Source organism: Camelus ferus, chromosome 9 (assembly GCF_009834535.1).
Source record: "Camelus ferus isolate YT-003-E chromosome 9, BCGSAC_Cfer_1.0, whole genome shotgun sequence".
Taxonomy (NCBI): domain Eukaryota; kingdom Metazoa; phylum Chordata; class Mammalia; order Artiodactyla; family Camelidae; genus Camelus; species Camelus ferus.
The window spans coordinates 8,423,160-8,491,133 of NC_045704.1; the positions used below are offsets into that span (position 1 = coordinate 8,423,160).

The 67,974-nt window shown below is 44.3% G+C and overlaps 5 protein-coding genes and 1 pseudogene across 5 annotated transcripts; 4 read left to right on the forward strand and 2 right to left on the reverse strand.

Annotated features, from left to right (window-relative positions):
• Window positions 1-17,343: 17,343 nt before the first annotated feature.
• Window positions 17,344-18,330, forward strand: LOC106728724 (olfactory receptor 10A7-like). The gene has a single exon (XM_014552737.2). The coding sequence runs from the start codon at window positions 17,344-17,346 to the stop codon at window positions 18,328-18,330; it is 987 nt and encodes a 328-aa protein (XP_014408223.2).
• Window positions 18,331-26,519: 8,189 nt separating this feature from the next.
• On the forward strand, window positions 26,520-27,458 carry LOC102516749 (olfactory receptor 5). The gene has a single exon (XM_006177121.2). The coding sequence runs from the start codon at window positions 26,520-26,522 to the stop codon at window positions 27,456-27,458; it is 939 nt and encodes a 312-aa protein (XP_006177183.2).
• An 8,387-nt stretch (window positions 27,459-35,845) lies between these two features.
• Window positions 35,846-36,785, forward strand: LOC116665986 (annotated as a pseudogene).
• A 5,365-nt stretch (window positions 36,786-42,150) lies between these two features.
• LOC102519921 (olfactory receptor 5) lies at window positions 42,151-49,002 on the forward strand. The gene is made up of 3 exons (XM_032487602.1): window positions 42,151-42,655; window positions 44,543-44,642; window positions 47,991-49,002. The coding sequence occupies exon 3, from the start codon at window positions 47,991-47,993 to the stop codon at window positions 48,963-48,965; it is 975 nt and encodes a 324-aa protein (XP_032343493.1). The 5' UTR covers window positions 42,151-42,655; window positions 44,543-44,642; the 3' UTR covers window positions 48,966-49,002.
• Window positions 49,003-55,511: 6,509 nt separating this feature from the next.
• On the reverse strand, window positions 55,512-56,481 carry LOC102520161 (olfactory receptor 5). The gene has a single exon (XM_006177133.2). The coding sequence runs from the start codon at window positions 56,454-56,456 to the stop codon at window positions 55,512-55,514; it is 945 nt and encodes a 314-aa protein (XP_006177195.2). The 5' UTR covers window positions 56,457-56,481.
• A 9,712-nt stretch (window positions 56,482-66,193) lies between these two features.
• On the reverse strand, window positions 66,194-67,186 carry LOC116665938 (olfactory receptor 10A7-like). Its single transcript, XM_032487363.1, has one exon. The coding sequence runs from the start codon at window positions 67,184-67,186 to the stop codon at window positions 66,194-66,196; it is 993 nt and encodes a 330-aa protein (XP_032343254.1).
• Window positions 67,187-67,974: the final 788 nt, after the last annotated feature.

A 67,974-nucleotide genomic window follows, 5' to 3' on the forward strand; every position in this document is an offset into this window, starting at 1 on the left:
AACTGAGGAACAGTCTACAGACCCCTGGGGAGGAGTGACTGCAGCGGGGACCCTGAAAACAGAACCTGATCTGGTCACGTCAACAGCCGTAAGCCATGTGGCCGGAAGGCACCACTGAAATGACGTGATGAAATGGCCCTTTACCTCTGTGGTCTTCCTGCCAAATCCCATACCCCATTCTATCCTGAGGAAGTATCAAAGTGGAGGGGCAGCCTGCAGTATACCTGAGCCGTTGTCGTGAAAACTGCCAAGGTCAACCCATACAAAGGAAGTCTGAGAAAATGTCAGAGGCAAGAGGAGCTTGGGGAGACATAACGACTAATTGTCATATGGTGACCCAGCGGTCCCACTGCTGAGCACACACCCAGAGGGAACTCTAATTTGAAAAGACACCTGTACCCCAATGTTCATAGCAGCACTGTTTACAATAGCCAAGACATAGAAGCAACCTAAATGCCCATTGACAGAAGACTGGATAAAGAAGATGTGGTATATTTATACAATGGAATACTACTCAGCCATAAAAAAGAATAAAATAATGCCATTTACAGCAACATGATGGAGCTGGAGATCATCATACTAAGTGAAGTAAGCAAGAAAGAGAAAGACACCATATGATATCGCTTATATGCAGAATCTAAAAAAAATGATACAAATGAACTTATTTACAAAACAGAAACAGACTCACAGACATAGAAAACACACTTATGGTGACCAGTGGGGAAAAGGGGGTGGGAAGGGATAAATTGGGAGTCTGAGATTTGCAGATACTAACTACCATATAGAAAACAGATTAGCAACAAGTTTCCTCTGTACAGCACAGAGAACTATACCCAATATCCTGTAGTAACCTATAATGAAAAAGAATATGAAAAGGCATGTATGTGTAAGACCGAAATACTATGCTGTGCGCCAGAAATTGACACAATGTTGTAAACTGACCACACTTCAATGTAAAAAAATTCATTTGGGATCCTGAAACAGAGAAAGGATATTAAGTAAAAACTTAGCAAATCTGAATAAAATATGGACTTCTGTTACTTTTATCTGTCAACTCACCTGAGCCATGGGATGCCCAGATAGCTGGTGTTATTTGAGTGTACCTACCAGTTGTCTCTGGAAGAGGCTGGCATTTGAATTGGTGGACCTAGTAAATCACTGTGGGTGGACATCATCCAGCATGCAGTCAGTGTTCAAGTTCCCCAATTGTCACTTTTCTGTTCACGTAAGTGTTCTAATAAGACCCAGTCATTGCCTGTGGTTCATCCACCTCTTATGTTTCTCTTAACTGTAAGGATTTCCCTCTACACGTTTTTCTCGCATTTTTGTTTGCTGAAGTGGTAGGGCACTTGTATCTTGACAGCATAGTGATTAACTGCCTGAATCCTCAAATAAGATAGCCTAGTCCTCTGCTTAGTAAACTTTTAAAAGGAGTAATTAGGTTGGTTTGTTTGTTTATTTAAATGGAGGTGCTGGGGATCGAACCCAGGACCTCGTGCATGCTGAGCACGCGCTCTACCACTGAGCTACACCCTCCCTCGTGAACTTTTTATTCCAGTGTCACCCATGTACAGAAAAGCACATGAACCACAGTTGTGGAGCCTGATGAATCTTCACAAACGAGCACACACTCGTAACAGCAGCCAGGTCAGGAAACAAGCGTTACCGGTACCCCAGAAAGTCGCCACTAGCCTGCAAAGGCCACCACTACCCTTTTTGAAATCATTGATTAGTTTTGCTTGTTTTAAAACTTTATATAAATGGAATCATACAAAATTTTTTTGGCTTCTTTTGCTCGAATTCATCCATATTGTTGCTTGTAGCAAGTCTGTTCTTTCTCGTTGTTGCATGGTATTCCACTGTGAGCATACCACAGTCTATTTACGTCTTCTATTGCTGAGAGCGGCAGTTTCTTATTCAGTTAATTATAACACCTACCTTTTGACCCAGAAATTCTACTTCTTGGGGGTGATGGTATCAGTGTATCTCTTGAAAGGGATTCGGGTTGTACGAGTGTATGCATTTGTAAAAACTTATCAAAAATTATCTTGAAGACCTGGGCAATTCACTGTAGGTAAATTTTGGCCCAAAAAGAGAAAAAAGAACCATCAGAGAATACTGGACTCCAACTAACGCTGCGCATGTTATGACACTGACAGAGGGTATACTGGTGACTATGACTTACTTAGAAACGCATCAAAATTAAGGTACATTGATGGGTGGATACAGGGATGAACAGATGGACAGACATGTGACCCCAAGTATAGTAAAATCTCAGCTGTAGAATCTAGGTGGCGGGTATATGGGTATGCTCACTATAAATACTTGCAAGGTTTAACTATGTCTGTAGATTTTCACAATGTAATGTCAGAAATGATAATTACTGATAACTATGTGTTATGATAGAGGTGTTAACTTGCTACAATGATCGTCATGTTACAATATATAAAAGTATCAAGTCAACATGCTGTACACCCTCAGTTTACACAATGTCGTGTCAAATATATTTCAGTAAAAATTAAAATAGCTTTAATTTAAAATTTAAAAAAACATAATAAAGATGTTTTTAAGAGTTCTACATGCAGGGAAAATGTTGGAAAGATATTCATGGAAGGCACACTTCAAGCAGATGCAGATAATCAAATGATCATACAAACAAAGTGAAAATGTATTTGTGAGGGACGTTCCAATGGAGAGAGGCTGTCAGACGAGACCCAGACCTAGAGGAGACCAGACTAGCCGGGGGCGGTCAGGGGCAGCTTCCCTGAGAAGGGGATGTGCGGTCTGAGACTCAGGAGTGACCTGGAGTTAACTAAATGGAAAAGACAGAGATACACAGTTTCAGAGAGTGATGAGGAGAAATTAGACAGGCTGCCAGAGGCCAGCAGGAAGGTGGCTTCTCAGCTGCTCCAGCGGCTCAGGGCCACCTGCTGCCCGGCAGCTGCAGGAGCAGAAGCGAGTGCCCGCCCGCCCTCCTGTCTCCAGGGGAAGGCTCTGCTCCGGGTGGTCCCAACCCAGCTCTGTATCTCACTAGCTTTTTTTAAATTTTATTTGGGGGGGGGACAGGTAATTAGGTATGTATGTATGTATTTAATGGAGGGTCTGGGGATTGATCCCAGGACCGCGTGCATGCTAGGCATGCACTCTACCCCTGAGCTGTACCCTCCCCACTCTGGATCACACGGTTCTGCCCAACCTCTGGCTGTAGCCGTGGGCATGTGATCCAGACTCGACCATTCACAGCATCCCATCTCGGCCACACCGATCTGGTGTCAGAGCAGGCAATGACACAAGCATGGCTCACCCCTTCTTTGCTGGGATTGGATGAAGGGTGCCGGGACAATAAAGCTTTGCTAGAGCTGAGGGACAGCCTAGCCATATCCTTCCTACCTAGACTGTAAGCAACTGAGTTTAATCAACACTTGCAGGTAGAGACAGATATGGGAGATAAAGAGATGCAGAGACAGGAGAAGGAGACAGAAAGATGGGGTTACAAAGGGAGAGGGATGGAGACAGAGGGAAAGGAGGAGGAAGACAAGAAGGAAGTGGAGGAGGAAGAGGAGAGAGAGCTGGAGGTGTGGGTCCCTAGTTCTTCCCAGGGTTACGCTCCTTTGTAATTTTTCTTTCCTTCTGTGCTCTCCCTCCTTTTCCCCCAGTTACATGATCTACAAAATTGTATTTTGACTTAAGCTTATTTGAATTGGTTTTGGTCACATTTGCTGCTAAAGAAAACTGTCAGTTTTACAACCAAAATATACACCAAATCTTTCCAGCTTTCCCCACCTTGACTGCTAACCACGCTGTCACTACCTCTTGCCTAGACACCTGCAACTGCGTCCTAATGGGCCTCCCTGCCCCCACGCTTCCTCTGTGCAGTCCACCCTTCACGCGGCCATCAGATGAGCTGGCACACGTGCCATCTCTAAATGTTGTACGTGATCAGACTTCCAGGCAGACTCTGGGGAGAGGACAGTCCTGGCTTCTACAGCCTATCACAGACAAATCAGTGTCTTTAGATGATTCAGTTCATCCTTTCCCTCCACATGTAAGGAAGAGGCCCAGAGCGGGTTAGTAAATAGAGCAATGACTCAGGCCCTTGGTGCAGACATCTGGGACCTTTTTTTCCCCTACCATCCTTTCCTTTCTGATTCATTAGTACTATTACCACTTGAGATGTTTTTGCCTGCAAGTAACAGGAAATTACAAAGAAAATCAGCTCAAATAATACAGGTGCTTATCTTACTCAGTAAGAGATGCAGGTTTAAGTGATTCCAGGGGTGGACTGACAGCACATCACGGCCATGCAGGACCCAGGGGCTCCTTTTCTCAGTCTTCTGTCTTCAAGTGGGCTGTTCTTGGTTTTCCTTGGGGGCCACTGTGGCACCAAACCTCATGACAATGACCAAAAGCAAAAGATTTTTCCCATCACATATTAGGGAGCAAAGCTTTTCTCAGAGCTCCCAGCCAACCTCCTCTTATATCTCATTGGTCAGAATGGGGTCACATGATGGGCCCTGGGTGAACTGGCTGAAGGGAAATGAGATTTTTATGATAGGTCTGCATCCATTAAATTCACCCCCGGGACTGGGTACCTTACTGCCTGAGGAAAACTGGGGTTGGTTAGGAGGATATGAAGGGGGAATGGATGTTGAGCAGGTAACTAGGGACGTCTTCTATAAACCAGAGGCTTTGCTTGGAGCCTGAGGAGAGGAAGGTGAGAGAGTAGAGGGGGAAAGGGCAGAGAGGAGGGCCGAGTGGGAAAGAGGAGCGACACAGAGAGAGAAAAAATAACTAAGGCGGAAAGCGGGGAGAGACAGGAAATGAGGAGGAGTTCAGTGAAAGACAACAGGGAAGGGTGAGAATTTGAGAGGGGAGAAAAGGAGAGTGGACAACAAACGTGATGCAGATTATCAAAGAGGAACGAGAGGAGGAGGCTGCATTAGGTGATGGGGAGAGAGGCCAAAGACAGGATGGAGAGGGAGGTTGGGGAAGGAGAGAAAATCAGGAGTAAGAGACAAAAGAGACAAAAGAGAGGAGCGATTCCTCTGACGGAGCGAGGACCAGGGTTTCCAGTGCAGCAGGAGTTGACCCCTGCAGAGCACGAGATTTGCAGATACTGACTACTATATACAAAATAAACAACAAGGTCCTACTGTACAGCACAGGGAACTGTATTCACTATCTTGTAGTAACCTATAACAAAAAAGAATATGAAAACAAATACATGTATGTATATATATGACAGAAACATTATGCTGGACACCAGAAATTGACACAATATTGTAAACTGACTATACTTCAATAAAAAGTATTTTATTTATTTATTTTTTTAACATTTTTTAAAATTAGGTTATAGTCAGTTTACAATGTTGTGTCAATTTCCTGATGTTCTCCTAGAACAGTCTACCCAAGCAACAGAAATAAAAGCAAGAATAAACAAATGGGACCTAATTAAACCTACAAGCTTCTACACAGCAAAGGAAACCATAAATAAAACAAAATGACAACCTACGGAATGGGAGAAAATTTTTGCAAAACATGAAACTGACAAAGGCTTGACCTCCAGAATATATAAGCAGCTCATACGACTTAATAAGGAAAAAAAACAACCCAATCCAAAAATGGGCAGAAGATCTAAACAAGCAATTCTCCAAGGAAGAAATACAAATGATCAATAGGCACATGAAAAAAATGCTCAATATCACTAATTATCAAAACTCTTTAAAAAGACACCCTACAGAATGGGAGAAAATATTTGCAAACAACATGACCAATGAAGAGTTAATATCCAAAATACAGAAACAGTTCACACAACTCAATATCAAAAAAACAAACACCCCAATTACAAAATGGGCAGAGGACCTGAATAGATATTTTTTCAAAGGAGACATGCAGATGGCCAACAGGCACATGAAAAAAATGTCCAACATCACTAATCATCAGAGAAATGCAAATAAAAACCACAAAGATATCACCTCGTATCTGTCAGAATGGCTGTCATTAAAAAGATCACATATAACAAATATTGGCAAGGATGTGGAGGAAAGGGAACCTGTGAACACTGCAGGTGGGAATGTGCATTGGTGCAGCCACTATGGAAAAGAGTATGGAGGTTCCTCAGAAATCTAAAAATAAAAGTACCATATAATCCAACAATTCCACTCCTGGGTATATACCCAAAGAAAACAGAAACTCTAATTCAAAATGACACCTGCATCCCAATGTCCATAGCAGCACTATTTACAATATCCAAGACATGGAAGCAACCTAAGTGTCCGTCAACAAATAACTGGATAAATAAGATGTGGTATATATATATATATATATATATATATATATATATATATATATATATATATATATATATATATATACACACACACACATACATACACACACACACAATGAAATACTACTCAGCCATAAAAAAGAATGAAATTCTGCCATTTGCAATGAGATGGATGAACCTAGACAGTACTGTGCTGCGTGAAATGTCAGAGAAAGACAAATATCCTATAATATCCTCTGTACTCTATAAATATTTATAAGTGGAATCTAAAAAATAAAAACAAATGAATAAAACAATCGAATGTATATAGCAAAACAGAAACAGATTCACAGATACAGAGGAAAATTTAGTGGTTACCAGTGGGGAGAGGGACGGAGGAGGGGCAAGTGAGGTGTGTGGGATCAAGAGTTATAAACTAATATGAACAAAATATGAGCAACAAGAATACACTGTAGAGCACAGGGAAGCACTGCCATTATCTGTAACAATTTTAAATGGAATACAGTCTATAAAAATATTGAATCACATGTTGTATACCTAAAACTAACATAATATTGTAAATCAACTATACTTTAATTAAAAAATAAAGAGATGTGCTTTAAAAAAAGTTGAGACCTTTAAACTGGCATCACATGTCTCTGAATGTAATGTACCCAAAAAGACCCAACATTACCTATGTAGTATTATTGCCAAAAATATTTAACCTGCATTTAACAAAAGTAACTAAATTCTTCAAAAAATGGACTAAGTTCTTTAAATACTAAGTGTCATGAAAGAAAAACTGTCCTAGATTAAAAGAAACTAAACATGACAGTTGAATGCAATGTGGATCCTTCACTGTATTCTGCACATTTAATTTTTAAAAAGTTACAAAAACCATTATCGAAACGACCAAAGAAATTTGAACACAACTACAAATCAGATGCAGAACTGAATAAATATTCAAAAAGTACTGTGGTTACGGGTGAGAACGCCCTTGTTCTTAGGAGGCGGACCCCGCAGCATTTAGGGGTGAAGGGTCCTCAGCTGGTTTAATCAAAGGGGGCTGCGTGCCGAAAACAGAGAGTTCCCCCAGACACCTCTGACACCTGGAAAGGGACGATTCTTCGTCCTGGGGGGCTGTTCTGTGCACTGTTAGGATATTCAGCAGTGTCCCTGGCCGCCACCTACTAGATGCAGGTCACGTCCTCCCCAACTCACGACAATAAAAACTGCCTCTAACATTGTCAAATGTCCCCCGGGGGGAGAGTCTCGCCCAGTTGAGACTCACTGCCATAAAGAAAGATAAAGGAGATCGAGCAAAATGTTAACAGCTGGCGAACGGGTGAGAAGTGTATAGGTATTTCTTGAATCATTCTTGCAAGGTGTGTGTGTGTGTGTGTGCGTCAGAGTTACTGACTCTGGTCACTGTTCTCAAGGAAAATTTTTCAACACACTATTTGATCATGACGCACTTCAGCCCCGCTCTGCCCTACGGACAACGTTTAAACCCTCCAGGCAGGCCTTCCAGGTCCTTGTCGAGGTACCTTATTTTTCTCCCCCTTCAGCCCTATCTTCCTTTTGCTGTCCCACGCGCCCTCGAAGCCCTGGTCTCCACTCAGAATTTACCATCTCACTGTCTCTCACCTTCAGCCCTTCCTAAAATCTGTTCCTTTACCGGTATCCATCTCTCCTTCCCAAACAGGAACTCTCGCAAACTGAAACTCTTCTCCTCTCTGGCAAATTCTTTACCATCATTTAAAACCCAACCCAATGGTGATCTCTGGAAAACAATATACAAGTCTCCTAACCCGAATTAAGACCTTCTGTATGCTCCCACGCCCCCTGCGCTGTCGGTCTGTTACATACAGTAGACGGCTCGTCTTCCCCTCACGGTGGGCACTGCACACAGAGAGACTTTTCTGCTGTCCACAGATTCTGTTCTGAGAGGCATGCCTTATGCTCCGTCTTCTCCAGCACAGCTTCTGTAGTGCACATTTACGGTTTTTCTCCCCAGAATCCATTCCCTACTGTTCAAGGCATATTCTTTACCTCCACTTCTGGTCTGAGTGCTCGGCATAGAGCTCCCTTTTCAGGCTCTAAGTATAGCGCATGTGACTTCAGCCTCAGCCAATCAGGATCAGAGACACTGGTTCAGGGTGGAGCATGAACTCTGCCTCAGCCAATCAGGATCAGAGACACTGGTTCAGGATGGAGCATGAACTCTGCCTCAGCCAATCAGGATCACAGAGGTTGGCTCAGCGAGCAGCGTGTCCACTAAGGCGGAGCTATCAGGTTGCGTCTCTGGGCTTCTGTCTACCTAACGGAGCCATAGAAAGATCCTTCTCTCTTGCTGTTTTTGAATCTAGAAGGATGTAGCCCTGTGAGATGATGGCGTCGTTGCGCCGCCATGAGGACTCCAAGAGTGGAGACAGCTACAACAGGCAGAGATGAAAGGAGAAAACGAAACAGAAGAGCATTTCTGTGGATGTCTTTTTGGAACCCTGCATTAAGGGTCAGTCTGACTCTACCTCCATACATTACATTTACATGAGCTAATACATTTCTTTTTTTTTTTTTTCCCCTCCTGAAACAGTTTGAATTGAGTTATCTATGTGAACCCTCACCAATTCCAATATTGTTGCAGTCTCTTCTGCTCTTAGCCTGGTCTGGTGCTTAAATTCGGGACTTTACACTCTCTGTGTTAGGTTGCCTTTGATTTTCTGTCTTTGGAATTCAGCCCAGGGGACTCCAGTGTTGCCCCAACCCCTGCATCTTAGGGAGGCTGCATCAGTTTGCTATTCCTGCAGTTACAAATCACCACAAACTTGGTGGAATAAAGCAAAACAAATTTGTTATCTTACAGTACTGGAGGCCAGAAATCTGAAAATCATTTCAAAAGGGTAGAATAGAAGTCTCAGCTTGGCTGCATCTCTTCTGGAGGAGGCTCTAGGGGAGAACCCATCCCGTTGTCTTTCCCAGCGTCTAGAGATCTCCAGCATTCCTTCACTCGCGCGTGTCTCCTTCCTTCATCTTCAAAGGCAGAGACCGCATCACTCAGATCTCTGCTTCCATCATCGTATTTTCTCCAGTTCTGACTCTCCCACCTCCCACTTTCCCATACAAGGACCCTTGTGATCGCACTGCGCCCACCTGGATAATCTAGGGTAATATCTCCATTGCAAGATCCTTCATCACATCTGCAAAGTCCCTTTTGCTGTGTCATGTAACATATCCATAGGATCTGGGACTTGGGATGTGGACATCTTCATTATTATTCTGTCTGCCACCAAGTGCCAGCAGGAAACTGAGGTCCTCAGTTTAACCACCCACAAGGAACTGACTTTGTACCAACCGTTTCGCCTTCCTCAAGGGCAGTTTTGTGTAGTGTTTTCGAGCTTAGGCTTGAGAAACAGAATCAGTGACACCCCCCCACTTCTGGCTTGGGGCACATTTTCACATGCTTATTTGGCATTTGTGTATCTTCTTAGACGAGGCGTCTGTTAGGGTCTTTTGCCCATCTTTAAGTTGGGCTGCTGTTTTTCTTATGGTTGGGTTTTAAGAGTTCTTTGTATATTTTGGAGAGCGGTCCTATATCACATGTCTTTTGCATTATTTTTTTTTCATTCTGTGGCTTGTCTTCTCGTTCTGTGGCTTAAGCCACTTTTAAAAGATCTTTGATATCTTGCAACTGAACGTGTTCTTACGGAGACAGAGAAGTACACTGTGTTAGTAAGATATCCAGTCATGGCACTCTGGCCTCTGAGTGATAGTCAATCCATTTTTCCTTCCTGTGCCTCATGGATGGGAGATGCTCAGAGCTCATTCATTGCAAAGATTCCAGAAGAGAGTCCACTTGTTTTAGGGTCCTGAGAATTGCCTCAATTCTGTGTTTTCTGAGATATAATAATTTGGCTTTTCGATAGATTCTACCAGCAGCCTCATAGACTTCCAAGAGATTCAGTGTTTTGCTTTGTTCAGCTATTAAGTCCATCAACAGATCTTTATTGAGTGCCTACTTTGTGCTAAGCACTGGGGAAACAGGAGTGAATAAAACAAATCATAGTCCTATCCTCATGGAGCTTACACTTTGGTCAGGAAGTCAGACAATAAAACCAGTTGCATGAAGTACATGGCGTGTTTGATGGTGATCGGTGCACTAGAGGGTGTGGCTGGCTGCAGGCATGTATGAATCTAGCAGCTTTAACAATCCCGTATTATAAAAGCTGTGAGGAGGGACAGGGAATGCCTGGGAGTTTTGACTGTCTGCCCACAGATGTGTGAGAGGATTAGAGTCCAAAGAATGAGGGATGACCTGGGAGACTTGTCTTTATATGCTGAGTGGCCGAGGACCCAAGGAGTTAAGTCCTGGTAGTTTCAAGGCAGAAAGCAAGGGCAAGGTTGAGGAGAGAAGGAGGGGTTCTTAAAAGGAGTATGCAGGTCTGGGGGCCCCCTCAAGGCTTCTGCTGATAGGGAGATGGAGGCATGGGCTTCCTGTCCTCCTGATAAAGTCAATTTCTGTTGCTTGCAACCAAAGACTTCTCACACACACACACACACCCCTATGCTGTGCCAGGCTCTGTGCTGGGCACTGAGAACACAGAGGTAAATCAGACACAGACCCTGCCCTCAAGGACCTCCCAGCCTGCAGGGGGAGCTAGCCAACAACACATCCACTGCAATTTACTATGTGCCAACCCCAGGGATGCATGTTTCACATGTGTAATTCATTTAATGCTCCTAATATGCTTCACAAAAATAACGCAGAATGAACCTAAATTAAATTATATCCTTTACTGAGTTAAAATTCTGTAGTTGCTTCCCATGGTAACCCTCTGTCATGGCCTCGAGGGTTTTATATCATCTGACCTTTTCCTCAACTCTTGCAAATGCCCTCCGGCCTGAGGACCTTAGTGCTTGCTCCTACCTCTTCCTGGAAAAATAACAAAATAATAACGGTAGCAATATTCTCTGCACCCTTATCAGCATTTGTTATTTCTTGCCCTTTTGATAATGAACTTCAGAGCAGGTGTGAGATGATGCCTCACTGAGGGTTTGACGTGCATTAGGGAAGGCCGGGTGGGTTTTTTTTTTTTTTTAAGACAGGTTTTAATTTTAACTTAGCTCTACCAGCTTGCCCTGCCCCCCCCCCCAGGGTGGCTGTATTGGTTTGCACTCCCCCCAGAAAAGTAGAAGAGGACCCGTCATTCACACCCTTGCCAACATCAAGCATCCTTGCTGTGGAACTGGGCTTTTCTGCCATGGAGAGGTGACTCTCCGCCTGGGTCATGGAGGAAGGGGGTAAGCAGAACAGCAGGGCATCTCCCCACTGCCTGCAGCTGGTCACAGAGGGTGGATAATGAGCCTTGAGTCTGAGATCTTCAGGGAGAATGACAGCCTCAAGGTCCCTGGCCAGAAGCTGGTATCTTGTTGAGCCTACCTTCAGCCAAGCCTCTGAGCTGTGGACGCCCTGGGAGCTGGGGCGCCACCTCTGTCCTCTTTGGCACCACAGCATCCTTTGGTTATTCAGGGAAAACAGGGTGGTTCTTCCGAGAGTATAACTGGGAGGAGGGCTGTGAGTGTGCCCGCTTTGCTTGGTGAGTTAGTGAAGCTCACTGGGCTTCCATTCTCTGCCTCATTCATCATCAGAAGATAACCTTACAGAACTGAATGACGGCAGGAGCATGAAGGTGGGAAAGGGTTGTTGGGTCATGTGGGCAGACTGATCCTCTCCGAGCTTCACTTTTTCTGGTCCCCAAATGAAGAGCATTGGCTGACCCTAAGAAACTTTATGTTCTGTAACTGTAAAGTAATTCCCATTCTTCCTTCTTTCCTTCCCTCTGTTTCTCCTGCCCTTTTACCTTATTTCATGCCTCCCTTCCTCTTTCTCACTCTCTTAATTCTTTTTCACCATAAATCCATTTAAAAAGATAAGCCAAACATTTGCCTACAAAGATGTCCACCGTAGCATTCTTTAGAATTCTAAAAAATTGAGTACAACTTGATCATGCGGTACTGATGACAGCAAGACAGCACTGATTCAACGCTTGCTGTGTGCCAGGACCTGTGTTACGAGTTCTAATGGACTGGCTGCATTCATCCTCACCACAGGCCCATGAGGCAAGTGCTTTCCCTAACCTCATTCGGCTTTCTTTTGTGATTTATTTAACTTGGAATTGGTTAAGTATTATTTGCCAACACCATAGGACAAGATATTTTGCACTGATTAAAATCGCAGTTACGAGTATCTTTATAAATGTGGAGAAATATTCCATAGAGGAAACACACTAAAATGCAAAATGTGAAGAAAAATCAATTGCAATTTTGTTTTCAAAACGAAATTAGTATCTGTATATCTGATGCATCAAACATTCACAGGGACAATCTGTGGGTAATGGAATTACAGGTAAATTTTTATAAACATGATTTTTCCGCTGATTCCAAAGTGTTAGATGAAATTATAGTAGGAGTCCATTCATTTAAAACATTTTGTGTATCTAAGAAAAGCCCGAAGGATGGAAGTCAAGCTATAAGCGCTGGTTATCACTTGGAATTGGTTTCCAGGGGAACGTGTACATACTTATGCTATTTAAATACAGACAGACAGGTAGCTGGTGAAGTATAATTGATTCACAGTATTATATTAGTTTCAGGGGTACAACATAGTGATTCAATACTCTTATAGATAACACTCCATTTAAAGTTATAAAACATTGGCCACATTCCCTGTGCTGTACAATGTGACCTCGTAGCTTATTTATTTTATACATAGTACTTTGTGCCTCCTAATCCCCTGCCCCTAACCTGCCCCTCTCCCATCCTTCTCCCCACTGGTAACCACCAGTTTGTTCTCTATATCTGTAGGTCTGTTTTGTTATATTCATTTGTTTATAATTATTTTACTAAGTTGTGGTAGCATGCACATAACATAAAATTTACCATCTGAACTCACCATTTCCCCTGCTCGCAGCCCCCAGAAGCCACCGTTTTACCTCTGTCTCTATGAATCTGACTACTCTAGACACCTCATAGAAGGCGATCGAATATTTTTATAGCAAGTTTGTTTGTGAAGGTCTTTCATTCCTTCTTCAATGTTTAAAATTTTTTAAACTTTTAGAAACCAAATACATGTCTATGGACAAAAGTTTAAATGGTCAAGACTGTATGATGGCAAATGTCTCTTGACTGACTCTCAGTGAAATTCTCCAGAGGTGACCACTGTTAGCATCTTGTGTGTTTTTTCCAGAAACATTCATTGTGTGTGTGTGTGTGTGTGTGTGTGTGTGTATATATATATGCACGTACACATGTATATGTATATTCATTGCATATATTACAAATATATACACACTTTATATGTATATAAATATAATGCTATATAATGTTAAAAATGTCCTCTGTCGTTTATAGACATTACAGCACATTCTCCGGAGTGTTCTGCACCTTGCTCCTCATGTGCTAACACCACTCTTGCCCATGGCAACTGCACGGTAGCTTTCTACTGTAAGAATATACCATAATGCATTTCCTCAGGCCCTTATCAATAGACATCAGGTTCCTTCCAATCTTATATTCTTAGAGCTAATGCTCTGCTTTCATTAACCTCACTCACAGACCCTTGAGCGCACGTGAGAATCTGTCAGGACGATACATTCCTAGAAGTCGCACTGCAGAGCCAAAGGGTTTCCTGAGTGCTCGTGTGGGCAGACGGTGCCACTGTGCCCTCCAGAGAATTTGTTCCACTTGGCACTCCTGCCAACCATGTATGTAAAAAGTATTTACAATTTATGGGAAAACTAACATCTCACTTATCCACAACCCACACGTGTCCTCTCAGCCACAACCCAGTGGTATGTTCCTCCATGCTGAGATGTCCACTGGGTGCTGGGTATTGTCTGCAGTCTCTGACATGCAACCTCATTGGATTCTTATGACTCTGAAGATAGGGTATTTAAAAAAAAAATTTCCCCAGTTTCTTTACCAGGCAATGGAAGTTTAGGGGGTCAAAAGTCCTTGCCCATAATCAGGAAAGGGCGGGTCTGGATTTGAACCCAGCGCTGTGTGAGCTTTGCTCAGGATCCCCGAGATTCAGAGGAAGTAGAGGACATAATTCTCACAGGGTAAGTGCACATGGATGACTACATCCATGAGGACTGCGGGCGGGCAGGAGGAGCGGATGTGCTGTGGGTTTGGGGTAAGTCAGACAGGCGTAGGGGAGGGAACTAATGTATTACTTTATAACCTACTCATTATCTACTGTGTGTAGAGGCCACACGGGATAGAGTTTACCCTGGGGCTGGACACTATGGATTCAGATCCCTGCTTCGCCATTTACTTGGGCAAAGTCACTCAACTTCTCTGACCCTCCATTCCGGCACACGGGAGACGAGGCTGACAGTAACGGCTCTCCATGCAGTCGTAGTGAGTGCCCATCACTACAGTATTACCAACAGGCTCTTACAGCCTCCCCGTTACAGAGGAGGAAATGGAAACTTGGAGACATCAAGTCAACAGTGTCTCTCTGAGTACGCTCATCCAATGCACAGCAGAAAATTCTGTATGCTGACAGTGCCCAAATGTTTACCCCCATCTGAGGCTCTCATCTGAACCCCAGTCCTGTAAGTCCAGCTGTCTCCACTACAACCCAGTGGGGGAGTCTCACAGAACTCTCACACCTACATCCCAAGCTGAACCCTCACTCTCCTTACCCCCACCCAAACTTGACCATGTCCAAATCTTTCCATCACCTCAGTAAATGGCTTATCCCGTTGTGCTAGCTGGATATTTAGGAGTTACCCTTAGTTCCTCCCCACCCTTCACCCCTCACATCCCTCCTACCCAATACATCAGGAATGCTACTGACTCAACCTCCAGATTTTATCCTGAGAGCGTCCACATCTCTACCACCACAGCCCCAGCCACTCTTATCCCTTACTAGGGCTACTGCAATAGCGTCTTGATCGCTCTCTCTGGTTCTAACCTTTCCCCTGACAATCTCTGTAGAGAAGCCTAGTTACTTGGCACAGTGCTGAGACCAGAATAGCTGCTCAAGAAGTATCAGTTGAGTAAATAAGATGAGGGAGAAATCTTCAGAAGAGTGAAGGCAGACATGGTTGCCTGCAGAGGTGATGGGGGCCCTTGCTGGTTCAGGTACCAGAAGAGGAATCCAAACTGTGTCCACCAGGAGACGGACACAGAGTCTCCAGTCTGCGATGCAGGAACTATGTGCTATGCTTCTCAGGAGAACTGCAGTCACCCAGTTTTCCACAATGCATCACTCGTGTGGCTCTGGCGGGGAATGGGTTGGGGCTGGCAAGAGTGGAAGCAGAGGGCCACCAATAAGCCTATGACATCCTTTATGTGAAGGATGATCATGGCCTAGACCAGGGTGCTTGTCATGCGGATGGTGCAATGTAAGACCACTGATCAGTGCATAGTGGTTTTTTAAATCACATCCCCAACTTTGAGATGTGAACTGTGAACTTGGCAGATGGAAAGACTAGATGTGAATGTCTGGTCTACTGTTTACCAGCTGTGTGACTTTGGGAAAGTTATTTGATTTAAGAGTGCCAGTTTCCTCCTTAACTTTGAATAAGAAACATATTCTCTGGGCTCAATTTTCCTCAGCCACAATCCTGAGACATGATTCTTTGTTTGTTATAGTTTTTGGTTTGTTTGTTATTTTGTTTGGTTGGGTTGTTGTTTTTTTTTTAAGTATGTAACCCTCTTACAGATAAGAAGGCAAAGATTGAAGGAGAATAGCCTTCTGGCTGGAAATGCAGGGTTAATTAGTGACAGACATAGAGCTTCCACACACACTCTGACTCCAGCTCCCACTGTTGCACTGTGCAGCCAGATGCCATGCGGTTTGAGACTGGCATGACTTTAGGGCTGAGTGGGAAAGACTGGGAATGTCAGCGTGAGGCAGGAAAGGGCAGTGAGTGAGGACTTAGGGAAATTATGAGAAGAATGCATTTAAGCAGAGGGGCGTGGTGAGAAACGAGAGCAGATCCTCTCCTTACGTATTCAACAAATATTTTTGAGCTACTTCTTCTATGTGTGCCAGACACTGTACTAGGTTATGGGGAAGATGTGCAAGACGGATGTTCGGTCATTCAATAAATATTTATTCAGCACCTACTGTGAGCCTTGTGTTAGGTGCTGGTCCTAAAATCGTGGGCAAGACAGAGGTGGGTGCGTGCTCTAACTGTTGATGGAGCACCTAACACGAGCCACACGTGAGGCCAGGTGCTGGGAAGCCGCTATACAAAAACCTTGCTCCCCTCCTGAAGAAGGCATCCCTCCCTTGCCCAGAGCGTTGAGGACAGGAAACAGGTTTGATTTTCCAGTTCATCTCCGAATTCCAGCTCACTGCCTGCCACAGTGCCTGGTGCACTGACTACTCTCTGGCTGAAAAAAATAAACTGAACATGAGCGCCGTACCTCAAGGGGGCTTGAATACCATGACAGCCTACCTAAGCTTCCTCTTGTATGAAATACGAGTGTAGAAGGAACAGGATGAGGCTTTTGGATTCATTTCACAAACACTGATGCCCACTGACGTGGTCACCCACCCTTACTGAGCATTTCCTGCCAGCCCCACTTCTAAGAATTTCTGTGTATTATTTCACTCGTTCTTCACAAAAAACTGATGAGAGAGAAGTTACAGCACCGTATAAGGAAGGGTACAGTCTGGAATCAAGATAAACTTAGTTTTTGTTCCGTGAAGTCTGTCTCCTCCTATAGATGGTGAACACCAAGGGGAAAAGACACTTTCCCATCTGACGCATTGAGGGCGGCGCTCAGTGGAGAAGAGTCAGAGAGGTGGGCGGGGCCGGGGGTCTCGGTAAGGCCTTTGGGTCTCATTCCGCGTCCACTGCGCAGGCAAGGGGGGCCCCCGCGCGGGGCACGGTCCGAGCTGCCTTTTGTGACGCTCGCTCGCCGCCCCGTGTCGCGCGCCCTGTGGGGGACAGAGGCCGGGCAGGCGCACGTCTCCACTGCATGCTTCTCCTGACCGCTTCCCCTCCCCCAGGCTCCGCCGCCCCCGGGCTCGGCCCCTCCGCACCCCCGGGCCCATGCCGGCGGCCTGGGCTCCCCCGGGCGCCCCCGCGGCCCCGCCCGCGGCCAACCGGAGCTCGGCCGGCGACTTCGCGCTGCTGGGCTTCGCGCACCTGCCCGCGCTGCGCCCGCTGCTCGCCGCGCTCTCGCTGCCCGCGTTCCTGCTCGCGCTGCTGGGCAACGCGCTCATCGCGCTGCTGACCGCGCGGGACCCGGCCCTGCGCGCGCCCATGTACTTCTTCCTGCGCCAGCTGGCCCTGCTGGAGCTCTGCTTCTCGCTGGACGTTGTGCCCCGGCTGCTGGTGACCCTGCTGCGGCCCGGGCTGGGCGTGTCCCCCGCCGGCTGCGCCCTGCAGCTGCTCCTGGTGCTGTCGTGCGTCACGTCCGAGTGCTTCCTCCTGACCGCCATGGCCTGGGACCGCTACGTGGCCATCTGCAGGCCCCTGCGCTACGGCGCCATCACGAGCCCCCGCCTCTGCCACCTGCTGGCCGCCGCGTGCTGGCTGGCCGGAGTCCCCGTGTCGCTGGTCTTCACCGCCTGGCTCTTCCGCTTCCCTTTCTGCGGGCCACGTGGCATCCGCCACTTCTTCTGTGACATCGCTCCTCTGCTGAGCCTGGTGTGTGCGGACACCAGGCTCTTCGAAGCCAACGTGTTGGCGGCCACAGTGCTGGTCATCATGGTTCCCTTCTGTCTGATAGCCACGTCCTACGTCGGGATCTTGGCCACTGTGCTACGGATGCCGTCCGCCAGGGGGCGCCACAAGGCCCTGTCCACGTGTGCCTCCCACCTCGTTGTGGTGGTTCTGTTTTACGGCACAACAGGGGTCATCCACCTGCGACCCAAGGCCAGCTACTCGCCGGAGAGCAAGCAGGTGGTGTCCCTGTCCTACACCCTGGTGACCCCCATGCTCAACCCCCTCATCTACAGCCTTCGGAACAAGGAGGTGAAGGCAGCCCTGGGGCGGGTATGCTGCCCTCACTGGGGCTCTGCACCCCATGAATGACCTCTTCAGGACCCCTTTCCAGAGTCAAGAATTGTTGATTTTTTTTTTCTGCAGAGGATCTATATACAAATGTGTGATGCACTCTGATTTTTTCCAGAGAACCATAATTTTCCTTTTCTAGTTATGATGGTGCTGATTCCACCTTTCTATCCAAGAAAAGTAACTTGCCCAAGTGCTCAGTCTCTGATGACAATTTTTTGGTAGTGGTGGACAAATGGAACTAATTTGGGTCAACTAGAGTGTATCAATCAGCAATTGGCAGGAAAATGTTGTGTAACAAATCATCCTAAGATGTAGTGTCTTAACACGTGTCATTTATTCTCAGGAATCTTCAGTCAGCTGAGGGTTAGCTAATCCAGGCTGGGCTCATCTGAATGGTTCTTCTGATCTTTGCTAGGCTTGCTTGTGCAAACCAGTGCTGACTGATGCGGGCTTGGCTTAGCTAGAGGACACTCTGATTCATGTATCTCCCATCCTTTTCCTTGGACCAGAGGGCAAGCTCAAGCATGAGTTTTCTCCTTATAGTAGCCGAGTGAATTGGCCCCAACTGTGCAATGGATTTTCAGAGCTTTGGTCATGTCACAGCCAAGAAGATGCCATTGGCCAAAGGAAGTCACATGGCCAAATCCTAAGCCATGGGGCAAGGAAAGACACTCTTTATTTTTGGTAGGAATAGTGAAGTTACAGATTCAGTGAAAAGAAATCCAAACCAATGAAGGAGAGGGGGAAAATGTGTTTCTAATGACTTTGTTGAGTTTTTGGATCCAGACATGACTGAAGTCTGTTCTACCCTTAGAAATTCCTCTTATGTGAACCAATAAATTCACTTTTCACTTAAGCCACTTTGGGTTGGAGTGCTGTCTCTTTTAGTGACCTAATTAATGGATTTCATATTTAATAACTAACCTGGTACATGAGTTACTTTATTTCTCCTCACAAGCTCATTAAGAATTTTTAAAATATAAGTAGATGTTTCAGAGGAGTTCTTTCTCTTCTTACAGATTACCACTGAAGGGATCTAGTTCTTCTAATAGGAACAGTTTCTCACTCATCTCTATGCCCCATGATCCAGATCAAGCACAGGGCCTGATATTTGGGAAAAAAAATCAGTCAATGCCTGATGGCCTGAACTAAAAGATGGCTCTAAGCCTGACTTTCCTCTGCTCCTCCTCCCTTTAAGCCTCTGCAGAGCATCAGTAAAAAACGTTTTCCACTCCAGCTCTTCTCCAAATCCACAGAGACCACAGAAGGTCTCTGAGGTCCAGAGCTCGGGTTTAAGCCTGCTTCCCTGTCTCCTCACTGTGAAGGTAGTCAACTCAGCAACTCAGATCATCCAGAACCACAAAGAGAAACAAGGGTGGGAGGGGTGGGTGCCTCATTCAAGACCAGGAGCAGGTCCTTCCAAGATGGACTGAAAGTCAGTTCTTCCATCCCTGGGCAACTCCTCCTCTGGACAGAAGCCTAATCCACCAAGGCACCAGACACTCCTCCTGGCGCAGCACCAGCAAAAAAAAGCATCTGTACCTGTTGTCCTTCAGCCAGCAAATGAGACCAAATGCTATTCTTCGGGGGTGACGAAAAGAAACAACAGAAAGAAACCTTCTTGTATAGAACACTCGAGGCATAGCAGGTACTGACTCTAAGTACTTTAGATTATATTAACTGATTTAACCCTCATTTAGAAGTTACCTCCATATGGCACATTAATTCACAAGGCAGAGATAGGTCAAATGGCTTGCTGAAGACAATATAATTAGTTTGCAGAGATAATCCTGTTACCATGTCTATCTTACTTCAGAGTCCTTGATTTTTTTTACCACTTTGTCCCACCATCTGAAAGAGGCCTCGCATATAGTAGCTACTATTATATAAAATTTATTAATTATAAGAGCAAAACAACTAGTCTTAAATTACAAAGTAGGCAAAGGAGGCTTAAATGGGTTAAGTAACTTTCCCATTTCCAGGAGTTACGCTGCTTGAAAGTTCTCACTTTGAGGCTAAAACCCAGGTTCATTCATGTCCATATGTCCGCCACGACTGATGCACTGCTTCTTTGCACAAAGTCCTTACTTAATATTTGTGAAGTGAAGTGGAATTAAATACTATCAAAAAACTTCTACCAGTCAAGAGTCAGTTTTCTAACAAGAGAAATTCTGAGTTTCATTCAGAACAATAGGATTTAAACCCAGTTCTGTGTAACTCTGAGGCGAGGCTTTAATCACCACACACTACTGCCCCTTTTCCTGCAGCACAGAAATTACTTGGTTCAGGGGGCTGATGATAACGTACAATTTGAATATCATAACACTGAGGCGTGAAGAAGTTAACTAGGATATGCAAGGCAACAGAGACAGAGAACATCACGGCTGGAATTCCTCTGGAGAGTGCCAATGAGCTCTTTTTCAACACCAGATCTCCTTCAAAACTAGCATAGATGTTAAAATCATTCATGTTTATAAATATTTTTGAGCTGGAATAGTCTTTGAATACTCTAGTTCCTGGATGTGACCCTTTGTTGTGTGCACTTCTGGTTTTCCTATAGATTATCCAGGGAGGTCTTGGTTGACCTGAAGCCCTAAGTTAGGAAAGGTAACTCAGAAAAGGACTCATGGAGGAGGCTGAGCTTGAGCAGATATGGGTGGGAGAATTATGAAGACCAGAGGCAGAACCAGGAAGGAAGCAGAGCAAGAAATCTCAGTGGAGGGGAAAGACGGAGGGAGAAGGAAAGATGAAGCATTTTCCAGGAAAAAGAAGAGCTCCACCACCCAGTATTAAAGCTGAGCTGGAAAGGGCTCCTTTTAACACTGAAGACAACTCTGCAGGAAGAGGGCCAGAAACTGATTAGCTGAAGACCCGTAAGATTGCAGAGGGCTTTACTACCAGCAGCCGAACCCGCTGTTCAGCACCAAGGACAGCTCCCACCCGTCAGGCTGGTGCTCAGTTGCGAGGAGAGCTTTGTAGGAAAAAAGATTGTTCCATCAACCAGTACTGACATTGGTCCAAACTTGATAGAAGCCTGAACTTTTAAAACCACCAACTACTTGTGGCAACTTTTTATTTTATCCTCCCAATCACACTATGAGAAAAAAATGCCAATAACCCCGTTGCACTGATTTGGACGCTGAGTTTCAGAGAGATGAAGGGAGCCCAACGTCACATCACTGGGATGAAGTACACCTAGTCTTTGCAGTTGTGTCCAAAAAAAGTGATTGGACTTAACATCTGGAAATGTTTACTGTAGCACAAGTTCTGCTTGATGGCTGTGAAAATATTAAGCCTCAGTTCCACAATCTGTACAGTAAGAGCAGTGAGGGACATAACATTTGTATGTTCCAAGGATTAAATTAGCTCACTTTGTGCCTTTGTGCAGAACCTTAAGATAAACCATTTCCCAACATCTACAATACTGGCTTCTCAGAAAACTGTGATTCTCTATAACTAGAGAAAAAAAAAGATAGCAACAATTTTTTTAATGCATGAATTCCTCAGGGTTCCTACTGCTATAACTTGAAACGCTGTCTCTTGAAACACATTTTATATCTAACATTCTTGTGCAGAGTAGGCACATTTCTTATGAAAATGTGTCAGATACTGCCTTTTATCATTAATTTACCCAATTCAATATTTTAAAAAGCAGAGTAGACACTTTACTAGAACTCAAGATAGAAAAAGGCATTAAGAGGTGTGGATAAAAGTGGGATTTGGTTTCAATGAGACCTCAGTTTCCACCCCAGTTCTGTAGGACTCTGTGTATTGGAAAAATTGCTTATTTCTCTGAGCTTAAGTTATCCCCCCAAAATTGTAATAATAGCACCTTCATAGCAGTTTTGTGAGGCTTTAAAGAGGTGAGTATGGAACGCATATAGCACAATATGCAGCATACAGAAAGAGCTTAACACATAGTACTAATTATTACTACTGTCACTGCAACTATTTTTTGGCACTTAGAATGCTGACTGTTATAACACTCAAAAATGGGGGCTGCACGTATAGATTATAATTAGGCTAAGTTTTGTTCCCATTTCCCTTTCTGGCCATATGACTTTGGGCCAGTAACTCTTCCTTTATGAGCTTCAGTAAGTAATTAGTAAAATTAATTAGTAAAATATGGATAGTAGCAGCATTTTCATGGAGTCCTTGAGAGACCTGGCACGGTCCCCATAAAACCTAGAAGGGACCTAAGAAACCCTATCATCATTGCTGCATCGTTAATTGTGGCAAATGACTGTAAAAATCTTAATTTCCCAAGGCTTCGTGTTGGCTGGTTCTTGGCTACCTCTCCATCCTCATCTCCTCATGCTCCTCTTGCTCACTAAGGCCAGCTTCAAAGACCTCCTCATGATCTGTGATACCTGACATTTCTCTCTCATACTGGGGCCTTTGCACCGGCTGTTCCTTCTACCCACAATGCTGTTCCCCTCAACTTTATGCATTTACAGGCCCTTCTCACCCTCCATGTCTCCATTCAAATATCTTCTTCCTGGGGTCACTTCCCTCGTGGTCAAAAACTAATGTGGCCAGACACCCCCCTTCACCATCTAACTCTCTGAAATTATGTTGGAACTTCGATTTTGTTTAATAAACTCTATTTCCACCTACAACTCTGAACCCCAATAGACACATTTCCCTCTAGCATTCAACACAAACTTCTTTTCCATCAGATGCTGTTAGAAGTTCTAAATCACAAGATGTTTTGTGAAGGAATGAGTTAACATATGGATGTCCTTAGTAATGGGGTGATGCACAGTAAATACTCCATGAATGTTGGAGAATGTACCCACAGGCATCATTGTTTGTTAAATGAATCCAAACCTTCATCTCACCCTCCCTGTATCCATGTTTCATAGAGGGTTAAACCCAAATGCACTGTAGTCTTTGCATTCAATCCTTCCCAGTTATAGTCCTCCCACTAATTCATTTCTTTTCATCAAAATGTAGTCATTGCCCCAGGCCCTGCACTGGGATCTGGGATTAACAGACAGATTAGACCTTGCATGATCTTCATGATGTCTTGGGACACCTGAGGAGATTCTTAGTTTGGAACTAGTAGTTATGTTGCTTCCACACAAGAAACTATTCTGTAGCTATTAAAAGGGATGAGGTCTTTTTTTTTTTTTTTTAGATTCCACATATGAGCGATCTCATATGGTATTTTTCTTTCTCTTTCTGGCTTACTTCACTTTAGAATGACATTCTCCAGGAACATCCATGTTGCTGCAAATGGCGTTATGTTGTCGGTTTTTATGGCTGAATAGTATTCCACTGTATAAATATACCGCTTCTTCTTTATCCAGTCATCTGTTGATGGACATTTAGGCTGTTTCCATGTCTTGGCTATTGTAAATAGTGCTGCTATGAACACTGGGGTGCAGGTGTCATTTTGAAGTAGGGTTCCTTCTGGATATATGCCCAGGAGTGTGATTCCTGGGTCATATGGTTAATCTATTGCTATTCTTTTGAGGAATCTCCATACTGTTTTCCACAGTGGCTGCACCAACTTGCATTCCCACCAGCAGTGAAGGAGGGTTCCCTTTTCTTCACAGCCTCTCCATCATTTGTCATTTGTGGACTTTTGAATGATGGCCATTCTGACTGGTGTGAGGTGATACCTCACTGTAGTTTTGATTTGCATTTCTCTGATAATTAGTGATATTGAGCATTTTTTCATGTGCCTATTGATCATTTGTATGTCTTCCTTGGAGAATTGCTTGTTTAGAAAAAAAAATGAAGATAAATATAAAACAGAAACAGACTCATAGACATAGAATACAAACTTGTGGTTGCCAAGGGGGCAGAGGGTAGGAAGGGACAGACTAGGATTTCAAAATTTGTAGATACTGACAGGCATACACAGAACAGATAAACAATATTATACTATATAGCACAGGGAAATAACTACAAGATCTTGTGGTAGCTCACAGCAAAAAAAAAAAAAAGTGACAATGAATATATGTTCATGTGTAACTGAAAAACTGTGCTCTACACTGTAATTTGACACAACATTGTAAAATGACAACTCAATAAAAAATGTAAGTAAGTTAATTAATTAATTAAAAGGGATGAGGTCAGATCCATACTGATATGGAATTCATTTCAAGATACATTACTAAAGAAAGTTTATGGTGCAGGGAGTATACTTAGTAGGCTACCTTCATGTTTATCAAGACCTATATACCTACCAATGAGGGTGATTACAAGAACTGTATCTTGAGGGTCGCACAAGAGACTGGTTTGGTGGTTGCCTCAAAAGCAGGTCTAAGGGACAAGCTGTCAGGGATTAGAGCAACATTTACTCGAGTGAGGCGTAATATATAATGCCTACTACTAGTGAGAGTGGAGAGAGGGAAGAGGGAGAGGGGAAGAACAGGAGGGGGGAGGGGGAGGGGAGGAGGGGGAAGGAGGGAGGGGAGGAGGGAAGGGAGCGAGAGAGAGATTTCTACTCCCTCTTTTCACAGGTAGGGACACTGAACTGAGGGCTGTCAACAAAATGATCTAAGAGTCTTGGGACCAAATATGGTGGCTGAAAATTTAAATATCATCCTCCTGGAGTTGGTCTAGGAGAGCATGGTCAAGTGCTTCAAGGTACAATGTTTTCCCTTTCACTTAGTGTTGTGCAAAACAGTGGCCATTACGGAGAAGGGCCTGGAAGACTTGGTCCATGATGAGCGGCTGAAGGATCTGGGGACACTTCACATTTGCAACTGCTATTCACTTGCCCTGAATGCCTTCCTCATATTTTTCCACGTTGGGGTCTCTCCGCTCATGTGTTACATCTTCGATCACTTTAGCTCCTGTCGTCTTCAACACCCTATCTCAGAGCCCTTCATGCATTTTATCATAACTCTAATCCCTTCCAAATGGCCTTGTCATTTTATTGGTTCTTTTGTTCATTGTCTCTCTTTCTCACAAGAAGTCAACACACTGCGGACAGGGACTTCATCTCTTGTTCACCCATGTGAACAGTGCTTAGCATGTAAAGAGAAGCTGGATGAACGTCATTGAATGAATTCTGTAATCAGTGCCCTAGAGTCAGAAGGGCTCCGTAGTTGGGTCCTTTGCCAGCTCTCTACCCTCTGAGTCTCAGGATGGAAGACTTTGCAGGCTTGATTGTGACAATGTGGAACAACAGCACTGAACACCAAGGAAGCCAAGCCCCGCTGTGTTTCCATCCTGGTCTGTTGCTTCCTGGCTGTGTGGTCTTGGACAATGTATTTACACATTTGATCCCCACAGCTGCCCTCTGCACAGAACCAGAGAATATAACTAGGCTTTGTGGCAGGTTACTGATGCACTGTAGGTACTGATGAATTATAGAAGTGTTAGTTATGAGATTTTTACATGAACAGTTTGCTCTATGAACCTCCATTTCCTGAAATGTATCAGTGGGGAAATAACGCCAGTTTGTCTCTGTGATAACACATACTGATATGATAAATGATGTTACCAAACTTCAGCTCAAAGGGACGTCAATTTTTGTGGGATTCCTCCCTTTTTGCCCTTCTTGAATATTATCACTGGTGACCTATAGCCTAATACAATTCTTAAATTCAGATTGGGGAGGACAGAGGAGTGTGGTGGGGAGGCTCAGTGGCAGAGCACATGCATGGCAGGCAGGAGGTCCTGGGTTCAGTTCTCAGTGCTTCCATTAAAAAATAAGTAAATGCATAAATAAATGTAATTGCCTCCCCACTCCACCCCCCAAAAAAAGAGAGAAGAGGAGTGTTTTTGAGCAAAAGAGCCAACAGTTTAGCTCTTCTTCAGATTTATAGACTACTCCTAAGTTCCTGCATAAAGTATAAAAAGAAAGGGAAAAGTCATCCACTAAAAGCACTTTTCAGAACCGAAACAAAAATTCTAGTTTCTTATTTAGTACAGAAATTTCTACCCAATGCATTATTTACTATAACAAACTCATGGGAGGCCAATATTATTCTCCCAATTTCTGTTCAGCGTGTTTGCACAGGACATAGGTTTACCAAGAAGAGCAACCAGAGTAAAGACAATGATTTCATATTCAGAGTTTGGCTCACAAACCTACAGCATCTCTCACCATAACTGTCAATTTCCAAGAGAAGTTGGGTTTGCCAAGTGCCTGGATTTTCCATGCACTGTGAACGTATTCCCAAGTTTCTGCACTGTGTCTCCCTGTAGGAACAGAGAGCCAACAAACTTTATTTCTCTCTCCACAGATGGAGAGGTCCCTGGCCGTGGGCAACATGACCAGGGTCCAGGAGTTTGTCTTGCTGGGCTTGTCCACAAGGCCAGAAGTAAGGGACGTCCTGTTTGCCGTCTTCCTGACCCTCTACCTGCTGACCCTCCTGGAGAACTCGCTCATCGTCCTCCTCGTCTGCAGGCACAGTGAGCTCCACAAGCCCATGTACTTCTTCCTGGGCAACCTGAGCTGCCTGGAGATGTGCTACGTGTCGGTGACCACGCCCAGCCTGCTCGCGGGGCTGCGGACTGGACCCTGCCGTGTGCCCCTCACAGCCTGCATGACCCAGCTCTTCTTCTTCATCTCCCTCATCTGCACGGAGTGCACCCTCCTGGCGTCCATGGCCTATGACCGCTACGTGGCCATCTGCCGCCCACTCCACTACCCGCTGCTCATGAGGCCCCAGGTCTGCCTGGGCTTGGCCGTGACTTCATGGCTTGGTGGGCTGCTGGTCTCAGTGGCCAAGACAACATGCATCGCCAGCCTGTCCTACTGTGGCCCCAACGTCCTCAACCAATTTTTCTGTGATGTCTCCCCTCTGCTCAACCTGTCCTGCGCCCACGTGGCCCTGACGGAGCTGGTGGACTTCATCTCTGCCATCATCATCTTCTGCGGGACCCTGCTGGTGGCCTTGGCGTCCTACTCAGCCATTGGGGTGAGCGTGCTCCACATGCCCTCAGCTGCCGCCCGGCGCAAGGCCTTCTCCACCTGCGCCTCCCACCTGGTTGTGGTGGGCATCTTCTACTCGGCAGCCCTCTTCATCTACTGCCGCCCCAGCCGCATCAAATCTATGGACCTCAACAAGGTGCTGTCCGTCATCTACACAGTGGCCACGCCCGTGTGCAATCCTGTCATCTACTGCCTGCGGAACAGGGAGGTCCACGCGGCGCTGTGGAAAACCCTCCACTGGTCCTGATGCTAATCTCCTAACTTAAAATTTCTCATGGCTTGAACTACCACAAGTAATACTGAAAAGCAAGTTAAATACTAAGAGAGTATGCTTCTCACATGATACACAATGAGTTCATAACAATTAATAATAAAATCTTAGCTACCCTAGAGAAGCATGGACAATGTCTATGAGAAAGCAAGTCATCAAAGATGAAAGATGAGTGAGTGGTGATTCACATGACAAGATGCTTGACTTTCTTAGTAAACCAGGAAGTATAAATTTAACCATCCTTTCATCTGTACTACCAGAAGATTGACAAATATTTCCCAAATGCGTCTATATACCCCCAGAAGTAGAGATAGAAATATATAAGGATATTCACTGCATCTTTGTTTGTAAAAAATCAGAAACAACCTACATGTCCATCCAGTATGTGAATTAAATGTAGCACACTCATTCTGAGACAAACATTGGAGTATTAAAAAGAAGATCTGTAGTTTTGACATTGAAAGTTGGCTAGTATAGATGTCAAATAAAAAATCAGGTAAAACACGCTATGAAATACTTTTGTTTTCTTTAATTTTTAATTTTGCAAGTGTGCACGGAACCAGAAGACCCTCTCCTGTGGTCTTCAGATACGTTAGTGCTTCTTAGAGCAAGTTACTAACCAGTGTTTCCTCCCTGAAACCTAGGATTGATTAAATGAAGGCAGGAGCAGCTGATCATCCATCTTTATACTCCAGGCTCCAAGCACAAGGCTAGGCATTTGGGAAGAGATCAGTGAATGCATGATGGCTTGAAGAAAGGGTGTCTCTGAGGCTGATTCTCCTCTACTCCTCCTCCCCTTAAGCCTCTGCAAAGCATCAAGAAAAAAGTATGCCATGGAATCTGTAATAAATAAACTCCCTGCAAACAAAAGTCCAGGACTGGATGGCTTCACTGGGGAATTCTACCAAACATACAAAGAAGAACTTAAACCAACCCTTCTCAAACTCTTCCAAAAGACTGAAGAGGAGGGAACACTCTTAAACTCATTCTCTGAAGCCACCATCACCCCAATACCAAAACCAGACAAGACACTACCGAAAAAGAAAATTACAGGTCAGTATCATTGATGAGCATAGATGCAAAAATCCTCAACAAAATATTAGGAAGCCAAATCCAACAACACATTAAAAAGACCACACACTATGATCAATTTTGATTCATCTCAGGGTCACAAGGATGGTTCAACATCAATCAATGAGATACACCACACCAACAAGAGAAAGGACAGAATCTCTCAGGGGCATCTCAACAGATGCAGAAAAAGCATTTGATGAAAGTTCAACATCCGTTCATGGTAAAAACTCTTACCAGAGTGGGTACAGAGGGAACGTACCCCAACACAATAAAAGCTATTTATGAGAAACCAACAGCCAACATAATACTCAACAGTGAAAAGCTGAAAGCATTCCTGGTAAAATCTGAGACAAGACAAGGATGTCCACTCTTCCCACATCTATTCAATGTAGTATTAGAAGTCCTGGCCATAGCAATTAGACAAGAGAAATAAATGTGATCCAAATTGGAAGAGAAGAGGCGAAATTGTCACTATATGCAATGACATGATACTATACAGAGAAAACTCTAAAGACTCCACACAAAAACTACTACAGCTGATACACAAATTCAGCAAGGTAGCAGGACACAAGGTTAACATACAGAAATCTGTTGCATTTCTTTACACTAATGAAATGTCAGAAAAGGAAAGTAAAAAAAAAAAAACCCTTTTTAAAAATCACATAAAAAATACTTAGGAATAAACCTGGCAAGGTGAGAGACATGCTGAGAACTATAAAACAGTGATAAAGGAAATGAAAGATGATTTAAAGAAATGGAAAGACATCCCCTGCTTTTGGATTGGAAGAATTAATATTATTAAAATGGCCATACTACCCAAAGCAATCTGCAGATTTTGTGTGATCCCTATCAAATTACCCAGGATGTTTTCACAAAACTAGGACAAATAATCCTAAAATTTATATGGAATCACAAAAGACTGAGAATTGCCAAAGTGATACTAAAGAAAAAGAATGAAGCTGGAAGAATAACCGTCCCAGACTTCAGATAATACTACAGAGCTACAGTAATCATGATAGCTTGGTACTGGCACAAAAACAGACATATGGATCAATGGAACAGAATAGAGAGCCCAGAAATAAACCCTCAGACCTACAGTCAATTCATCTCTGACAAAGGAGGCAAGAATATACAATGGAGGAAAGACAGTCTCTTCAGCAGGTGGTGCTGGGAAAACTGGACAGCAGCATGTAAATCAGTGAAGCTAGAACACTCCCTCACACCACACACAAAAATAAACTCAAAGTGGCTTAAAGACTTAAACATAAGACAAGACACTGTAAACCTCTTAGAAGAAAACATAGGCAAAACATTCTCTGATATAAATCTTAGCAACATTCTCCTAGGGCAGTCTACCCAGGTAATAGAAATAAAAGCAAAAATAAACAAATGGGACCTAATTAAACTTATAGGCTTTTGTGAAGCAAAGGAAACCATAAACAAAATGAAAAAACTTATGTAAATGATGCAAATGACAAGCACTTAATTTCCAGAATACACAAACAGCTCATACAACTCAATAACAGAAAAATAACTTCATCAAAAAAAGGGCAGAAGACCTGAACAGACATTTCTCCAGCGAAGACACACAGATGGCCAAGAGGCACATGAAAAGACGCTCAGTACTGCTAGTTATCAGAGAAATGTGAATCAAAGCTACAATGAAGTATCACCTCACACTGGCCAGAATGTCCATCATTAAAAATTCCACAAGTGATAAATGCTGGAGAGGGTGTGGAGAAAAGGGACTGCTGGTGGGGATGTGATTTGGTGCTACTACTATGGAAAAACAGTAAGAATATTCCTTAAAAACTAAAATTAGAGTTAACCATATGACCCAGCAATCCCTACTCCTGGGCGTGTATCTGAAGAAAACTGTAATTTAAAAAGACACCTGCACCCCAGTGTTCATAGCAGTGCTATTTACAACAGCCAAGAGATGGAAGCAACCTAAATGTCCGTAACAGAGGACTGGATAAAGAAGTTGTGGTGTATTTACACAATGGAATACTACTCAGCCACAGAAAAGAATGAAATAACGCCATTTGCAGTAACATGGATGGACCTAGAGATTATCATGCTAAGTGAAGTAAGTCAAACAGAAAGACAAACATCATCTGATATCACTTATATGTGGAATCTTTAAAAAAGATACAAACGAACTTATTTACAGAACAGAAAGACTCACAGACACAGAAAACAAACTTCTGGTTACCAACAGGGAAAGGAGTGGGGAGAGAAATTAGGAGTCTGGGATTTGCAGATACTAACTGCTATATATAAAACAGATAAACAACAAGGTCTTGGTGTTTAGCACAGGGAACTATATTCAATGTCTTGTAATAATGGATAATGAAAAATATGAAAAAGAATGTATATATGTATAACTGAATCAATATGCTGTGTGCTAGAAACTAACAAAATCACAAATGAACTATACTTCAACAAAGAAAGAAAGAAAGAAAAAAGTATTCCATTCTACCTCTTCTCCAAGTCTACAGAGACCAGAGAGGTCTCCGAGGTCCAGAGCTCCAGTTTAAGCCTGCCTCCCTGCCTCCTCCTCACCGTGAGGGGAGTGAACTCAGCAACTCAGAGCTACAAAGAGAAACAGGAGTGGGGTGGTTGGTTGGGGTGGATGCCTCATTCAAGACCAGGAGCAGGTCCTTCCACGATGGACTGAAAGAAACCTCTTCCATCGCTAGGCAGCTCCTCCTCTGGGCAGGAGCCGAATCCTTGTGGACATCCAGGTGCGGCCTCATCAAGACGGGATCTGTACCTGTTGTCCTTCAGCCATCAGGTGAGGAGACAGGTTCTTTGCGGGTGAAGACAAGGAACAGCAGAAAGAAGTGTTCTTATACAGAACACTCAGGGCACGGAGACCAGCTCTATGGAGTGTACTAGTGTGTTCACTAGCCACTGCTTCTCTAGGCAGGCAGGTCGAGTGACTTCCTGAAGACAGACAGGAAGGGAGAGACGTCCTGACACATCTGTCTGGCTTCAAAGTCTTTGCTTCTAACTATTATGTTCTATCACCCCAAGAGATGCTTTATAGTAGCTACTATTATATGGCATTGATTCATCCTAATGGAAGAAACATGACTACTACATTACAGAGTAGGCAAAGGGAGCTCATTAACTAACTTTCCTTCAGTCACACTGTTTGTAAAATTTCAGCGTCCAAACACCTGGAGGCCGGAGCCCACGTTCACTCATGTCCACCATTCCTGGTGCCCTGCTTCTGTGCACAAAGCCCTGACTTGATAAACGTTTGTGGAATGAAGAGGAATTAAAGACTTCTCCCAGACCAGAATCTGTTTTCTCATGAGAGAGATTCTGAGTTTCATTAGGACAACAGGATTCAAAGTCCACTTCTGTGTAACACCGGGCCCAAGCTTTAACCACGACACTATACTGCCCCTCCTCCTGCAGAAATCACCTGTGCCAAGGTAGGGGTGATCTCCCCTCGTCTTGAGTAACATACAACTGGAGCATGAAGAGGTTAAAAGCCTAATTCAGGCAACAGAACTAGTGTCTCGTGTTCCTTTATGAGCGGGTCAGTCAGGTGTGGCCACAGCGGAGACAGAGGAGCGGCCCAGGATCTCTGAGACAACCGACTAAAGCAACAGGAACGATTCTCGGCACAGCGTCAGGGATGCTATTTTGAAGAAGGGACTTAAGAAGCACTTCAGCCTTTGCCGCGTAGTTAATTGTGGGAAATGACTGCAAAAATCTTACCCTCTCAAGGCTTCCCGTGCCCTGGCTCTCGGACACCTCTCCATCCTCATCTCTGCCTGCTCTTTATGTGAAGCCCCGCCTCAAAGTGTGCCCAGTATTTTTGCCATAGACATCTTTGCCCCAAGCATTTTTTCCACAAACATTTTCACTGCGTAAGTAATTGGTCATAAGGCAATTTTGCCATAAAAGATGAAATAATTGGTTGATGTTTTGGTTTCATTTCCCCCATTGATCTCCTATTTTTATACTGCATAAATCTTAGTCCTCCTAACAGTCGGTATAGTGACAAGTAGACATGACAGTCTTAACACAGTGAATGCTAACAACCACCTCTATCAACTTGATAGAAAATACGGTGATGAAACTTACTGGGAGTGTGAAATAAGAGCGTGTGAAGCTGGACTGCACACTATCCCAGAAAATAACACCAGTCTGCAAGTCCTTTGGTGACTTGGTGACTTCCCACAGAACTTCAGAACATCCATCAACAGACATGTGACAACACACCAAGAGCAATCAACAGTGCAGAAGGCTTTTCACAGGGCAGCACAGAGCTCAGCTACACACACACACACACACACACACCCCTGCATACATACATAACACTTCGAATGAAAGACTTGCGAGAAAACTGCTCAGGCACAACCCACAAAATAAAATGAGTTATTGCCATGAATCTACATACGTTTTTAATGTATTCAAACATTTAGTATTTTGCAGTAAAGTCTTTTTAATTTTTTTATTTATTATGTTTTATTGTGTCCCTTTTAATGTTTCTCTTTAATTTTTTACTTTATCTGTATGGCAAAATTGCCTTATTGCCAACTAGGTATGCAGCAAAAATGTCTGTGGCAAAATTGCTTGCAGCAAAGTTGTCTATGGCAAAGACGTTAACGGCTTCAGGGACCTCCTCGAGACCCTGATACCTGCCATTTCCTTCTCGTTGCAGGGCCTTTGCACTTGCTCTTCCTTCTGTCTGCAATGCTGTTCCCCTCAAATCTGTGCATTTATAGGCCTTTCCCATCCTCTGCATCTGCATTCTAATATTACCTTTCAGTGTCACCTTCCCTCATGGCCAGAACCAATGTAGCCAGACATCCTCTCCATCGCCCAACTATCCAAAATTATGCTGGAGTTTAGACTTTGCTTTATCAAGTCTCTTTCTACCTATAACTCTGAAGCACCCTGGAGTAGACACATTCCCACCCAGTGCCCAGCACAGCCTTTTCTTCCATCAGACGGCATTAGAAGTTCTACTTCACAAGGGTTTTGTGGAGAATAAATGAGTTAACACGTGGGTGTTCTCAGTACTGGGGCTGGTATACAGTAAGTGCTTGATAAATGTTGGTGAATGTGCTCGCAGGCATCAGCGTTTGTTACATGAATCTCAGACCCTCATCATGCCCTCCCTGTATCCATGTTACATACACGGTGAAACCCAAACGCACTGTCCTTGTGTTTAAGCTCTTTCCACGTAAATCCTGACAGCGGTTCATTTACTTTCATCGAAACGAAGTCATTACCCCAGAAACTGTGCTGGCAGCTGGACATGGACAGATGAGACCCTCCATGAACTTTATGATGCCTTGGGAGGCCTGAGAAAATTCCTCGTTTGGGACTGGTAGTTATGGTGCCGCCACACAAGAAAACTATTCTGTAGCTGTGAAAAGGGATGTGGTCAGCTTCAGGCTGATATGGGATTAGCTTCAAGATATGTTATTAATGAAAAATCTGAGGTCCTAGGACCCATATACCTACAAGCCAGGGTGATTCCAAGAACTATGTCTTGATGGTCACCCAGGAAACTGGTGGGGTGGTTTCCCCTGGGGAGCGGGTATTAGGGACAAGGTGTCAGGGATTAGATCTTACTTGAAATTTTTTTTGCCTGTAAATGTACTGTCTTCTAAGGAAGACAAAAAATGCCTATTACTTGTGAGAATGAGGAAAGAGAGAGACAGAGAGAGATTCCTGCTCCATCATTTTATACATAGAAAAATTTAACTGGGAGCTGTCAGCTCATCTAACGGTCTTTTACACTAACGTGGCTGCTAAAATTTTGCCATCGTCAGCCCCGATGTTAATCCAGGAGAGTCACCAGGTGGAAGCACGGACAGTGTCCTTTGATGGGATCACTGAGGGGTGTGCAAAGCAAGGGTCATTACAGAGATGGAGAGGAGGGTCTGGAAGGCTTGGTCCACGAGAAACTGTTACGTCTCTTTCTCACAAGAAGTCAGCCTCCTACAGACAGGGACCGTATCTGTCAGATTCACTCACTGTCGCTCCCTGTGTCTGGCATGAAACTGGAAGCTCAATGAATGTCACTGAATGAACCTTGTAACTGACACTGTACGGACAGAAGGGCCCTGCTTTACGTGCGAGCTCTGTGCTCTCCGCGTCTCAGCTGCAGGAGGCTTTCCGGCTCCCGTTGGCCACGACGATGTGGCGCAGAGGAACTGGTGCAGCGCTGACGTCTGACTCAGCGGGGACGGGCCCTGGTGTGCCGCCTCCCGGCTGTGGCCTTGGGCGAGTGAATTTGCCTGTCTGAGTCCCACACCTGCCTTCTGGCAGAGAACCAAAAATGTAACTAGGATTTCTGGCAGGTTGCTGGCTCACAGCAGGGGCTCAGTGAGTTCTAGAAGCTTTCATGATTAGATCGTGTGCCCCAGTTTACAACAATCTCCTCTGTGAGCCTCAACTTGCTCAAACACAGCAGTGGGTAAATGACGCTTGTGTCTGTATATGACCACACAGATTCGGGACATAAATTTTATATTTTCACTCTTCTGTTGAAAGGTGTGTTCATTTTTGTGGGAATCCCTCTGTGACTCAGGGAGGAAGCTGTCCCTTTCTCTCCTTTTAAAAAAATTGTTATTGTTTTGTTAATGGGGGGGAGAGGTCATTAGGTTATTTATTTATTTTTTAAATTAGATTATTATTTATTTAATGGAGGCACTGGGGACTGAACCCAGGATCTCCTGCATGCTAGGCATGCGCTCTGCCACAGAGCTGTCCCCTCCCCTTGAACACTGCGATGGGTGAACCACAGTGTAATATAATCCAGAAAGAAAAAATGTTCTTCTCTTAATGCGCTTTTAACAGAGAGAGCTGACTGTCTTGAATTTACAGAATACTAAATATCTGTGAAGAGGGCAAAAAAAAAAAAAAAAGTTAATTTGGAAAGAACTTTTTTTCCCAGAACAGCAATAACAATTCTAACTTATTTGCTATAGCAATTTGCCATTAGTTGCTTCACTTAATTTATTATAACAATCTAATGAGAGGCAAATGGTTTCCCAATATTCAGTCAGTCTAACTGGACATAAGGCTGAGAATAAGGACATAGACTTACTAAGAACATCAGTGTGTCCAAGACACGTGCCCTCACGATCAGAGTTTGCCTCACACGCCTAAAGGACCTTTCTCAGTCAACAGCCAATTTCCAAGAGCACGTGGGCTACCAAATGCACTAGAGTGTCCAGGCACCGTGAACACCCTTTTGTTCACTACTGTGCCTCTGCAGTAACCAGAACCTCAATAAACTTGTCTCTCTGCAGATGGAGAGGTCCCTGGCCGTGGGCAACATGACCAGAGTCCAGGAGTTTGTCTTACTGGGCTTGTCCACGAGGCCAGAAGTAAGGGACATCCTGTTTGCCGTCTTCCTGACCCTCTACCTGCTGACCCTCCTGGAGAACACGCTCATCGTCCTCCTCGTCTGCAGGCACAGCGAGCTCCACAAGCCCATGTACTTCTTCCTGGGCAACCTGAGCTGCCTGGAGATGTGCTACGTGTCGGTGACCACGCCCAGCCTGCTCGCGGGGCTGCGGACTGGACCCTGCCGTGTGCCCTTCACAGCCTGCATGACCCAGCTCTTCTTCTTCATCTCCCTCATCTGCACGGAGTGCACCCTCCTGGCGTCCATGGCCTATGACCGCTACGTGGCCATCTGCCGCCCACTCCACTACCCGCTGCTCATGAGGCCCCAGGTCTGCCTGGGCTTGGCCGTGACTTCATGGCTTGGTGGGCTGCTGGTCTCAGTGATCAAAACAGCATGCATCGCCAGCCTATCCTACTGTGGCCCCAACGTCCTCAACCAATTTTTCTGTGACGTCTCCCCTCTGCTTCAACCTGTCTTGCGCCCACGTGGCCTTGACGGAGCTGGTGGACTTCATCTCTGCCATCATCATCTTCTGCGGGACCCTGCTGGTGGCCTTGGCCTCCTACTCAGCCATTGGGGTGAGCGTGCTCCACATGCCCTCAGCTGCCGCCCGGCGCAAGGCCTTCTCCACCTGCGCCTCCCACCTGGTTGTGGTGGGCGTCTTCTACTCGGCAGCCCTCTTCATCTACTGCCGCCCCAGCCGCATCAGATCCATGGACCTCAACAAGGTGCTGTCCGTCATCTACACAGTGGCCACGCCCGTGTGCAATCCTGTCATCTACTGCCTGAGGAACAGGGAGGTCCACGTGGCGCTGCAGAGAACCCTCCACTGGTCCTGATGCTGGTCTCTGAAAGTCAGACCCCTCATGTGCTGATTTAAAAATCTTTATGGTCCCAGGGGAAGGTATAGCTCAGTGGTAGAGAGCTTGCCTAGTGTGCACAAGGTCCTGGGTTCAATCCCCAGCACTCCTATTAAGAATAAAAAAGTTAAAAAAAAAGTACCCCCCCCTTAAAATTTTATGGTTCCAAACACCATCATACTGAAGGCAAATGAGACACTGGAGAAACAGACCTCCCACCTACTAGACACACGTTTAAATCAATCAGTAGCAAAAGCCGAATTACCCTTGAGAAACGTGAGCGATCTGCATGAGAAAGCAAGCGATCAAAGGTGAGTCACAGCCCACTGGCACCTCACATGGAGAGATCAACTTCACCAGGAAACTGAGAAATGCAAACAGTCCCAACATTTTACTCCTAGAAGATGGACAAATATTTTTCAAATGTTTCTCTGTGTCCCTACAAGTGCAGAGAGATAATACGTACAATGATATTCATTGCATCTTTATAATAAAAAAAATCAGAAATAACCTACGTGTCCATCAAAAGTGAATGGATAAAATACATCCTATTAACGTTCATCCGAGACAAACACTGGGCTACGAAGTGAAGTAGGTTTTTAATGCCTGGCATGGAAATATGGTCACAACATACGTATTAAATAAAAATCATGACAAACTATGGATTTCTTTGTTTATTGACTTTTTAAAGAAGTTTTACGTAGAGTTTTATATGTGTTGGGTTTTTTGCTTTAAAATTTAAGTTTTATATAAAATTCATTTATCTTACAATTCAATTCAGCGATGAATGTTGATATAATTTCAGACTAACAGGAAAGCCGTGAGCGCACTTAAAACTATGATGTATCTTGTGCACTGTCACAAATTGTGTTTTCCTTCATTTGCTTAGCCTTTCTCCTTTTCTCTGTCACAATTTTATTATTTTTTCAAAATTATTTGAGAGTATTAGAGACACCGTGCCCCTTACTGACACATACTTTAGTGAGTTTTATCCTAAGAACAAGATTTTACAGTTTGGAACAGAGGAATGGAACTGACAAACTTCTACCCCATCCCTCTCTGAAAAGCAACTCCATTAACTAGAGCTCAGTACTTGTTCTCAGCTCTTTTATGTAAAATTTATGCACAATGAAACGCACAAACCTTAAATGTTCAGTCTGAAGAATGCGTATGCTCCCAGGCCTATCCACATACAGGGCATTTATTTTATCCCAGAAAGTTCCCTCTTGCCCCTCGTCAGTTCGGCCAGAACTGACTTAATAACTTTTCTATTTTTTTTTTTTACCATAGGTTAGTTCTTATCTGTTCTGAAACTTTCTATAAGTGGAATTCAGAGTATGCACTCATTTGTGCATGACTTATTTGGATCAACATGAGACATTCATATTTTTTAGTCTCTCAGTAGTTTGTCCCTTTGTCATTGCTAAGTAGTATTCTGATGTATAATGTATTACATTTGTTAACTCATTCACCTGTTGATAAACATTTGGGTTGTAGATTTTGTCAATTGTGAACAAAGCTGCCATGATCATTCGCCTACAAGTCTTTTGTGGACATGTCATTTCCCTTAGATAAATATCTTAAAAGTAGAATTATTGGGTCAATGGGTAGGTGTACATTTAACATTATCAGAAACTACCAAACGTACTTTTAAATACAGTCATTCCTCCGTATCTGTGGGTTCCACACCCAGAGGCCTGACTGTAAGGGGCTTGAGCGTCCTTGGATTTTGGTATCTGTGGGGAGTCCTGGAACCAATCACCCGCAAACACGGAGGGATGACAGTATTCGCCCAGCCTCATATCCTCATCAGTTCATGCGATCCTGTGTCATCAGCCCTTTTACTAACAGTTTCATGAAGTCAGAGTTTTCATTAGACATCTTACGTCTTTACCCAGCTCAGCAGCATGGTTTATAAGAAACGTGTACTTGTCCAAAAGTCCCTTTTATGGGTCTTTTTGAAGGCGAAGCAGTTTTGCAAAGCACCAGCTTACCTGTCTATGAACGACAAGAGATTTTAAAAGGCAAGGGAAAGACCCTGATTATACTGATTTGGCAAGCTTCAATAAGTTGCTGAGGCTGGAGCATTCCAAGAGAACAATCAGAATCGTGACTGACCGCATTATACCAGGACACATCCAAATACCAGACACTCTCTATCATTTCTAGAATACCTATATTAATAACACTTATCCATACTGCATAATCTGAGGCGGCCTACCACTCACTTGACAACGTCTCCCACGCAACTCAGCGCACCAACCAACCCTAGTCACTTTTAACACTTTTCTCTGAGATGCCTCAGGGACCCTCTGAAGCACCCCAAAGTTAACTGCAGTCAAAAGAACTTTAATTCGATTTTGATAGGAAGTTTGTGAGAAGTATCAAAAAGTTTCACACAATCTGTTACCAGAAGCATTGTTTTGTATTGCAGCACAGTCAGTTTACAATGTGTGTCAATTTCTAGTGTACAACGTATTTCAGTCATACATATACGTACATACATTCCTTTTCATATTCTTTTTCTTTTGAAACTTCTTTTTTTACAGGGAGGCACTGGATATTGAATCCAGGACCTCGTGCATGCTAAGCCCAGGCTCTCCCACTGAGCTACACCCTCCCCCCTCATATTCTTTTTCATCATAGGTTCCTATAAGGTATTGAAATAGTTCCCTGTGCTGTACAGTAGAAACTTACTCATCTACTTTATATATCATAGCTTGTATCTGTTAATCCCAAACTCCCAATTTATCCCTCCCCACCTCTTTCGCTCTCACCTCTTCCCCCCGCCCTGATAACCACAAGCTTGTTTTCTATGTCTGTGAGTCTGTGTCTGTTTTGTAAATAAGTTCAATGGTGTCATTTTGTTCAATTCCACATATTAGTGATATCATATGGTATTTTTCCTTCTCTCTCTGGTTTACTTCACTTAGTATGATGATCTCCAGGTCCACCTATGTTGCTGCAAATGGCATTATTTTATTCTTTTTTATGGCTGAATAGTATTCCACATGTAAATATATACCACAACTCCTTTATCTGTTGATGGACAGTTAGGTTGCTTCCATGTCTTGGCTATTGTAAACAGTGCTGCTATAAACACTGGGGTGCATGTAACTTTTCAAATTAGAGTTCCCTCTGGACATATACCCAGAACTGGGATTGTCAGATCATAGGGTAAGTCTATTTTTAGTCTTTTGAAGAATCTCCATACTGTTTTCCATAATGGCTGCACCAAACTGCATTCCCACCAGCAGTGTAGGAGGGTTCCCTATTTCTCACACCCTCTCCAGCATTTATCCTTCATGCTCTTTTTAAGTGATGGCCATTCTGACTGGTGTGAAGTGATATCTCATTGTATGTTTGATTTGCATTTCTCTGATAATTAGTAATATTGTTATGACACGCATTCTAAGTAAACTTGTTCTCTTAACAGGGAGGCACCACACCTAGTCCTGTACCAGCCCACTTTTAATAACAAAATCATTTACCCAATTAAGTTTAATCTCAGCACAACCAGGCACAGAGCTCCTTTGTTAGGGCTCCCTTTCCGCAAACTTTCCACAACTTTCCATATCCATAGTAGTCTATTTTTCCCCATCTAGAAATAACCAGCTCTGGAACCAGATCACTCCCTTTCCTTTTAACAAAATGCAATTCCATTCCTCATAACTCCTTTTCTTTTTTTCTTTTCTAATCAAAACCTGTATCCTACTTTCCTACTGTATACTGAAATGGTTCCCCCATTTTTTAGTAGCTTCAATTACATATTTAAATTAGAATCCTCAATTCTTAAAAATTTTAATTTCTAGTGAATGTTTGTTTCAGTATCTTATTTTGTTTGGAATGACTTAGCTATTCAACCACTCAATAAACTTCCATCATTTAACTTAATTCAGCACAACTCTAAACTTTAAAGTTACCAAATATCTAGAGAGATCATTTTTAAGCAGACATTCCTAAAATGATTATTTCTAAAGAGTTCACCCAAAAGCTCTTTGAGCTCATTTGCATTTAATTCACTTGTAAGAATTTCATCACACCAAGTTAAGTTTTTTCTTGCTGCTGACAAACTCTGCAGCAGAAATGTGAACTTACTGACCTTCAGTAAACTTAGGTGCAATAAAAGCCATGTCTGTATTGATTATACCAACGAGCTTAAGCTTTAATATCTTTAATATCAGACGTCAAGTCAATACTGAATGTTTTCTAGATCACATGAACCTGAAATCTGTTCTGTCTAGCTTCTTTTATATTTAGAATTTAATTTGTAAGCACTTACTTGTAAGTCAATTAAATAGAGGTCATTTACAAGTTAATTTTTTACATAAGGACAGACAGAACCAAGGATCTCATAGTTTTCTCGCTTGAGTTTAAAAAAAAAAACAAAACCAACAACAACAAAAACTCTTTTTCCCCTAAGAGCCGAGGTAGGTCATCTATAGCTCAAAGGCACAGGAAGACAAATGCTCCCCTAACTGCTTCTATAAAACCCAATCATCTTGACCTTTTTCAGGGATTTTTTTTCCCCAGTTCCCAAATATCCATTTCCGTTTCAAGAAACAACAGTAATAGATAATGATGTAATACTCACTCAGATTCACATGCCTCAGTTTCAGCAAAACCAGGAAGAGAGAACAGGATAAGAACTCAGGTACTGAGACACTCACACACACACCCAACAGGATTTGGACCCAGGTACCAACACACATACACACACACACACACCCCATTAGGGACCACTGTTCTCCAGATCTCAGGAAGTACTCAGCTCACAGTGTTAGGATAAAAACTGTCATTTTCTTTCACTTACGGGAGCATAGCCGGAGCGCTGTCAGTTTTGCAAAACCATCCTAGGGGACCGTAAGACGGAGCAGCGCTCTGAATACCCGTAATTATTCACAGCTGGTGCTACCCAATACGAAGCAAGCAAACCCAGTGCAAAGCGGGTCTCTCAGGGTCACAGTTCCCCACCCCAGTGGGCGTCCCCAGCCAGTGCCCTGGCAGCCCAAACGCGGAGAACCCCCGCCCACGCGCCATCCGCGGTGTTGACTAAAACAGCACGGCTAGGAAGGCAACATTCCAGCCGGCGCGCTGCCGCGGGCGAGGTCACGTCAACAGCGAAGGGCCCGCCGCGCGGGAGCCGCGCCGCCCGAGCAGCACTGACCCGCAGACAGAAGAGCAGGCGGAGGGCAGCCCCGAGTCCCACTGCCACCCCCGAAGGAGGCTTCCGCAGCGGCCAGGCTCCCGGGAGCGAATGGGCCCGGAGTGGCTCAGGCCCCACGGGGGGAGGAGCGCAGGTGGCGTGGGGAGAACCCCCGCCCGCGCGAGCGGGGCGACTCACCCCCAGGCGGCACCGAGCGCGGCCGGAGCTCCAGGCGTCCTCGGCTCCGAGCGGCCTTCGGCGGCGGGGCGGCGGCCCGGTCCGGGACGGGCCCTCTCGGACGCCCGGGGCCAAGCGGGTCCCGCCGCTGCCGGGGACCCCGGGCGGACGCTCCTCGGGCAGACTCCTGGGAGGCTCACCGAAACTTACAGAACACAAGTCGCGTGCCCGACGCACAGCGAGGCCAAAAGAACACCGGAACATCGGCGTTCGGGGCAGAGAAAGGCTCGCGGCCGCCAAGCAAGGAGAGCAGGCGACTCCGGCCGCAGACGCCGACTTCCCCGACGAGCCCCAGCTGCGCGGCCTCACAGGCGGGCTGAGGGCGGGGCGCCCGGCGTGCGCGAGCCCCGTGCGCCCTTCACGGAGCGGCGCGACGCCGGGAGGTCCGCGGGCTGCGCGCTCTCCGCCGTCAGGCGGCTAATTCCTTCCACGTGGCGCTGGCCTGAGCACCTGAAACTCGGGAAAGGTGCGTCAGAGGCAGTTGTCTGGGTAACGCAGAGGAGCCACAGCAGAGGGCGTGGGGGAGGGCTGTGTCCCGTCACACTGCGTTCTCACGGCGGGGTTGGGGGGGGGGGGCAAAGGGTTAGTTAGCGGTGTCTGCAAAAGAAGTGCGTGGAAACTTCTCTGCATAGATGGAATTGCGCCCGAGGGACGAACTCGACTGCATTTGGAGGAGAAGGGAAAGGTTAGGCAGAAGAGCCTTCGTGGGCATAGATGTGCAAAACGCACTGCTCTGCGTGTGCGTGTGCGTGTGCGTGTGCGCGCGCACTAAGGCACATAGCGGCGTGTTAAAGTATTGTAACCTGGTTGCCTCAAAAGGTGGGAGGGGAGAGGATATACTGGCAAGGGTGTGGGTCAGACCATTTGCGCAGACATACTGCTTATCACTTACTGACCGCAGCATCACGTGGACTGGCGGTTTTACTGTTCGTGAAAAAAACGCTAGGCAAGAGTTATGGGCGCGTTACTTCTAAGTATATCTATTTCATTTGCACAAAAGGGAAAAGGAAAGATAAGACAGATTAATAAATTGATAGTGTTCCTCCAAATATGCATTGGGCACTCCGGGAATAGACGGAAGACCTGTTTAGTGGGAAATCCACGGCATTGAGAAGAAAAGATATGTTGCCTGCACAGAATGCTTAATGTTGGATGCTGACTTAGCTAAAGCACCCAGCAGTGGGGAAAGGATTTTTTAATTTTCTGTAAACTGGAAGAATGTTCTGTCTACTTGTTTCTTGTCTTATATCAAGCAGAGGAGATTTATTTTTTTTGGCGGGGGGAGGTAATTAGGTTTACTTATTTATTTTTGGAGGAGGCGTTGGGGATTGAACCCAGGACCTCGTGCTGCTAAACATGTGCTCTAGCACTGAGCGACACCCTCCCCTTCCCAAGCAGATGTGACCCTGTAACACTTCTGAGGGAGGGAGCTCAGATATCCCTCCTAACAGTGGGTTTTCCCAAATCTCCAGGGTCCCCTCCTCTCAGTACCCACAGGTTCTTCATCTCTTACAAGTGTCTGTTTTGGGGTCAGTATCCCTCAGAATTCTGGGAGCACGTTGAGAACAGGAATGGCATCTCAGCCTTTGCAATCGCAGTGTCAGTCACAAATCCTGCACCTAGGAGGGGTTCCAAACTGCCCGGGAGCTGTCTGGGCACCTGTGAGTCACCTGTGAGTCACCTGCCCAAGTCCCAGTACACTTTCATGAAAAGTTTTCACTTTAAAATTTCCTCTAAATCCACAGAGGTTAGGTCAGTCCCCCAAGGTGCATCTCTTGGATTTAAACTGGCCCTTCTGCATACAGTTGCCTATAAAAACAGAGTTCTCCTGGCAGCTCAGAGAACACAGCAATGGAGACATGAGGAGAGGCAAGTAAGAACTCATTGCTCAGGACCAAAGGCAACGTCTTCCAAATCTTTCTGAGTCCCTCAAGTTCACTAGCCAACTCTTCGAGTCACTGCCATCCTCCTTTATGTCCCAGGGCAGAAGCTGACTATCTCTGGCCCCAGAATCTCCCTTAGAAAGGAGAAGCAGGATCTGTCTCACTTTAGCTGGGAGGTAAGGAAGCAAGGTCACTTGATTTGGGAAAGAAAAAAGGGAACAGCCGAGAGAAGCCCTCCCTCCTGTAAGACGCCTTTGGGTGCAAGACACTGCGTGGGCGTCACAGAGACGATTCTCTGACGTAACCCCCGTGACGATGTGAAGAAGTCAGGGCTGGGATGTCAACACCTGGGGACAAAGCCAGGAGGCCCGGAGGTCAGAGCCTCTAAGCCGGAGAGAGCCCGGGCTAGACCAGGTTCCGCCTGACTCCAAAGCCCTTCTCTTAGCCTGGATGGTGGTGTTCTTACCGAGGTTCACACAGTGGATGCAGTAGTTCCGTGTTAGCACTGAAGACCACGCACGCGGCAGAGAACACGGGAGAAAACATTTAAGGGGCTCGCATAAAGCAAGGGTAAGTGCTTTCTGTTAAATTTCTGGGTTTGTGCGGCGTGTGTGTGTGTGTGATTGTGACTGGGTCACAGCGCGAAATGCATTTCACTGTGGGCCCTCGTCACAATGCCTGAGGGCCACAACACTAGATTGCTCTGCATCTAAATTCCCACAGACGTAGAGCACAGGTGATAAGTGAAAGCTATCATCACACAGTATCTTTTTTATTCCTGATGGAAACATCACACCTTAAGTCATAGGTAACTCAGGCTTAAAGCGATTAAGGATCTCACAGTTACACAGGGAGCAAGCTGCAGGCCACAAACGTCCCTGTGCGGGCAAAACCCAAGTCCCCCCCCCCCCCCAACTAACCACGTGTCAGGATCACGGTGCAGTTTGGGCGTGTGAGTGTCTGTGGGATGGGCTCCAAATGTTTGAACCATCCCCAAAGAGTCCAGCACCTTTTTAGACACACTCACTAGTTTTCCAGCAGGTTGATCAGGGACATTCTAGGGCATCTGAACTTATCAGAGAGCAAGACAACCCGAAGGAGCCTTCACACGCCCCTTGAACATTCTGTGTCCCCAAACCAAGGACAGAGCCATCTGCAAAATGAGGTGCTGTGCCAACAAACCAAGATGAACGTCTCCACCAAGAACATATCGACCTTCTTGGGCTAAACTGCGACCCTGTAATTATAAAGTAACATTAACAGTAACAAGTAATTGACTACATTCCTATTGTGTAGTATTTTCCCACCTGATACTTGAGGGGGGGCTGTCTTAACGAGCTCGTCCCTCTCCGCCTAGATGAGCAGACGTGAAAAGATGTTGATTCTTCCTTCCTTTGGACATGTTGAGCATTGTCAAGGGGCACTTTTTACTAAAACTTACGAGGAAGACGGCATTAAAGCATGGGAGAGAACGTACCAGTCCAGACTCCCAGCAGCAGTGCATGAAAGTTCTCACTGTTAAATTTAATATTTTCAAAGGTTTGTATTTGTGCCAATGGCACAGGTGAGAAGTGGTATCTAATTCTGGTTTTAATTTCCACTTCCTTGGTTCCCGATGAGATGAGCATGTTTTTTGTGTTTTGAGAGGTTACTATTCTTTGGTGAGGTATACATCCAGACCTTTTGCCCATTTTTCTACTAAAAACCCCAACTTTGTATATTAATTGACCAACTTCTTCGTATAGCCCACATAGGGACCCCTCCTCACTTATACATATTGCAAGGATAAATTTTTCTAGTTTGTGGTGATCGGAACTTTTTGACAATTAGAATTTTTAAATTTTAAAGTGGAAAGTTTTAAATGCTTTCTTTTTTATTGAAGTATAATCAGTTACAATGTGTCCATTTCTGGTGTGCAGCACAATGTCCCAGTCATACAGATACATCCATATATTCATTTTCATATTCTTTTTCATTAAAGGCTATTACAAGATATTGAATACAGTTCCCTGTGCTGTACAGAAAAAACTTGTTTTTTTAAATGCTTTTCCTTTATTCCTATTGTATCCCATACCCCCAGTATCAAAAGCGGAAAATTCTCAGAGATTTGCACATACATGTTTCTAGCTCACACGACATTGATTTTGTGTGTGCGTGTGCGCATGTGCTGTGATGCAGGGTGTCAATCTCTTCGTATTTTTCTATACAGGTATCTAATTATTCAAGAACCATTTTTTGCAAAGTCCATCCCCTTTTCCCCTCACTTATCTTCGATACAAGTCATGTCATAAATCAAGTTTGCATGTACATTTGGTGCGTTTCTGGGCTTTATTCCATTCCATCATTCTGATCGTTTATCCTTCAAACTCAGTTTCCACTGGGAATGCTGACAGAGAGACGGGAACACCAGGAGAGACTCAGAAGTACCGGGGGTGGTGGGGAGACACATCGACAAGGCAGCAGCTTTTGCTCATACGGATGGAAGGAAACTGACTGCCTCCCCTTCCTCTTGCTTCCCCATCCTTCAGCCACACTGGCTCTTATTTCCCTTGAAGAGGCTGACCTCCTCCCTGACCCAAGGTTTCTGCACTTCCTTTTTCTTGTTCCTCTTAGAATGCTCTTCCATCAGCTCAACGTTCACCTATTCTTTCTCGTGAGTCAAAAATAGACTCAGACGTTGCGATCCCCAAAGAAGCTTTCTCTGACCGCCCATCCTAAAACAGCCTCCTTCAGACACTGCCCACCGTTTGCTTTCTCCTTAGCGCTTACCCGCTGAAGTTCTGTGTTTGTCTTTTGTTTGCCTTCTCTGACCCTCACTACTTAGAATATAAATTCAAAAGCTCATGGGCATTCGTTTTGCTCATTAGTTGATTTCAGACACCTTGTTTATAGTAAATGCTCAATAAATATTTAATGTTTAACACATATGATAAGAGATAAGTCAGAAATAAGCCCAAATATCATCTCAGTCACCTAACACTCAAGCTGAATCCCCAATACTAATGGCAGAGGCAGAGGACCCCTACTTCTGTACCTCCAGCCTTTCGGACAAGTCATTTACTGCCTGCGAGCTTCGGTACAGTCATGTGTACAAGCGGGTAACATAATGCCTCCTTTGTAGGGTCATGAAAATTAACTGATCAAAAGTGCAACACACACAACACAGCACAGGGCGGGGGCACATAAGTGATGGTCAACGTACGTAGTTTGTTTCCTTAAAAAAAAGACATGTTCTCTTTCTGGAAGAAGTTGTCCTTCAAAATATACAGGGAAGAAATTCCTCACTTTTTTTTTTTTTTAGAGAAACCATTACTGCTGGTCCTTCTCTCTCACAAAGAGTGGCAAATTCCCTCCAGACATTCAACCCAATTAAGAGAGCGATTGGTCTCAGAATAAGGGACTTGTGAGTCTTCCTTTATTTAAAATAGCACAGATAAGTTCTGGGATCCTGCGAACTAGAGAGAGGGAGAGGGAGAGAGAGAATGAAAAGGAAAAGAAAAGAAAAGAAAAGAGAAATCCAGTACAGAAAATGCTGCTTAAAGCCATCAAAAGGAAAGGAATAACCATGCTCTGCTTTACAAAGCACTTTCTCATCCACTGCCGTATGCAATATTGATAAGGACTAAGGACATGTCATCCTGGGGACAGATTTCATCTCCATTTTACAGGAAAGACAATGGAGGCTCATGAAGCTTGGGTGTCTGACCAATGACCACAGATGTAATAAGTACAGGGTTAAGGTTTCTGCTCCCTGTTTTGCAATTTCCCAGTTGTTCCTCCCTGGTGCTTCTGACAATAGTCAACCTATAGCAAAGTGACATCGGCTCTGCGGGCCCTAACCATATACACTCTTCCCCTTTTCCCATTTGACCTCTGCATGGACCACAGTCTCTACAAACCTATTTCTTTCGTACTTAGATGGAGAGGCCCCTGGAGCGGGGCAACATGACCGGGGTCCAGCAGTTTGTCTTGCTGGGCTTGTCCACGAGGCCAGAAGTAAGGGACGTCCTGTTTGCCGTCTTCCTGACCCTCTACCTGCTGACCCTCCTGGAGAACTCGCTCATCGTCCTCCTCGTCTGCAGGCACAGCGAGCTCCACAAGCCCATGCTCTTCTTCCTGGGCAACCTGAGCTGCCTGGAGATGTGCTACGTGTCGGTGACCACGCCCAGCCTGCTCGCGGGGCTGCGGACTGGACCCTGCCGTGTGCCCTTCACAGCCTGCATGACCCAGCTCTTCTTCTTCATCTTCCTCATCTGCACGGAGTGCACCCTCCTGGCGTCCATGGCCTATGACCGCTACGTGGCCATCTGCCGCCCACTCCACTACCCGCTGCTCATGAGGCCCCAGGTCTGCCTGGGCTTGGCCGTGACTTCATGGCTTGGTGGGCTGCTGGTCTCGGTGGTCAAGACAACATGCATCGCCAGCCTGTCCTACTGTGGCCCCAACGTCCTCAACCACTTCTTCTGTGACGTCTCCCCTCTGCTCAGCCTGTCCTGCACCCACGTGGCCCTGACGGAGCTGGTGGACTTCATCTCTGCCATCATCACCTTCTGCGGGACCCTGCTGGTGGCTCTGGCCTCGTATGCGGCCATCGGGAGGGCTGTGCTCCGCATGCCTTCCCTGGCTGCCCGCTGCAAAGCTCTGTCCACCTGCGCCTCCCACCTGGTTGTGGTCGGCATCTTCTACTCAGCGGTCCTCTCCATGTATTCCCGCCCCAGCCTTGCTGAATCCACTGACCTCAACAAGCTGCTGTCCATCATCTACACGGTGGCCACACCCGTGTGCAGCCTCATCGTCTACGGCCTGCGGAACAGGCAGGTCCACGCGGCGCTGCGGAGAACCCTCCACCTGCGCAGAGTCTCTCCAGCGAGGACTGCCCTTTTCTGCTCCTGATTTTAAAACTTTTACGGCCAAGACACACACACAACTTTCACAAGTAGATAGAAACCTGGAGGAAAATATTTGCAGCATAATGTATAAAGAAGTTTTTAAATAAAGGAGAAAAAAATATGAATACCCCAAGAGAAAAACAAAAGGAAAGTGGCCATGAGCAGGAAGCTTATTGACAGAAAAATACAAGTGGCTGATAAGCTACAAAAAGACATGCGTCCTCGCTAGTCATCCAAGGAATGGAAATTTACTCCTTGCCTACTGAGAAAAAATATGTCATACAAAATAAAAGCACAAGAATTTTTACAGCAACATTGTGACATTTGGAATAAACGTTATTTTATCAGAAATTTTTGCAAATAACTCAAATGTCGACCAACATGAAATCATTTAAATACATTACATTATATACATAGAGTGAAATAACATGCATTCATTAAAGAGATTAACTGCAGCCCTGCAGATACTGTCATGGGGAGATGGTATGTTGTTGAGTTAAAAACAAAACAAACATAAAATACAAACTTGTGGTTGCCAAGGGGGCGGGGGTGGGAAAGGAGAGACTGGGATTTCAAAATGCAGACTAGATAAAGAAGATTATACTGTACGGCACAGGGAAATATATACAAGATCTTGTGGTAGCTCACAGCGAAAAAAAATGTGACAATGAATGTATATGTATGTTCATGTATAATTGAAAAATTGTGCTCTACACCGGAATTTGACACCACATTGTAAAATGACTATAACTCAATAAAAAATGTTTAAAAAAATGAAACAAGCAGTATACAAGTATGTCAGAGATTTGTAAAACGATGGTAATATATTAGTTGCAGTAGTTATTTATGTAAATATATAGCTAGAAAGGACTCTGAACAGACACATGTCAGAGAGTTACTGGCGGTGTTTTCAGGCATGAAACCCCAGGGGACCCATATTTTTTATTTTATGTATTTGAATATCTTGCAATCAGCTTGAATTACCTTTATAATCGAATAAATAAGCGTATTATAAAAGAAAGCAAGAAATTCAAAAAGTGGCCTTCTGTGGAATGACTTCCTCATCATACCAGAGTATTTTTCATCTTTATCTTAAGTAATAAACATTTGTGTTGACAGCGCCTCAAGGGACGCAAGCGAGTTTGTGTGTGGTTTGTGAGAGGAAATGTTTTAAGAAGGGCAACTTGTTAATATATACAACAGCCCTGGGAAGCTGAATGGCCCTGCGTTCAGCTAGTCTACTTTGGGAATTTATCCTGGAGAAGAAAGCGAAAGATATGGGCAAAAGCTGACCCACATAGGTACTCATTCCAACTGTTTGCACAAAGACAAATAACCTGATAGTTAATCCAAAAAAAAGGTAATAGAAATACACAATAAATGTATGGAATGGTGTTCAACTGTCACACTGTTTTTTGAGGGGAGAGGTAATTATGTTTTATTTGTTTGTTTTTAGTATTTAATTAATTTATTTGGGGAGGTAATTAGGTTTATTTATCTACTTATTTATTTTAATGAAGGAACTGGAGATTGAACCCAGGGCCTCATGCACTCTACCACTGAGCTGTGCCTTCCCCACAGCTTCCACCGCTATTAAAGACATGAAACTCAGAGCAATTAGATGCACTTCCTCACAGCATATTTAAGAAAAAATCCTTTGAGAAAACCCCGTGTTGGCTGGACGTGGGGGAAGTGCAAGCTCTAAGACTGCTGTGGGGATGCAGGTGGAGGCAGTGTTTTTGGAAAACAGTTTGCTATTACTTATCAGATTTTAAATTCACATACACTTTGACCCAGCAATGACCACTGTATCTTCATGCTATAGATTCTGAGACAGCCTTTAACTCTTTTTCACTCTTGTTTCCAGCCCTGCACCTTCCAGGCACATGTATGACTGCACGTTCTGAGCTCCTTGTGCACGGCTGGGGTCATGGGAGTGGAACCGGGCAACAAGGAGCTGTGTCACTTCCAGACCAAAGCATTTAGTTCCTGCTGTGAGGCCCTCCAGGTCTGTCCTCTCTGCCCAGCAGGGTGACTGGCCTCTGCTGCCCAGGTTCCTGACCATGGTTAGCAGAGCACCTTTAACACAGTCTTGACAATTCTCTACATGCATGTCTCACAGATGCTGCTGAGGGACAGAAGCAGAATGTTAAGTATGATCTGGAAATGGGACAGCTTGATTCCAATTGTTTGAAAAAATATATAGTGTCAGTTGATAGAACTTTCTCCCTCCCTTTTAGCTGTATGGAGACCACTTTGTAAATTTTATCTCATAAAATCAGCAATCAGCTTGGGGTAGGTGCTGTCATTATCTGCAGTGAGAGATGAGGATGCTGAAGCACAGAGAGGTACAGTAAGTTGCTCAGGGTCACACAGGAAGCAGCTCTTAGGTCACAACTTCCTCAAAAAACTAAAATTAGAGTTACCATATGATCCAGCAATCCCACTCCTGAGCATATATCCAGAAGGAACTCTAATTTGAAAAGACACATGCACCCCAATGTTCATAGCAGCACTATATGCAATAGCCAAGACAAGGAAGCAACCTAAGTGTCCATCAACAGATGACTGGATAAAGAAGCTGTGGTATACTTATACAATGGAATACTACTCAGCCATAAAAAAGAATAAAATAATGCCATTTTCAACAACATGGATGGACCTGGAGGTTGTCATTCTAAGTGAAGCAAACCAAAAAGAGAAAGAAAAATACCATGTATCACTTATATGTGGAATCTAAAAAAAAAAAGACAAATGAACCTATTTACAAAACAGAAACAAACTCACAGACATAGAAAACAAACTTATGGTTACCGGGGGGAAGGTGGTGGGAAGGGATAAATTGGGAGTTCGAGATTTGCAGATACTGACTAATATACATAAAATAGATAAACAACAAATTCGTACCGTAGAGCACAAGGAACTATATTCGATATCTTGCAGTAACTTATGGTGAAAAAGAATATAAAAATGAATATGTGTATATTCATGTATGACCAAAGCATTATGCTGTACACTGGAAGTTGATACAATGTTGTAAACTGACTATACTTTAATAAAAAATACATACATATGTATGTATACATATATATAGCCAGTATGTCTGTATTCCAACCAGAAGATAAGAGGAACCAACAAAGCAGAGGAAGTTCTCCTTGCCCTTAAAAGCATAAACAGAAACTTGCCGTTGGTCTTTGTCTAGCACATACTCATAGGAGCTCTTGTAGTGACAAGAAGGGAGCAGAGAAGCAGTATTTTTTCTGGGTGGCTATGTTTCCAGCTGAGATTTGGTAGATCTATTACTAAAGGAAGAACTGACGTCTGGAGCTAACTAACAATCTTTGTCCCGCATACCTCCCTTAGAGGGTGGTTTTAAGGCTTAAAATGTGATCATCTATATAAAGAGCTCTGCGTGGAGTCTGGAAGTCAGCAAGTGTCTAGAAGCAATATGCACTATTACAACCATAGATTAGTAAGACATTACCTTTCTGCAACAAATGACTCATTTATTTATTCAACCAAATTTAACCGTAGTGCCTAATATGTAGCAGACATTGCTCTAGGCAAGGCCGATGAGGTCTGTGCCTCTGCAAAGCTCCCATTCTGGTCTGTATCCTCAGCTTGTGTGAACGAGAGAGCTGTGGAACAGAAGGAGCACCGCACTGTGTGCAAATATCAGGCAATTAGAGGAGGCTCCGTAAAGAAAGAAACTGGCAGCTGAGGCTGGAGGGCATTTGCATTCAAAGGGAGGACTAGGAAGGTCTTGGTAACTGGAAGACAGAGCAGCCTGGCAAAGACCCCAGAGGTCACAGAGCATGATGCGTCTGGGTAACGCTGAGTCTAGTGTGGCTGAATCCAAAACGAGGGTTTGGGGCCTTGAATTCCTGGTGAAGGGGGTTCAGCCCTATCTCATGGACAAAATACAGAGTGATTTTTAAAGTGATTTTTTTCTAACATTGAGAATTTTTTTTTATTATGAAAGGAATCCATGCTTGCCACACAAAAAAATTTTTTTTGACAAAACACAACAGAGTGAAAATGAAAGCAAAGTCCTCCCCAGGTCTTCCATGGTGGCAGTTGCCATTAGCGTTTTACAGTGTTTTCAAATTCTTTCCTCTATACATACACACATTGCATTAAAAAAATTAAAGTGGGACTACACTGTCCATGCCGTTTTATAACCTGAACTTTCCACACCACAGTATGTAATTGACATCTTTCATGGAAGTAAATACGCATATAAAGTTCATTTGTCAAGGCGCTGTGGAACGCCATTGTGTGGCTCAGCCGCAGTTTGTTTTAACCACTCCTCTATTGTTGAGAAGCCAACAGCTCTCCATTAAAAGCACAAAATGCTATAAATATTCTCACAGTTACATTGTCACAAGCATCCTAAATTATTTTCTTGGCAAAAAGACATCCTTAAAGCAATATGCCTTAAAGCGGTATGCCATGAACATTCAGGTTTTAATGTATATTGACAAATTGCCCTCCAGAAATATTGTACCGATTTCAGTTAATAAACTTCAAGATTACTAAAATTCACAAAAAAAAATTTCACTCTCCTAGAATTTTGAGGTGTGTATCCTCAAAAAAATCTATACAAACACCTGTAGATATATCTAGAATTTCTATCTTTATATTTATTTAAAATTTTACTCTAAGTTTTAAAAGTTTTATATAAAAATATATCAGGCCTCCATGTCAATATATGGAGATACAACTAATTTTTAAAAATAGCTTCATAAAGTTTCATAATATGGGGGCACCATAACTTATGCAGTCATTATTTTGTTGATGAATATTCACATTCTCTCCAGTTTGGGCCACTTAAAACAATGCTACAATAATGAATTTTTATTATACATGTATTTTTACAGATCAGTGCTTAAATTTCCCTGTGAGATATCTGCAAAAGTGGAAATTCTGGCTCAAAGTGTAGGCACAGTTCAAATTTTAATATGTGATGCTAGGGTTGTTCTCCAAGAAGGTTTTAACAATTTACGCCACCACCAGCAATAAATGAGAGAGAGAATGCCCACTTTTTTAAAGCTACCTCAGTTCTAGGTGTTAACAATCATTTGAATTTTTCCTGACTTGATATGGTGATGATATAACATTGTAACTTGCATTTTTCCTGAGTATGAAGGAGACTTATTAGATTCATCAGTCGTTTGCAACATCTCATCTGCAAATTGCCATTTACAGCTGCCCGATATATGTATATTTTTAAAGTAGGATATTGAATGCTTTGAAAACAGTTTGGCAGTTCTTTAAAAAGTTACATATAAATCCCACTCCTGGATATATATCTGGAGGGAGCTCTAATCTGAAAAGACACATGAACCCCAATATTCATAGCAGCACTATTTACAGTAGCCAAGACATGGAAACAACCTAAATGTCCATCAACAGATGACTGGGTAAAGAAGTTGTGGTGTATTTATACAATGGAATACTACTCAGCCATAAAAAAGAATGAAATAATACCATTTGCAGCAACATGGATGGACCTAGAGATCATCATTCTAAGTGAAGTAAGCCAGAAAGAGAAAGAAAAATACCATATGATATCACTCATATGTAGAATCTAAAAATAAAAGGAAACAAAGAGAATACTCATGAACTCATCTACAAAACAGAAACAGACTCGCAGACATAGTAAACAATCTTATGGTTCCTGGGGGAAAGAGGGTGCGAAGGGATAAATTTGGGAGTTTCAGATTTGCAAATGTTAGCCACTATATATAGCACTAGATTAAAAAAAACCAGATTTCTTCTGTACAGCACAGGGAACTATATTCAATATCTTGTAATAACCTTTAATGAAAAAGAATATGAAAATGAATATATGGATGTATATGTATGACTGGGACATTGTGCTGCACACCAGAAACTGACACATTGTAACTGACCATACTCCAATTTTTTTTAAAAGTTACACATACAGTTACCATACGACCCAGCAAGTCCACCCCTAGGCATATGCCCAAGAGAAAAGAAAATATGTACCCACACAAAAAGCTGTGCACAAACAGTCACAGCAGCATTACCCCTAATGGCTAAAAAGTGGAAACAACTCAGGTATCTATTCACTGGTGAAAGGACAAACTAAACACAGTGTATCCATATAACGGAATATTATCCAACCATAAAAAGGAAGGAAGTACTGCACATGCTACAACCTGCATGAACCCTGAAAACACTATGCTAAGTGAAAGAAGCCACACAAAAGTCCACATATTGTATGATTTCACTTATGCAAAATGTCCAAACAGCAGATTCACAGAGACAGAAAGACGACTGGTGGTTTTTAGGGCAGAGAGGGGGCAGGAGATTGGGAATGGCTTCCAACATGTACAGGTTTCTTTTAGTGGTGATGAAAATATTCTGGGATTAGATAACGGTGATGGTTGCACAACTCTGTGAACATACTAAATATCCACTGAACTGTATATTTTAAAAAGATGAAATGTATGGTATGTGAATTATATCTTAACAAAAATACAAAGTATTGGTAACTTGAGATCTGCCCCATGCGCTTAGCTGGTCAGCCACAGGACCAGTGGAGGCTTCTTCGGAAAGCTGCCTGGACCTCCCTGTTCCGCAGGCAGTAGATGACAGGATTGCACATGGGCGTGGCCACCGTGTAGATGACGGACAGCAACTTGTTGAGGTCCATGGCTTCTATGCGGCTGGGACGGGCATAGATGAAGAGAGTGGCTGAGTAGAAGATGCCCACCACAACCAGGTGGGAGGTGCAGGTGGAGAAGGCTTTGCGCCGGGCAGCGGCTGATGGCATACGGAGCACAGCCCTACCAATGGCCATGTAGGAGGCTATGGCCACCAGGAGGGAACCGCAGAGGATGACGATGGCAGAGATGAAGTCCACCAGTTCTGTCAGGGCCACATGGGTACAGGACAGGTTGAGCAGAGGGGAGACGTCACAGAAGAAGTGGTTGAGGACGTTGGGGCCACAGTAGGACAGGCTGGCGATGCATGCTGTTTTGATCACTGAGACCAGCAGCCCACCAAGCCATGAAGTCACGGCCAAGCCCAGGCAGACCTGGGGCCTCATGAGCAGCGGGTAGTGGAGTGGGCAGCAGATGGCCACGTAGCGGTCATAAGCCATGGACGCCAGGAGGGTGCACTCCGTGCAGATGAGGGAGATGAAGAAGAAGAGTTGGGTCATGCAGGCTGTGAAGGGCACATGGCAGGGTCCAGTCCGCAGCCCCGCGAGCAGGCTGGGCGTGGTCACCGACACGTAGCACATCTCCAGGCAGCTCAGGTTGCCCAGGAAGAAGTACATGGGCTTGTGGAGCTCGCTGTGCCTGCAGACGAGGAGGACGATGAGCGAGTTCTCCAGGAGGGTCAGCAGGTAGAGGGTCAGGAAGACGGCAAACAGGACGTCCCTTATGCCCAGCCTCGTGGACAAGCCCAGCAAGACAAATTCCTGGATTCTGGTCATGTTGCCCACGGCCAGGGACCTCTCCATCTAAGAACAAGATACATCTACAAAGTAGTTCACAAATCTCTCTCTACATCTTGCCTCACCCCAGATTCAAGACATCATCTCACTTGAGTAAATGAAACAATCTTTCATCTGGTCTCCCTGCTTCCTTTGCCTCTACAGTCCTTCTCCACGTAGCAGCTAGTGGAGTCTTTGAAAATCAGAGGTCACATAGGGTCACTCTCCTGCTTACAGTTCTTGACAGTTGCCCCATCATTCTTAGAATAAACATCATGTTCCTTATCATGGACTTCAAGCCGCCCAATTTTCTGATCCTTGTCAGTTGCTACAGGTTTAACTCATGTTCCTCTTCTCCCATTTACCCAAGTCCTGTGGGCCCCCTTTCATTTCTCAAATGTTCCAAGGTTCCTGCAAGCCTTGGAGAATTCCCACAGGAAGTTCCTTCTCTCTGGAGCACCCTCTCCTCATCCTCACTTTGCCCATTTCTGGGAATCCTTGACATCCTTGGCATAAATTTGTCAATGCCTTACCTTCAGATAAGACTTCCCTGAAAGTCCTCTATGCAACCTGTGTCAGTTCTTGATCCTGCATCACAGAGTGACTGTTACTATTTTAAATTACTCGTGTGTTTGTTCAGGTATTCAAAGTCTCTCCAACAGGACTGCAAGCCTGGGGGAAGGAACTGGGCCTGTCTTACTCAGAACACGGTCCTCAGTACCAAGCAGAAGAGCACACTGCCCGGCCCATCACAGTTACTCAGCACATGTTTATTCAATGCATGGTCGATCCAAGCTGGATTTCCAGGTGTCACACTTTTCAGCAGGTGCAGCAACAGAAGAGGATGTTGGCTGGGAGCACTGGGGCTCTACCAGGCTGAGCGTCTCTTCAGTTTCTGATGATTGTTGATTTGAAAGGAAGTCAATACGGTATGGTTGGAAGAATACACACCTTGGGGTTAGAAATCCTGCCTTGTCTGCTTATTACAATCCTTAGCACATTGCTTGATTTATGCAAGCCTTAGGTGTTTTTTTCTCTGTGAAATGGGGAGGATGGTATTGGTTCCTGTGAGATGTTGTGGAGATTGCATAAAGAAATGAAAGGGAAAGTTCTACACAAAAGAGTTGTGACTTCTGATAAAATCAGATCAGTCCCTTTCTTAGGTGACATCTGAAAAACAACATCAACAATTCTACAGTGAACTTCGGTGGTTCACCTGGCTACCTTTGAGTGGAGGACAGCCCTTATCTCCTTTTCAGAGATTCCTCTGTTGATTTGATGACATTTGTCAATAGAATTTACCACCATTTTTTTAGAGAAGAGTCAGCTATGGTAATTTTCTAGGGTAAAAAAAAACAACGGAAGTGTGATTCCTGACTTCTTCTAGGGAAGGCTACCTGCAACCCCCACTCAAATCTCTTGTTGTAAAGATGGAGATAACATTTATTGCATGTGTCTATGTCCAGGTTGGGGCCTTTTAATAAAAGACTTTATTCATTTTTCAATACCAAGGAAAGTAGATGTCATTTTCCTCACTGGTAAAGAAGAAGAAACTGAGGTTCCCAGAGGCTACAAGGATGAAGTGAAAACACTGGGGTTTTCAGATAGGTTCTATCTGATTTGTATTACCCATCAGTGCAAATTATGGAGTTAGTACTCAGTTTAACGCGGTTTACAGACGAGGATCTGCATTCTGGAGCCATAGTTACAGGGTTACTTCACTGTTCTGGGTTTCAATTCCCTTGATTACACATCTAACCTCAGAGACGGTTAAATGAAGCAATGAGGTTAATGTGCTTAATGCTCAACTGAGGTCTGTTCTCTTCAGTCCAAGAATGGTTGGCGCTGTCCCCAGTCCTGAAACGAGCACCTCACATCTGCCCCAAGAACAGTCCCCCAACCGAAGGACCACGCTGTCCATGGTCCTGAATATGCCCCCCACCCCAGGCCCCTTTAGTATTGAATGCAGGCGTTCCCCTTAGTTCTAAACAAGAACTCGTCAACTGCTCTCTTCCCTCTGTGGTTCCCTCTCCTCATTGGACTTTCTTCTTCCATGATTCACTTTCATTCTGCTCCTTCTGTTCGTAACTCCTGTCCCTGCCCCAGACTTAGTTCTGCTATGAGGCAAGTCTCCTGAGTCAAACCTCACAACCAGTCGCCTTAGGTGCCAAGAGGTGCTTTTTGCTTTATCTCACATAAGAACCAGTCCATTTAGTTTCAAGGGTCACTTTCGAATTCCTCAGCCCAGAATCAGAGTGCCCAGTGCCTATTCGGGATTTTGTTTCATCTTATAAACATTTATCAAGCATCAACAATGCACTGTGCACTGTGCCGGGCACAGCTGGGATATGGAGATGAACAGATGGGTTGCCCAGAGTTTTCCATCTAAATCTTTCTTATTGACTGAACTTGGACAAGTTACTTAACCTGTCCGACCCTTCAATAGCCTTTTCCGAAAAAGAGATGGATGTAATTATCTCCATCTCAAATTATGTAGTATCTCCACTATTAAATAAAAGTCAAATCTACTGGGTTCTGAATACTAAATCTTCAAGAAAAACCTGTGAGAATTTGAACAAGTCACAAGTCCTTGTAGAACTTCAGTTTCCTTATATGAAAGTTGGGGATTACTTCAATACTTGTAGGATTCTCATAGGGGTGCCCTGTGCAAAGTTTCTGGCACATGGTAAACAATAAATGTTACCTCCTACTATTAAATAGTATGACATCCAAAAATAAGTATCATTTTTATTACTAGTAATCAATGACTAGTTATTTAATAATGATTATTAATTAACAATTTCAGTAGGTAACATTATTTCATTAATACAGGTTGTAACCATTCTGTGAGGGAAGAATTATGCTCTGCATTTCACAGAAGAGGAACTAAAGCTTGGAGAGGTGAAGAAACTTGACCAAGGTTACACAGATAGTTACAGGCACTTCTAGTAGTCAAACCTGGGTCTCTCTCATTCTAAAGCTAGTGATCATTCCTCTAGACTTCGCTGCCTCTCCGTGTGAAACAAGTTGCACGTGTTTGAATCTTTGCAGTGAAGCTTGGACCTGACCTCCAAACTGGATTTCAGTGCTGACATATTAATAACATCGTTTCTAACAGAGAAGGGAGTCAGGAACACAAAAGGTCAGGGTAGAAGTTTGACGAAGGAGTACTTATTTCTACAAGGAAGGACTGGGAAAACCTCATGTACGATTTGACATTTTACTGAGCCTTGGGGATTCATAGAATTCTGAAAGTTAGAAAATGGATAGAGTGGTGGGCAACCCAGGGAGAAGGAACTGCACCAGCAGAGACATAAACATGTAACCACATTTTGCTCAAAGTCATTCAGCTAGTTGGGAACTTCAGCCCAGATTTTCAGCTCCCAACCCCGCCAACCCTTTCTAATCACCCCAGAGAGACATCCTGGTTCAGAAGAAAGAATTTAAGCTTTAGGGTCACATGAACCTGAACCCCAGCTCCAAATCCTCCTCTACTTATTTGTGTCAAATCAAGCATTTTTTCTTACTCTTGCTGACCTTCAATTTCCATCAGTAAAATAGGAACTGTATGTAAAACTGCATCATAGGATTCTTGAGAGGATTAATGGAGATTATACAGGAAAAATACTCAGCAAAGCACCTGATAGAGAGTAGACTGCTGTTAAGTGTCATTTCCTTTCTTCTTATCTTGATATTCCCTTCTCTTTCCCCCAACAGATGAGCTACACAGCCTCCTTACCTGAATAGTTCATGTAAGATGGGTCTATCAGAATAGATATGGTCTTCTTCCTTCCTTAGTGTCTCTGGTCAGTGACCAAATGGCCTGAGCATCCACTCAGGGATAGAATTTTTAGGAGTGGGGCCAGAGGGTTCAGTAGTCAGAAGATAAGGATGTCTCTTGAATTCATGCCAACCTTGGTCCTGAGCTGGAGTTCCCACCAGACCCACCTCACATGTTTACCCACCACATACTCTGAACTGGCTGTTGTCTGGGCGCTGCCAATTTGCCTCTGTCCTCTCTGCCAACAAGTGGAAAAAACAGCTTAACCAAAGCTAAGGATCTCTGAGGCCTCCCTCCCCTGATCTCTGTGGAATTAAAGAACAACTGGGAAAGTTTTTTCCCTAAATTTCAACTAGTCTTAAGGGAAAAAGGCAAAGACACCCCTAATTTAGAATCAATCTTTAAGCCGTATCACTAAGCATGCATTGGTACCCTGCTGTGTGCCAGAACGTGTTCTGTATGCTGGGAACACAAAAACCAGTCAGACTACACTTCTGTCCAAGGTCTGCAGTCAAGGTGGACGTGCAACTAGAAGAGGACCAGAAGCTGGGGAAGCAGAGAGGAAGGGGGCTAGTCTAGTTATGAGGACTCGCAAGAGGCTTTCAGGAGAATGTGGTAGCTGAATTGAAGGTTGAGAAAGACTGCCAAGATTACCTTCACTCAGCACAAGTTAAGGGACACTAAGTATGTAGAACAGACATACACTAGGTCACATGAAAGATTTATTTTTTGTCTCTCTCATGCTTTGTTTTTTATTGAAATACAGTCAGTTTACAATGTTGAGTTAACTTCTGGTGTACAGCATAGTGATTCAGTTATACATACATATTCCTTTTCATAGTCTTTTTCATTATAGACTATCACAAGATATTGAATATAATTCCCCATGCAATACAGTAGGACCTCGTTTCGTTAATCTATTTTATATGTAGTATTTAGTATCTATAAATCCCAGATTTCCAGTTTATCCCTCCACCCTGCCTTTCCCCCCGGTAACCACAAGTTTGTCTTCTATGTCTGTGAGTCTACCTCTGTTCTGTAAGTAAGTTCATTTGTGTCATTTTTTTTTAGATTTCACATATAAGTGATATCATATGGTATTTTTCTTTCTCTTTCTGATTTACTTCACTTAGTATGACAATCTCCAGGTCCACTCATGTTGCTGCAAATGACATTATTTTATTCTTTTTTATGGTTGAATATATATTGTATATATACACCACATCTTCTTTATCCAGTTATCTGAAAGTGGACATTTAGGTTGCTTCCATGTCTTGGCTATTATAAATAGTGTTGCTATGAATGCCGGGGATATTGAAGATATTTTAAAGCACTCTCCCCTTTGTCTTCTGCATGAATTTAAAATTTCTTAGTATGATATTTCAGGGCCTACATTCTATGTATCCAAGCTGCAATTCGCCACTGTCTTAGGCTTCTCCCCATGCCTGGAACACCTAGTTTCCTTTCATACTTCTGTATCTTGGCTTATTCAGATCAATCTTCCTGGAGTGCCTTCTCCTATTTCTTTTCTACTAGAGAAATGTGAGTCACCCTTTGAGGTTGAATTATTCAGAAGAGCTACCACTAGCCTCCTTTATCACTAACTCCAACCATCCCTTTTCTTTTCTTTATGGATTTTTTAATTGGTAAACTATGCACAACATGAAATTCACCATTTTAGCCATGTTTATAAGTGTACAGTTGAGTGACATCAAGTACATTCATACTGTTTTACAACCATCACCACTATCCATCTCCAGAACTCTTTTCATCTTGCAAAAGTGAAATTCTGTATCTACTAAACACTTAACCCCCATCCTTCCAGCCCATGGAAATCACCGTTATACTTTCTGTCTCTTTTAATCTAACTCATATTAGTGGAATCATACAGTGCTTTTTTCTGTGATTGGCTTATTTCACTTAGCATAATGTCCTCAAGGTTCATCCATGTTGTGGCATGTGTCAGAATTTTCTTCCTTTTTAAGACCATCTAATATTCCATTGCATGGACAGACATTTGGTTTATTCATTCATCTGTCAATGAACACTTGCTTCCACCTTAGAGCAATAGTAAATAACACTGCTGTGAACATGGGTATACAAATATCTCTCTAAGACCCCATTTCCAATTGTGATACCAACCCCATTTTGTTCAATGCTGCCTAGGGCTAGTTGGATGTCTTTAGATCATGGGACACACCAACTCCAAAGTCCAGCTGTATCCAGCTGAGAAAGGGCCAGGAGTTGGGGCTATTATAAGAGGCAGGAGGAAGATGAGTCAAGCATGGACTGAATTCAGGATTCTGATGGCCTATTTGACATCTTGGAAGACCCCTTTAGGTTACAAGCAAAAAAAAAAAAAATCAAACTCAAAATTAAGATTAAAAATGAAATGAAATTAGAAAACAAACTTATGGTTACCAGCAGGGAAAGGGGAGGGTAGAGGGATAAATTGGGAGTTTGGGGTTGGCAGAAACTAACTACTATACATAAAATAGATAAACAATAAGGTCCTGCTGTATAGCGCAGGAACTATATTCAATACCTTGTAATAGCCTATAATGAAAGAGAATATGAAAAGGAATATATATATGTGTATGTGTGTGTATATATATATATCTGAATCACTATGCTGTACATCAGAAATTAACACAACATTGTAAACCAACTATACTTCAATTTATAAAACTTATATGGAACCATCAAAGACCTAGAATTGCCAAAGCATTACTGAAGAAAAAGAAAGAGGCTGGAGGAATAACTCTCCCAGACTTCAGATAATACTATAGAGTAATCAAGACAGCATGGTATTGGTACAAAAACAGACATATAGACCAATGGAACAGAATAGAGAGCCCAGAAATGAACCCACAAACTTTTGGTCAACTCATCTTTGACAAAGGAGGCAAGAATATACAATGGAATAAAGACAGTCTCTTCAGCAAATGGTGTTGGGAAAACTGGACAGCAGCATGTAAAGCAATGAAGCTAGAACACTCCCTTACACATACACAAAAATAAACTCAAAATGGATCAAAGACTTAAACATAAGACAAGATACAATAAACCTCCTAGAAGAAAATATAGGCAAAACATTATCTGACATACATCTCAAAAATGTTCTCCTGGAACAGTCTACCCAAGCAATAGAAATAAAAGCAAGAATAAACAAATGGGACCTAGTGAAACTTATAAGCTTCTGCACAGCAAAGGAAACCATAAGTAAAACAAAAAGACAACCTACGGAATGGGAGAACATTTTTGCAAATGAAACCAACAAAGGCTTAATCTCCAGAATATATAAGCAGCTCATATGACATAATAAGAAAAAAACAAACAACCCAATCCAAAAATGGGCAAAAGACCTAAACAAGCAATTCTCCAAGGAAGAAATACAAATGATCAATAGGCACATGAAAAAATGCTCAATATCACTAATTATCAGAGAAATGCAAATCAAAACTACAATGAGGTTTATCACCTCACACCAGTCAGAATGGCCATCATTCAAAAATCTGCAAATGACAAATGCTGAAGAGGCTGTGAAGAAAAGGGACCCCTCCTACACTGCTGGTGGGAATGCAGTTTGGTGCAGCCACTATGGAAAACAGTATGGAGATTCCTCAAAATACTAGGAATAGACCTACTGTATGACCCAGGAATCCCACTCCTGGGCATATATCCAGAAGGAACCCTACTTCAAAATGACACCTGCACCCCAGTGTTCATAGCAGCACTATTTACAATAGCCAAAACATGGAAACAGCCTAAATGTCCATCAACAGATGACTGGATAAAGGAGAAGTGGTATATTTATACAATGGAATATTATTCAGCCATAAAAACTGACAACATAATGCCATTTGCAGCAACATGGATGCTCTTGGAGAATGTCATTCTAAGTGAAGTAAGCCAGAAAGAGAAAGAAAAATACCATATAAGATCGCTCATATGTGGAATCTGAAAAAAAAAAAACATAAATACAGAACAGAAACAGACTCATAGACATAGAATACAAACTTGTGGTTGCCAAGGGGGTGGGGGGTGGGAAGGGACAGACCAGGATTTCAAAATGTAGAGTAGATAAACAAGATTATACTGTATAGCACAGGGAAATATATACAAGATTGTATGGTAGCTCACAGAGAAAAAAATGTGACAATGAATTATATATATGTTCATGTATAACTGAAAAATTGTGCTCTACACTGGAATTTGACACAACATTGTAAAATGATTATAAATCAATAAAAATGTTAAAAAAAAAATAAAAATGGAATGTATTGACCCATGAACTGAATACCCAGAGTAACATGACGCAGAGAAACCCAGATACTGCAACAAGGGCGTCAGGATCCAGTGTCTTTCCCCATCCGATGAAGCTTCTTGCCTCTATATGGGTTTTATTCATGATATGACCCTCCTAGGTGCCTCTGGGCAGGTCCAGATCTACCTCCCACCAGTCTCAGATTCATCAGAAAAGAGTCTCCCCTCAAGAGGACCAGCACAAATCTTGAGACTTAGTCTGACTGGACTGACTTGAGTCCTGTGCTAATCTCAGAAACAAAAATTGCTCATGGAGATAAAATACAGTAATGGCTCCAGGAAAAAGTCACAGCCAACTGAAGCAGCCAGAGTGAGGAGCAACAGCTCTCCCTGCCCCAAAGGCTGGAGGCACGACTGGCCAGAGAAAGGGGAAGAGGGTGATGGGCACACATCATTGCAGGTGTCTCTGCCCCGCTGCCTTAGGGTGTCACGCTAGTGCTTGCTGCCCTTTTGACCCCCCGGGAAGGAGACCCCAGGGAAAGTCCTGAGAAGCAGATCTGAATACTCACTCATTTTTTATTCATTCTTTGGTAAACATTTATTGAGTGACTGCTATGTACCAGAAATGGTGCCAGCTGCTGAGGATAAGGTCATAAGCAGAATTAGCTGGGGTCCACTTAGAGTTTAGTGGGAAACAACAGGCATTAACCTAATCATCACACAGATACAACTAAAACTGTAACTGAATAGACATTTTTCCAAAGAAAATATACAAATGACCAACAGGTATCTGAAACAGTGCCTGGCATTGCTGATCAACGGGGACATGCAAATCAAAACCACAATGAGATATCACTGTTGGAATGGCTATCATCAAAAAGACAAGGGAGAGGGGTGAGGGGTATAGCTCAGTGGTAGAGCGAGTGCTTGGCATGCACGAGGTCCTGGGTTCAATCCACAGTGCCTCCATCAAGGAGGGAAAATGAAATAAATCGTTTTAAAAAAGACAAGAGATAACAAGTGTTTGCAAGGATGTGGAGAAAAGGGTACCCTGGTGCACTGTTGGTAGGAATGTAAACTGATGCAGCCACTATGGAAAACAGTATGGAGATTCTTCAGGAAAATAAAAATAGAACTACCATATAATCCTGCAACCCCACTTCTTCATTATACCCAAAGGAAACAAGAACAGGATCTTGCAGAGACACCTGCACTCCCACATTTACTGCAGCATTATTCACAATAACCAAGATGTGAAAACAACCCGAATGCCCATCAGTGAATACGTGGATAAAGAAAGTACCATTCAGCCATGAGAAAGGACATACTTACACCAAAACATAATCGCAAAAAATATTGCACAGGACACACTTACACTCAAAAATTATTTATTGTTTAGCAGAAATTCAAATTAACTGGGGGTCCTGTGTTTTTACTTGCCAAGTCCAGCAACACCTCTTCCATGGAAACTGTGCTAGTATTGTGCTTTTAAACACAGATACAGCTGGTGCTCCAGGAACAGAACCGTACCCACCTCAGCAGAGTGCCTGAATGATGTCTGCATGAAACAAGCCATTAGGGAGATGCTGGCGCCATTGTCAAAGCAGGGAATCATAAGGTAAGAGACAGACAGAATTCAGTTTGATGCACACTGAGGAACCCAAAGAGCACGCTGGGTAGGGATGTCCAGCAAACAGCCGGATGAATGTTTCTGGAATCAGAAAGGGGATGGAATGTGGGTCCCTCTTCTTTGGACAAACAGACGCCCCAGGGCAGCCTTCACCTCCTTGTTCCGAAGGCTGTAGATGAGGGGGTTGAGCATGGGGGTCACCAGGGTGTAGGACAGGGACACCACCTGCTTGCTCTCCGGCGAGTAGCTGGCCTTGGGTCGCAGGTGGATGACCCCTGTTGTGCCGTAAAACAGAACCACCACAATGAGGTGGGAGGCACACGTGGACAGGGCCTTGTGGCGCCCCCTGGCGGACGGCATCCGTAGCACAGTGGCCAAGATCCCGACGTAGGACGTGGCTATCAGACAGAAGGGAACCATGATGACCAGCACTGTGGCCGCCAACACGTTGGCTTCGAAGAGCCTGGTGTCCGCACACACCAGGCTCAGCAGAGGAGCGATGTCACAGAAGAAGTGGCGGATGCCACGTGGCCCGCAGAAAGGGAAGCGGAAGAGCCAGGCGGTGAAGACCAGCGACACGGGGACTCCGGCCAGCCAGCACGCGGCGGCCAGCAGGTGGCAGAGGCGGGGGCTCATGATGGCGCCGTAGCGCAGGGGCCTGCAGATGGCCACGTAGCGGTCCCAGGCCATGGCGGTCAGGAGGAAGCACTCGGACGTGACGCACGACAGCACCAGGAGCAGCTGCAGGGCGCAGCCGGCGGGGGACACGCCCAGCCCGGGCCGCAGCAGGGTCACCAGCAGCCGGGGCACAACGTCCAGCGAGAAGCAGAGCTCCAGCAGGGCCAGCTGGCGCAGGAAGAAGTACATGGGCGCGCGCAGGGCCGGGTCCCGCGCGGTCAGCAGCGCGATGAGCGCGTTGCCCAGCAGCGCGAGCAGGAACGCGGGCAGCGAGAGCGCGGCGAGCAGCGGGCGCAGCGCGGGCAGGTGCGCGAAGCCCAGCAGCGCGAAGTCGCCGGCCGAGCTCCGGTTGGCCGCGGGCGGGGCCGCGGGGGCGCCCGGGGGAGCCCAGGCCGCCGGCATGGGCCCGGGGGTGCGGAGGGGCCGAGCCCGGGGGCGGCGGAGCCTGGGGGAGGGGAAGCGGTCAGGAGAAGCATGCAGTGGAGACGTGCGCCTGCCCGGCCTCTGTCCCCCACAGGGCGCGCGACACGGGGCGGCGAGCGAGCGTCACAAAAGGCAGCTCGGACCGTGCCCCGCGCGGGGGCCCCCCTTGCCTGCGCAGTGGACGCGGAATGAGACCCAAAGGCCTTACCGAGACCCCCGGCCCCGCCCACCTCTCTGACTCCGCATCACTGAAATCCTAGTTCTCATCGTCAAGAGAAATTTGAGAACTACAACTATAAAAACTGCTTTTTATTTAAGAAGAAATGCACACGGGGACCTCCTTCGGTTTGAGCTATACTGAAGGCTGAGAAACACTGTTCTAGAACACTGCCAAAAAGTAACAAAACGCCGACATGGGGGCGGAAAACCTGTGATAGCTCATAAGGTGCATCCGTTTGTATAAACTGTCTACCGAATCCCTGTCTGGGGCAGTTAACTTTCATGTAACTCCTCGGGGAAAAGAGCTTCCTCTTCCTGCTGCAACCGGACTTTTGATTGTCTTTTCAATACAAAAATTTCTGACTGCTTTACACATTTTTTAGAATCTTCCTCCTATTACAGTGCTGGACCATTGTGCCGATCAGCCTACCCACCTCTGCTCGCTGCCCAACACCCGTCGCAACCACCACACTCAGCACAGTCCACGTCCCTTCCTGTGAAAAGCACACGGGACTTATTTCGTACCAGGCGTGGGTTTAAGCACGTTA

Coding starts and splice junctions, on each gene's coding strand:
- LOC116665938 (XM_032487363.1), bottom strand. CDS start 67,186: ATGCCGGCGGCCTGGGCTCCCCCGGGCGCCCCCGCGGCCCCGCCCGCG.
- LOC106728724 (XM_014552737.2), top strand. CDS start 17,344: ATGCCGGCGGCCTGGGCTCCCCCGGGCGCCCCCGCGGCCCCGCCCGCG.
- LOC102516749 (XM_006177121.2), top strand. CDS start 26,520: ATGGAGAGGTCCCTGGCCGTGGGCAACATGACCAGGGTCCAGGAGTTT.
- LOC102519921 (XM_032487602.1), top strand. CDS start 47,991: ATGGAGAGGCCCCTGGAGCGGGGCAACATGACCGGGGTCCAGCAGTTT.
- LOC102520161 (XM_006177133.2), bottom strand. CDS start 56,456: ATGGAGAGGTCCCTGGCCGTGGGCAACATGACCAGAATCCAGGAATTT.